Source organism: Gouania willdenowi, chromosome 9, assembly GCF_900634775.1.
Source record: "Gouania willdenowi chromosome 9, fGouWil2.1, whole genome shotgun sequence".
Lineage (NCBI taxonomy): Eukaryota > Metazoa > Chordata > Actinopteri > Blenniiformes > Gobiesocidae > Gouania > Gouania willdenowi.
The window spans coordinates 33,172,854-33,241,141 of record NC_041052.1 but is presented as its reverse complement, the minus strand read 5'-3'; the positions used below and the strand labels follow the sequence as shown (position 1 = coordinate 33,241,141).

The following is a 68,288-nucleotide window of genomic DNA, read 5'->3' as shown; positions in this document are numbered from 1 at the left end:
CGACAGTGGAGTGAGGTACAAAACAGTGACGTGGTTGCAGTGGGAATCTGCAGATGTGCTTCATGCTTGTAGCAACTTTCAACAACATGGGGAAATGTAAATTTAAGAAAAGAGTCTGTCCAAAGAAGATTTTTCTTAAGAGTTTTTTTATTTTATTTTTTCTATTCTTGTTGTTCCATAGACTGTTTTTGTAGTCATCTTGTGTATTTTAAGAGTTTTTTTTGTGTGTGTTTATTTTGGGGGGATCCAGTGTACGTCTGCACTCAACACTGGAAAAAATTGACCATAACCCATAAAGTAATTGATGAGAGGTTGGTCTTAAATGGAATTTCAAATATAATTAAAAAGTCTTGAATTTAATTTGACCTAAGCTGTAGGAACCATGAATGAGTATATATTGTACTGTCTACTATATGTATGATTAGGATGATGAGCGTTCCCACTGAAGTATACTTCCAAGTTTCCCAAGATACATTTCGAATCTCAGGGCTCTGTTCTTGGACCCCTTCTGTTTAGCCTTTATATGCTTCCTTTAGGACAAATTGATTATCAGAGCTACGCAGATGACACACAACTATATCTATCACTGAACCCAGATGACTATGGTCTCATAGAGGTGTTGTTTGACTGCTTAGAAAAAGTAAACTGCTGGATGAGTAAAAAACTTCCTTCAACTCAACCATGACAAGATGGAGGTGATTGTCTTTGGTAACAAGGAAGAGAGGACAGTTGTCAGCGAGTATCTTGAGTCTCGATCTTTAAAAGCTAAAGACCAAGTCAAAAACCTTGGTGTTCTGATTGACTCAGATCTTACATTCAGCAGTCAGATCAAATCTATCACAAAAACATCTTCTACCACCTAAAAAACATCTCCAGAGTGAAAGGTTTAATGACTCAGAAAGATCAGGAGAAACTGGTCCATGCTTTTATCTCCAGCAGACTGGACTATTGTACTGATTTTCATCAAACCGTTACAGCTGGTTCAGAACAAAGAGGTCAGAACACATTACTCCAGTTTTAAAGTCTTTACACTGACTCCCAGTCAGCCTCAGAATAGACTTTAAAGTTCTGCTGCTGGTGTATAAATCTGTGAATGGGTTTGGTCCAGAATACATCAGTGACATGTTAGTCAGGTATGAACCCAGCAGGTCTCTCAGATCTATGGACATAGGTCAGATAGTGGAGCCCAGAGTTCACAGTAGACATGGTGATGCTGCTTTTAGTTGTTATAATATTATAATATATAATATTTTTCAGATTTTGTATAAAGCCAATAAAAAACCATTGCCAAAGAACATCCAAGAAAGGTTTGAAAAAAAGAGAAAGTCATTATTATTTAAAACAGGGGTTCTCAACTGGTTTCACGCTGGGACCCACATTTTGTGAAGGTCATTAAATCATGACGCACTTTTTTTTTTCTTTTTTTTGAGAATTCAACCAACCAAATTTAGTTTTTCAAAAACAGCTGTTGAAAACATACAGATAATCTTTTTAAAAGCATAAATCTATGTATTTTCCATGCCTGTCGAAAGAAAAGTTTCTTTTAAAATAAAAGACAAGTCCAACATGGGACATTAAGTATTTATTTATTTATTTATTTATTTTTGACCAGCTGTCCGCGACCCACCTAGTATAGGTCCGCGACCCACTTTTGGGTCCCGACCCACCAGTTGAGAATTACTGATTTAAAGGAGACATATCATGCTTTTAAATCCTTCCTTTGTACATATAAATCATACAGTTGTGGTCTACATAAAATGGAACTGCAATGCTTGGGTCTGAATTCCTCATTATTATAGCTCCACAGGCCCCTTTTCTGATGTGCTTCTAAGAGCAACTCGTTTTGGTGTGGTCTCTTTAAATGCAAATGAGACACTTCATACCCCACCCCCTCTCCAGGTTGCAGAGGTGACACTCGGTTCAACTTCACCCTGTTCGGCCATTTTTGTAGTTTGACAGAAGAGATACGATTATGTAGCGGTGCATAAACTTTTTATTCACACGTTATTTACACAATGTCAACAACAGAAGACTTGTCCATCCAGCCTTACATGTTCGAGCCAGAGTCGGACCCAGCGGAGCGAGATGAAAATGAAGATGATGAACCTGCAGAACAGCGTCTTCATATGGATGTTAACAAGTGAGCTAACACAAGCGCCGAGCTAACGCTAGCGCCGAGCTAACGTCACAAAATGCATTTTAATACAGTCTTTTCAAAGACAAAAACGGCAAAATGAAATGACTAATGAAAACTTTAGACTTAAATTAAATCACGTAGGCCATATCATCAAGGATCTAAAACGAGCACACAGCGCTAACATATGAAGACGGTGCAACTGCTAATGCTAACAAAACAATGCCAGAGATGTCTGATCATCACACTTTTTAGCGTTATTTACAGCTTATCGAAGTGCTCTGTTCGTCGTCTCCAAAGATAGAAGGAATTGAACCCTCAATCAGACAAAGTCTTTTGGCAAATCCTTCTTTATACTGGCTGAGGTTGCAGAAGCAGTCATCATTGAAGTGCTTCGCACACACAAAAATGACCTTACCCACAGATGTGGGTACATTTCCATGAAAAATAAAACTCAACCAGGCACTTTGAAAAGGTTCTGATGCTGGGAGACGGTGTAATGAAGCGTGTGGGTTACTACATCCAGCAACTGAACATTTTGATTTCTCCTCTCGTAACTTCGGCATCCTTGAGCTTGGACTACAAAATAAAAGGGAGAAATAAAAATAGCGGATTGCTCCAAGTGTTGGGCCTGGAGTCGATGTCCTAATTTAGCAGTTCCGCTGCAAATACTTATTGTTCAAAAAACGTAATACAGAATAGAAAAATCGAAACAGATTGAAAAATATGACCAAAACAGAATATAAAGATATCAACGGAGCACCTGAAGAGACTAATTTGAACTTTTCTGTACTTCTAAACACTCTAAATATACAACAAAATGCATTTAAGGGCTAAAAAAGTGGATTAACATGATATGTCCCCTTTAAAAGGAACAGACATCTTTAAAAAAAAAACAAAAAAACAATGGAACCGGTCCGAGGACCATTCTATGTTCCGCCCACAAGGCGTCATGAGGCGGTTGATTATGACTAGTGTGCCCACCCTGCATACTTAAAAAATGCCCCCATATAGTATACATCCGAGACCAGGTATTTCTCACGTACTCAATTCTTCCATACTATCTAATGTGAACGTGCTACATATTCATTTTGACGTCCGACTTAATATGAGTAGTACGTACTAGGACGTTTCGAACACAGCCTGTGTCATTTGGATTTGGTCATCTCAGCAGAATCCCACAATCTAACTACTTTGTGACCACTGATCGCCTCTTTTACGGTGGTCATATGTGGGATGTTCCCACGTTGGTGAATAAACAAAAAAACATACTCAAACAAGGTGGGACCATATATCATGCAACAAGGTAACCAGTGACGTGCAGTAAAGGTAGTCATCATGGCATGTAAAATACAAAAAATGATATACAGTATTACTATTTTGTCCACTTGACTGCTCTATAAATTCATTTTTTGTAAGATTAAAACATTTTTATAGTCAAAATTGTTTAATGCATTTCCTACTCAAATCCACTGAAAAAGAGCAAGGGGAGGCACGCAGCAGTGGTGTCTCACCTGTGATGTCACTATGCATTATGGTGAAAAAAGAATAAAAGTGACAATAATGGCTCAACATTTGTGACATTAGGTGGGAAAAGTGGCAGAAAGGGTTTAAAAGAGCCAAAAATGAATTGAAAGTGGAAAGAATGTGCAGAAAATGCATTGAAATCTGATGGAGAAATGGAAGTGATGTAGAAAAAATGCATTGAAAGTAGCAAAAAATATGGCAAGAAAAAGTGATTAAAATAAGTTAAAATATGGCAAGTTTGGTGTATACACCAGAAAAAGGGTAAAAATAAGCAAAAATGGGCTTAAATTCTTTAAAAAATATTCTTAGTTTCTTGAAGGCATCTGGCAACACCCTCCCAGTGCCTAACGACCTTAAATGAGGTCCTCCTGATCCAAAAGGCTGAAAGTTTCACTCCAATAGAAAACAATGGGATGTTTACAGGCAGTGGGGCATGTGACATCATCAATCACATGATTTCAACATGGCAGAAAACGGGCTCTGCAACTGTAAAGTAGTCCCATTTTTAAAACGCAATTAAATGAGTATGGTACATAATAATGCATTTTGTGTAGAGATATTTTAGGCCAAACTCGTAAGAACAGTGGAGGACCCCATTAAATCTAAGCGGAAGGACAGTTCTGTCCAGTCAGAGTTTCAGAGGAACCAACTGGATTTGATGGGTGTTTTGCTTCTTTTTCAAAGGGCCGCATTATTTAATCTATGCCTATGGGTTCACTACAACATCACTAACAATAAAAACTGAACCAGCTGTTGTTGGGAGTTCTTCAATAAAAATTGTAAAGCAAGGGTCACCAACACGGGGCCCACGAGCACCAGGTAGCCCGCATAGACCATGTGAGGAGCCCTCAGCAGCTCTAGTCACCAAAGTGCTACATCTAAAATCTGATTTACTTTCCAGGATTCAAACTCACAAATATAAATACATTTTCACTTAAACATTGGGACAAATGTTTTTAAATGTCCAGTACGATGCTATTTTTCACCCATCTCCATTTGTTCTAAGAACAAATGGAGATGATTTTTTTTTTTTATGCACACACTTGATATTGATTTCAGTTAAAAGAAACTGCGCATTACAGTAAAACACATGGCTATTCAAGCAGCTATTATGATTTTGAGTCAGAAAAGTGTGTGTGTGTTGCTGCAGAACCAAAGCAGCAGTAGCAGCAGCAGCAGCTCCTCTTTTCTGCACACAACTCAGCCAGACTCTCTTCTTTCCGCTTACCGCTCTCCGTTGTCCGTCACTGCGTAAAAGTTGGAAGCAGTCCAATTCTACAACCGAGTTTGTTGTTAGCGCTGTGAGCCACGAAACCGTAAACATCCCCATTGTTTCTTCTGCGTTGTCGGGTCTCACTGCATAGGCTGGTGTAGCATTAGCATTAGAATTGCCCATGCGGGTGGCAGAAGGTCACTTCACTCAGAGGGCTGCATATCCATCAAGGTAGGATGAAGTGTGAGAGGACACCCAAGCAGCACAACCGCTCTGCGTCGGCAGGTCAGACAGAAGGGACCCAAAACCAGGTTGCAAACTACAGTGCAGTAGGACCCAATAGTGCTGGGGAAGCAATCTCTAATGGTGAAGACAAGATGGATGCAGCCACTGCCCACGACATACAGACAGTCCACCCGTAACCAACACAACCAGTAACCCGGCGCAAGCATCCAGAGAGGCACAGTAAGATCAAGTGGCCTAATGCAAAGAGTCAAGAGGTTTGGCGCATGCTCAACGAACAGCTGAGCAGAGTGATGGAACATTCTTTGGGCAAGGTAACCACACTCAGTCACATCATCTATGAGGAATGCAAAAAGCGAGTATGCGCAGACAAGAGAGCCCCAGCTCCTAGACAGTCAGGACGGAGGAAGAAAGACATTGACGAGCTGATATGCAACAGTCACCAGCTGCGAAAGAGGTGGAGGAAAGCAACCACTGAAGATAGAGAAGGCTTTAAACTTCTTTGAGATGATCTGAAGCAGCGGCTAGCCAAGCTGCGCTGGGCAGAACGAATTAGGAAACAAAGAAAACAAAAGGAAAGGGAGAGAAAGGACTTCTTCAAAGATCCGTTCAAATTTGTCTGGCAGCTGTTAGGTGAAAAGCGAAGCGGAAAGCTGGCCATCTCCAAAGATGAGCTGGAACAGCACATCAAGGGTCAAAATGCAGATACAGCCAGGGCCACACCACTTGGCGCACCAGGTTATGTACCTCATCCAAATCACCCCAAGGACCCTGTTTGACACCTCCCCACCCCAGTTAAGAGAGATCAGAGATGTGCTCAGAAAGGCCAGATCAGCATCGGCACCGGGTCTAAACGGGCTCCCTTATAAGTTGTACAAGCACTGTCCACGAGTGACAAAGATCTTGTGGAAGTTAATTAGGGTTGTGTGGGAAAAGCGGTGCTTACCAGTGGAGTGGCAGGAGGCTTTTGGAACCTTCATTCTTAATGAGCAGAATTCCACCACAATTGACCTGTTCAGAAGCGTTGCCTTGTTGGAGGGGAAGGTTTTTTCTCAGTCCTTGCAAGAAGAACGACCAGCTTCTTGAGCAGCAACTATTATATTGAAACAAGTTGTCAAAAGGTGGGGCTCCCAGGATCCCCAGGATGTATTGAGCATTCAGCCATGATCTGGGAGCAGATATTAAGTGCCAAAAGGGAGAAGAGTGATCTGCATGTGGTGTTGCTACATCTGACAAATGAGTATGGTTCAGTACCGCACAAGCTGGTCAAGTTCAAACTGGAATTCTTCCAGTGTTCGAAGTCATCCTGATTGAGGCAAGACAAGTCACCAGAGGGATTAGGTCACCTTCAGGAGGAAGACTCTGCACCCATGCATGATACGTCTCCTCAAGCACCTCGACGAGCTGATAATGTGAAGAATTAATGTTTTTACAGTTGGAGGGGAGAAGATACCGCTGAAACAACCTATCTAAAGTCTTGGCAGGAGTATACAGCTGACCTCTCTGATAGGCAGATGGGAAAGTTGGCCCAGAGGCAACTGAAAGATGGGCTTACAAAGATTGACAGCAGCCATCTTCGTGGTAAACTGATAGTGTGGTGCTATCAGTTCACTCTCTGTCAGCGTGTGATGTAGCCAATGAAAGTGAGTGAGATACCTTCTTCCTCAGCCGGCAAAATGGATAGCATTGCCAACTCCTACATCAGGAAGTGGTTAGGCCTTATCCGATGATTCTCAGACACAGGTCTTTTTTGGCAAGAATGTCCTGTAGCTCCCTCTGAATCTATAAGCTTTGGATACAAACAGGAAAAGACCCGGGTGGTAATTGAGCTGAGGGAGTCCATGGACGAGGTGGTGAGAGGTGCAGGCCCGCACTGGGCGGAAATGGAAGGCACAGGAAGAGGTGCACAAATCCATCAGTAGACTTGAACACAGGGAAGTTCTGGGGAGAGTACAACTTAACCGAGCAGGACTGGGCTATGGAGAGCCAGTGGAGTTTTGGCCCAAAGTCACAAAAGAGCAGAAGAAGACAATGGTGGTGGAAGAGGTCTTGCGAGTGGAGCAGGACCGGTACCTCATCAAGGAGGTATCCCAGGGGAAACAAGGAGCGTGGACTCGTTGGAAAGACACAATCGGCAAGGTCCTGATCTGGGCAGATATCTGGCGGACCCCACAGTCACAGCTCAGCTTTCTTGTCAGGGCAACATACAACATGCTTCCTTGTCCCCAAAACCTCTCACAATGGTTTGGACATGAGGATAAATGCCCTATATGCAGCTACTGTAAGTCAGCACAGGGCTCCAGCACATACTGACGGGATGCAGCGTTGCGCTGAACCAAGGCCGCCTAAACAGGTGCTGAAGAAGCTGGCAGAGCAGTTGGAGAGATGTAGAGTTGATGCAAACAACTCCCCAGTCTCACAACATGCAGTCATCAGGTGTGTCAGACCAGGAGAGGTGGGACACAAATCAGCAGCCCTGGCAGTTACATCAACATCTCTACCTACTCCTGTGCCGACCTGGACAGGCAGCTTGTCTTTCCTACCATGATCACATAGACCTCAATAAGACCAGACATCGTGATGTGGTCTGCGGCTGTCAAAAGGGTTCTCATCATCAAACTCGTTGTACCATGGGAGGAGGGAATACCATCAGCCAATGAATTCCAGCAGCTCAAGTACTCTAAACTTGCAGCAGAGTGCAGAGAGGGAGGTTGGGCTGCAACCATCCACCACATTGAAGTTGGATGCAGGAGCTTTCTAAGGAAGTTAGCAATCCATCTTCTCCGGCGTGCAGGAATGTTGAGGACAAGCCTGAAGAAAGCAATAGAGGAGCTGGCGAACAGCCAAATAATAATAGCAAAACCATTAGAAAGTGATTTTTTCATCATACCTCTCCTTTAAATCTTCATCAGTCACCAAAAGTAAACTTCATCACTGGTTTTTGCTCATTCTTCAATTTGTCAATTTCTGCCTCTTCCTTTTACAGCATGTAAGCTGCCAAAAATGGCTTTTTCTTCCTCTTTCCAACTACGGTACGAGTGGCAAAAATGTTTCATGAGCAAATGTGAAAGATTTAACACTGGACAGCGCCCTGACCAGCTGAAAACAAATGCATTTGGGTATGAAGTGGTGTTGTTGATTGATTCTTGTCCAACTCTTGATAATTTATTGAAAATATTTTAATTTGGCATATTTTGTTTTAAAAATGTAAGAGTGACTGCCCTCTCTGGATTGAAACGAGGCTATTACAATCAAATTTTGCTATTGGCTGAGAATGGTGATTTGTGACGTTTTATTTTGTTATGTCACCACCAGCCACCACTCATGGCCCCATCCCTCCTATAAAAACAGTTGACTCTGCAATCTGTGGCGTGTAGGGGTGGTTACTCAGCCCAATGTCCCTATTCGATTCCGATTATTGATATCTCAATTTGGTTACAAACCGATTTTTGATTAATAACAATTCAGTTTGATTTTTGCTGATTATTGATTTTTCATTTAACATCAGTCAGCTACTGAATTATTTGACTTTTCTTTTGAGTAAAACCTTACCACACCTTCAATAGTGACGATTGTTATGGAAAAATCCAAATTAGAAGGAATCATCTTGTTTTTATAACAATTTGAAAAAAATCTAATCGACTTTTGGGAATTTGAGAGCAATAATAAAATTGTGATGAATCGCTCTTTTTCACCATCCCTAATGGCGAGCAGGTTAGATTGAGAGATTTGTGAATTAAAAAAGTATCATTAGCTTAGCGTAGATTGTTATTTGGAAATTGTATAGTATAGATTGGGCGTGTCCCAACTGTTCCAGGAATCCCGCCCACAGAAAAAGGATGTCTTTTTATAGCCTAGACATGCATTAGACAAAACCTCTGGGTTTTGTTACTCTTTAACTGCAAATTAGTCTAATCCTCAGCACATCCAGGGTCTTGGTTCTTTCTGCGTTTATGAAGTCGAGGATTTGTAAGGTTTAAGCAGTGACAGAAATTCCAGTGCACTGCTGACTGTTTCATTTTGGATCAGAATGCTACTAGTGCATTTTTAAGTATTTTTTTTTTTAACTTAAAAAGTGTTAAAATGTTTGTGGAGCTTAACAGGGGTTATATACCAACCCCAAGCCTCACTTGTTTTTAGTTTTTAACTACCTTGTAGTTTTGTGTTTTGATTTTTAGGTTAATAAAATATTTTAGTCTATTAGTATTGATGTAGTCATCTTATGTATTTTTGTTGTCCTTCTGTATATTTTTTTTATTATTTTTCTCGTAATCTTGTGTTTTTATCCAGTCATTTTGAGTATTTTTGGTACTTTTATTCTGTCAATGTAAGGGTGGGCAGTGCACTCAAAAAGAAGGCATTCCTGTAATCTTATTGGCACTGGAGAAATAACCGATCAATAATGTTTGATGAATGAGCAGCTGTGGTGGATAGAAAAGCAGCACAAAAAATAGTTTGAATCAGAAAAATACCAACAGACTTTAATCTTGCGCTAGTAGGACACAGAAACATGTAAAAGAGTGTCAGACGCACAACTAGGATGAAATAAAAATGTGAAATACAAAAATTCAGCGATGACTGAAGAAGCCCTGGGGATGGTTGTACTTGAATGGTTTCAGGCGATTTGGGCCCCTGAAATCAAAGCAGATGAAACATTAAATGAAGCTTCAGTTACTCTGTTCGATTAAATGTTTACAGTATTTTTATACCTGACGGTGCGCAGGCACATCTTTTCACGAGGAAACTCTCGCGGTCCCTCCACGCTGTCGTCCTGTCCTTCGGTCTCTAAAAACACATCCAGGCAGACGCAGAGGCGTGCAATCTGATTGGTCAGCAGCTGGTGTCCTGGACGCAGCCCGTTCAGTTCCTTTCTGAACACGTTGACTTCACTTTCCATCGCCTAAAAGAACATTTAGAATAAAATGGTTGCAGAAAGTGAAACGGAACAAAGATTGTTTAATGGTTTCACTTTCACGCACTCTGAGGTTGTCGTCGGTGCAGCCGCTTCGCTCGCCCTTCCAGCTGAGGGAGAGAGAGAAGAGGGGAGAGATCTCTGGATAGCGAGGACTTAGCACCACGGCAGCATCGAGACGAGCTGAGGGACAAAAAAGAAGCAAACATTTATCACATCGCCACGTTATAAACGTTCATGTCAACATCTAGAAGAATGACTAACCTGAGCATTAACCCAGGAAACAACAAAGGGTGCTTTGATTGGTTGTTTTATTTTGTTATTTTCGTGTATTTATCTAGTCATCTTGAGTGTTTTGGAGTCAATGTGTGTATTTTTATAGTAAGTTTGTTTATTTCTTCTGTCATTTTGAGTACTTTTTCCTCATGTATTTATTGTTCTGTGTTTTACAGTCAATTTAAGTATTTTTGTGGTGATTAGGTGTTTGAGTCATTTTTGTGTATTTTTCTCTCATTTTGTGTTTTTGGTTATGTCTGTATTTGGAGTCATTTTTGTGTAATTTTTGTAAATTTTCCTAATTTTGTGTGTTTTTGGAGTCAATTGGTGCATTTTTGTGTAATTATGTAGTCATCTTGTGTGTTTTGAGACATTTTGTGTATTTTTGTTGTCATTTAGTAAATTTCTTCAGTTATTTTTGTTGGAATTTTGTTTTGTTTTTCAGAGTTATTTGGAGTATTTTTGTTTTTATTTTGCATATTTCCTCTCATTTTTTGTGTTTTTGTTGTTTGGTGCATTTTGTGTATTTTTGTAGTCTTGCGTGTTTCGTGTGTAAATGGTGTATTTTTCTCTCAGTATGTATGTTTTTGGTGTCATTTGGCTCATTAATTTTAAGGGCCACCTGCAGCTCATGTCTGTGTGCAATGTAGCTGTTCCCACTCAACGTTCTTGAAGCCAAAATGCAGCACTTAGGGGCGCCGCCATCTTGCAAATTTGATGTCATTTGGAGCCAGAGTCTGCGATTTGAACACAAATTAAGCAATCTGGAACACTTTAAATAGTACAATAAGGCAAAATACACTATTTTCTTTGAGCCTAAAAACATTTATTTATACCACTTAATGTTGTGGTTTGTGAAAAATTACAATACATATAAAAGTACCTAAAATTTGCTAAATATTAAGTGCAATATTAAAAAAAGAATTTTATTGCCATTTCTGAATTTAAAGTTAGTTAATTCTGTTATTTAATGGTTGAAACCCCTTAGATAATTGCAGGTGCGTTTCCTAATACATAGGCAACTGGCGGCTCGGGGGCCAAATGCGGCCCTCTGTCTAATCTTATGCGGCCCCCAAAATAAATGTACAAAATGACAGAAAAATACACAAAATAAGAGCAAGATAACATTAAAAAAATTACAAAGAATTACGACATTGCAGGAAAATCCAGTAAAAGACAAGAGAAAAACACAGAAAACACACAAAAATGAACAAAAAGCAACAATACACACTCTACTCAGAAAAATATACATTATAGAAAATGACAACCAAAGTACACAAAAAAAATAGAAATACACAAAAATTACTCAGAAAATGCAAAATGGCAGCACAAATACACTATGACTACATTTTACAGGAAAATACACAAAAAGACTACAGCAATGCACAAAATGTCTGACAAAGAGTAAAACAACAACAAAACATACACAGAATGACAGAAATACACAAAACTACAATAAAAACTCTTTGTTCTTTCCTTCATTAATGCTCAGATCGCTCATTATTCTAAATGCTGACATGAATGTTGATCATGTGACCCTCTGAGCAAACAAACCCATTTTTGTATCCCCACTGTGATAGAAGTTATAAAGTTATAAATACTTATTCATTACATAGTGTTGTTTGGTGCATGATAAGAGTACATGTACAATAGCATATAAGCAATAAAAAACAAATAAAAGTTAGAATTTATGTGGTTGAAATTAAATAATCATTCAGTTTCCTTTGCACATTTAACTATATAAATAATCAACTTAGGATAACAAATCCACTCTCTTTTTAAACAATCTATTTGACAATCATGTTTCTTCTCCAACATAATAAACCATAGAGGACAAAATACAATAAACAGGAACTGATACCCTGTGAAAACTATATTTATATGCATTTTGTAGGTGCTTTATACTTTGACATCCTTTAACTAATATTAGCCAATGAGAAACAGTGTGGACTAACCTGGTATTAGATATAAATGTGTGTGACGACACGGCAGGTGTTTTATGAGGTCTGTGTGTTCCCTCCTTTGGCTTCTATAACTTGATGGAAGCTCCACTTTACCGTCTCTACCTTGTTTAAAGCCAAAATAGTTCCAAATGTGACTTTTGGAGTTTGTTTTTTTGAGCAAAATTAGCGATGCCACTGACGATCGACGCTGCGGCAAACTCGCCGCTCGGGTCCGGTGCTTCAGCCATGTTGAGTGTGTTGTCAAGTGTTTATGACGGTGTGGGTGAGAGAGAACTTTAGCTTGTTTGTTTTGAACCACAATTCTATCGAATTGTAGCTGTCTTTGTTCAGCACGTATTCATGTCTGTGGTTCAGCCGACAGCAACACGCAAACAGCCAATCAGCTAACAGACGGGTGGAACCAGCGTGTAGAAACAGCCCATCATATCCCCAGTGACAGGCAAACAGCCAATCATTCAGCAACTGTGTAGTTTAGTTGCAGTGGTTGCCATGTTGGTTCGTTTTCAAAGGAGTAGCATGCAGTAAGTGTAGACTGTGCAGTGATGTAACTGCTTATGCTATTCACAAAGAGAGCTACGCAAGATCTGAGGCTGTTAATCATCGTCATCCCGTTTTTTCAACCTCAAAAAACTTATTTAAAACAAACTTCACAGAAAACTTTGATCACAGCAGAGTTTAGGTTTGGAAAATAATTATGTGACTATGTGAGTACTTTACAGTTTGACCCACATCCCATTGTTTTCAATGAGGAGGCGGGGTTTATGACCTACAGTATACTGCAGCCAGTCAGCAGGTAGAACGCTGAAAAAAACTTCACTCTCCGTGAAACTTCACCCATCCATTGTGTTTAAAGTCTATGGACTGTAACTCCATAATAAACAGTCACATTTACCTGTTCCTCTCTCAATAACTGCCATAAAGTAGAGGTCACTGTCATTTGCCAGCCCAGCATCAATCACAGGACGTGTGTATGGTAAGACCTTTATGAAAAGAAAAAAAAAAAGCATGTAACGTAGTCATTACACAACTGACAGTGTGTGTGCGTGGTGTGGTTTTCAGTACAGCATAGTCCTGGTGACTGATTGGAATCCACCGTGCTAAACGGGAGATGATCTTTGTAGGAAACAGATCCTGACACTCGCTGGAGATGGGGATGATGCTGTGCTCTGAGGAAAAGGAGAAGAAAACTTTATTTAAACCTGAGGATGCTCACAGTGATTGTAACGTGAAGATTTGTTATCTCGGTACCTAAAGAGGCAAACTGCCTGTGCAGAGCCAGACGGGACTGGACTCGTGCACGCAGCAGTTTCATGGTGCTCTGCATGTGGCTGGCACTCAGCGAGCTGCCCACGTGCACGCCCTGCTGACACACACACACACAATCAAACCATTAACACACCAATTGTCTGAGCTGTGCTTTATATTTACTGGTTTATCATTGACGTCAGTAGCACACACTTCTGAGGTATCGCTGGGAAAATGAAGTCCTCCGAGCTTCTGAACCCACATGTAAGGATGTCCCAACTCATCCACAAAGTCCTCAAATGTGGCGATGCTTGAAATGAAAGATGAGAAAGAAAAGGGTTCATTATTCACTATTTTTCTTTTATGTACATTTTCCATTTTTTTGTGTTTTTGTGTCAGTTTTGTATTCTTTTGTTGTTATTTTGGTATTTGGAGTCAACTTTATGTAATTTTGGTTGTTTTTGTATATTTTTCTCTCATTTGGTGTATTTATGTGAACTTAACTTATTGACGTCTAAAGACGTTAATTATGTTTTTTAGGCTGGGGTTGCTAGGAGACAGTGTGACAAAGCTCTCCTGTGAATATCGAGCTTGTACCATGATGTAGTGATCAACTGGTGCCATGTAGGTGGCAGCAGCGCACCTTTGGATGAGAGATCACCCGTGTTGGGCAGAGCTCAGAGGGAGAGGAAAGGAGTTTATGAGACAGAAAATGGCGCTACGAGAATTGATGCTGAAGCTCCCAGCAGCGCACACCCGACCAGAGCATGTGTGGAACCTATGTGGACTATTGTGAGTGTTGTGATGGTGAGGGAAAACAATCAAAAAATGGGGCAAGCGGTGAGAATCGGCATGTCCGGGAGGAGAAGGAAGTTGCATGTGGGGTGAGCGATGGGGGAGAGACTTGGAGGAAGGCCAAAATACAATAAGCAAACCATTCAACTCGGACATAGATAGCAAAATAAGAATAATTTTTCCATCAAAAGTCCGGTCTCAGTGTTGTTTTTGTAGTTTATAATAGGAAACCAATGTTGAGGTGTCCCGAAAGCAAAAAATAAAATTGCTTCAAAATCACTAATGGGTGTTTTCAGAAAAAGACATTTTTCTCAGCTTTTTGTCACAAACTGGCGATTTGTGTGAAACTTGACTATTCAACTGCTGATTATGGGAAAACAAATCAAGCAAGAAACAAAAAAAAAAAAAATTCTGATGAAACTAGAGTGTCTAATCTTTCATCTGGTTTCAGATTTCAGATTGTCATAGTACAAAATAATTAGTGAAAATCATCTAAAACACCTGACAATATGGAGTTGGCTGCTCTGAAAAGGGCTGGCAGTGAATGAGTTAAACAACTGTAAGATAAGATGTCCTTTATTCGTCATTTTTGTGCAAGTTTGGTGGTTTTTGTATATTTTTCCTTTTTGCATTTTTGTTGTTCAGTGTGTATTGGAGGCTTATTGTGTATTTTGTGGTGATTTTGTCATTGTGTCATTTTGGTGGTTTGCGTATATTTTTCTCCCATTTTGTGTGTTTTTGGAGTCATTTGGTGTATTTTGTTGTAATTTTATATATTTTTTCAGTTATTTTTGTCGTTATCTTGTGTTTGAAAGTCATTTGAAGTATTTTTGTGGTAATTTTGTTTTCCACTCATTTTTGTGTATTTGTCTTGCCAACTTGTATTTATTTTATTTTTCTTCTGTATTTGGAGTCATTGTATCATTATGGTGGTTTTTGTATATTTTCCTCTTATTTTGTGCATTTTTGGAGTCAGTTGGTGCATTTCAGTCATTTTGTGTGATTTTGTTGTCATTTTGTACATTTTTTGTAGTCTTGTGTTTTGGGTGTAAATAGTGTGTTTTCTGTCAGTCCGTGTATTTTTGGTGTCATTTGGTGTATTCATTTTAGGGGGCTGCACAAAATTAGACCATGGGTTGTTCATGTCAAAGAAAAGGTGTTCCTTTTAAGATGTTCTCTGGCTCAGATCCCTGAACGACGTGCTGTCCTTACCCGACTTTATCAAACTGATAGCGATTAGCAGGATTGGGCGTTTCCCGTCCCTGGTCAGAGGTGTTCAGACAGCTGAGGAGCGTCTCTGACTTCAACAGCTCGCTGCACACAAAAGAATCTCAAGTCACCTCAAGTGTTCTGGCCTTGGTGAGGAGACATGAATTATTTACACACACCCAGCACTGATAGCTGTGTTGAGGTCGGTGGGGGTGGAGACCTTTGCCTTCACCGTCATGATGTTCAGATTCATCAGATAGAAGAAGGAGAGGTGGAGGATGCTGGAATCTGTGGAGACAGAAAATGATCCACTGAAAAAAAAGAAAGAAAATGATCCACTGCTATCTTTAATCCTCTCATTGCAGTGATTGCCCCCTGGAGTTCACTCTGAGCATTGATAGAGGGGGTGGGGCTCCACCCAGGGACTTGTCCTTTACGCTCACTGCAGTGAACTCACTCACACTGAATTTACCTGCACTCAACACACGCTGCAGCTGAGGCAGCAAAGATTCAGAGGTGGGTGTGTGTGTGTACGTATGTGTGTGTGTATGTGTGCTATTTAAAGAAAAAGAGGCAGTGGAAAAAAATGCTTACGATGCTGCAGCTCCAATGCTGCATCCTCCTTCCCACTACATGTATGCCTGCAATGCAGCTCTCCCACTTCCTCTCAGTGCCAGCAGAGGGAGCAAGAGTGTTGAGACTATTTGATGTTTTAGCTTTATAATGTAACCCGTCATGCAAACAAGCCGAGGAAGAAATGTTGGTTATACTGTGGTTCTCAATCTTTTCAGCCTGCGAACCCCAAAATAAAGGTTCAAGAGACCATGGGACCCCCACTGTACCTGAAGGTGGTTGAACACAGACATTGAACAGTCATGTGGAGACAGGGCCATCTATAAGGGGGAATAAAGGGGAGGGATTTTTGCGGCCCATCCATAAAGTCAGAAAAATGATGATCCATTATTCTATGAATCTGTGATAACCACATTTATTTATTTATCTGAATATTATCCACTGTTATCCAGGAAGTTTATTATTTGCGTCATTGTATATAGTCTTCTTAAAGATGTGAATCCTTGTTTCAATCAGAAATAAAATGGGTTAAAAGTGACCAAAAATGGTGGAAAAGGTGGTGAAATGGGATTTTTAAAAACCACAGAAATTTGCAAATGAGAGTTTTCAAAAATGGACAGAAAAGTGGTAAAAAGGAGTTTAAAGTGTCAATATTGGCTTAAAATTGGCAGTAATGGGGGAGGAACGGGGTAAAGTCAGTTAAAAAGTAGGACAATTTTGTTTAAACTGGAAAGTAAGGGGCACGACAGATGGTGAATGTGGTTAAGTTGGCAAAAATAAGCATGAAATATGGTAAAAAGTGACAATAATGGGTCAAGATATGTGACATTAGATGAAAAAAGTGGTGGAAAGGGTTCATAAGTGACACAAATATCTTAAAAGTGGGAAAAATAGCAGATTAGGCATTGAAATGTGAATGTGACAAGGATTAGGAGTAATGTAGCAAAAATACATTAAAAGGACCAAAAATATGGCAATAAAAAAAACTGATGAAAATAAGTTTGGTGGAGTTGAAGAAAAAAGGTAAAAATAAGCAAAAATGAGCTCAAATTGCTTAAAAAATATTCTTAGTTTCTTGAAGGCATCTGGTTTAGAACCCCTAGGTTAATGTGATGTGAGGAGCCGTACACGTGACGATGCTCACCTTTACACTTGAGGTCGACACAGAGGGACAGAGGATGCCTTTTCAGCATCTCCCGTCGCCTGTCGTCCAGCTGGCCTCCTATGGTCGGCCTCCTTCTCTTCTATACAGAAAATAAAACAATAATATATCATTTCAATTTTACCTCGTGGCACCTGCACATTAAGCCAAAGCTGACTGGATAACTCAGAGTAAAGCATTTGCAGGTCTGTCCAACTACAGTCACATTTATTTTCTTACTATTTTTTCTTTATATTTAATTATATTTATTCACCTATGTATATATATATATATATATACATACATACATATATACATACACACTCTGTCCATTGCTTTAGTTCATCTTAATCATCATATTTATTAATTCCCCCATATAAAGAAATAAATAAAGCTTCTTGAACAGTTCCTTATAGAAGTTTTCTGTAGTTTAAGATTTTTTTTTGTACATCAGATGAAAAGTGCAGCGTAGTCAGTGACTGCAATGTGCTGCAGTGATTATACAGACACAAAGTTAATGCCTGTTTGATTCTGTTTTTAGTGTCTTGGATAGTTCCAGGAAAACAGACCTTTTGTTGTTTTTTAGGCAGACAAGAAAGATTTTTGATTTTCTCTTGTTTTTTTTTTACACGAGCTGAGAGGAAACAGACTGAGTCAGGACACAAACAGCAGCTCCCAGGAAATTGAGTACTTAAAACAAATACTTTAAAAAAAAAATGCATTTAAGATCAGGAGTTAATCTCAGGTCATGGTATGAATAACAGCAAGTCAGCTCAGAATACTATCTCCTGCTGCGTTGCTTTATTTCCTAGAAATCCTCCTGAGCAGACTGAAACCTAAAGAGCAATAAATGAATGTGTGTGTGTGTGTGTGTGTGTGTGTGTGTTTCGAGCAGACACTGCTTTCTGAACTCTATGACCGCAACCAAGAATGCAAAAGCTACTAAAACGAACGGAAACATCACTACAACATATGTTGAAAGACTTCAGGGTTGGGGACAATTACAATTTTTAATTACAATTAATTCATGTTAAATTACAACTCAATTACGATACCGTTGACCAGTATTTTTTCCAATTACAATTAAAATTACAATTATTATTTTCCCTATGAAAATACAAAAGTTCAATTACAATTACTGAGCCTTTATTAAATAAACCCATAAAACGTAACCTCCCTCTTGTGTTAGCTTTCTGTTATCTCTTATGATAATGGGTCAGTTTTGACCCCTGTCTTAAATCAGCTGTAAAATACACTAAAAAAAATCATCCACTTTGATTCTACTCTCTTGGTTACCTTGTAAAGCTTCCTAATCAATGAAAATATTGGTATTAATATTTTAGGTGTGAGCGTCTGAGCCTTTTTTCTGTCAATATATCCCTAGATTTCTTTTTCTTTTCTTTTTTAAATGGTAAAATTATTCTCAAGAGAAATGACAGGTAAACTTGATATTTTAATGGTTGTTATAGGGCTGGGCAAAAAATTGGAGTTAAAAAAATATATATATATATATATACACACACACACAGTTTTTTTCCCCCACCACAGTTTTTTTTGTTTACATTTGTTTACATTTGTTTACCCTTTGAGTAGGCTATATGTGTGCCAGAGGCATGTTTAATGTTTTATTCACACTATGCTGAGATGCTATGGGAAGAGTTTTTTTTTTTTTTTTTTTAATTGTAATGTTATATATTGTAAAATATGTAGTTATCTGAATTCTTAATCAGAAAATTTAAGCTACTGTGAAGTTGCTGTTGCACTTTTGCCTAAACCTGGATTAAAGCTTGAAATTGCTGAATGACTGATCCTCATTTACTTTTTATTTTGGGATTATTCTATGCATTTTAACTCTTGAGGACAATGACGGCAATAGTTAGACTTTTGACAATAAATCTGATGTCTGCACTCATTTTAAGTGCATTGACAAAAAAAAAAATTTGTATCGAAACTTCTGAAAAAATCTGAGATTTTTATTTTTTTTAAGGCAAAATCGCTTAGCCCTAGATTGTTAACTATATATGTGTAAGCCATAGAACTGAAACAATAACAATTCCAAAGTCAATTCTCTGAACTCAATTACTTGACTGTCTCCGTGCAACTCAGCAAAAAAATAAATAAATATAGCTTCGGTCTTACCTTCTGATAAAATATTAACTGGTATTGTGTAATCTAATTAGCTTTTAGCACTTCAGCATTATTTAGGGTTCTATAAAGTAGGTTTTATTTTTTCCCAAATTCCGTGTTTTCCACATTATTTTTTTTATTCTGTTTTTTTTTTTCTTTTTTAAATAATCCATTTTTTCAGAAATTATTACTTTTTATGTCCAGTGAAGAAACTAAATAAATACTAATAAATTTAAAAAAAAAAAAAACATAATTGAACAAAAATGTGTCAAAAATAAAATAAGACAAATAAAAGGTAGATATCATATAAGGATGTATGAGATCAGCATTATTGTCACCCAACTTCCCCTCAGGGATCAATGATTTACTGAATCTGATCAGGTTGATTGATTAAATTTTGATCAACCTAATTTAAATTAACCTAAATTAAATTATCCTGATGACATCATTCCAGACTGTAATCATTACACAAAAATAAATGGATGCAAGGATGCATCAGTTATTTCATCACTAGAGGCCAGAATATTTGACAGTATCAGAAGTTATCATTAACCTACAATGTTTCAGACTCTACAATCCCTCGCATTGATGGTCTCATCCACAACATCAAACAACTTTATCCACAGATCTTCCGTAGCTCTAATGAGATGTTCAAATACTCTGAGCTGGTGGCTCTGTATTTAGGAGTCAGTGATGAGTTGCAGAGTTTTTGGCAGTTTAGACAGTGTTTGAAGCGGCCAGGACAGGAGCGCGGTGCATCTAATGAGCGGTCCCCGGAAACATTTCCCCATAAAAAAAAAAAAAAAACGTTCTTTGCCACATGGTGACGCCGCTTCATCCACATTCTGTCAATTTCCACGTTCAGCAGTGAATTCCGTTTTCATTGGTCGATTTCGTGATTCCCGTCCACATTTCCGTTAATGTGGATTTTATAGGGCCCTAATTATACCATGAAGCTAATCTTAGCCATTCAAAAAATAAATGATCTGAACTAAACTCAGTGTGGTGTTGTGGCTTTTGCATTAATCATTTGATTACTCAATCACTGTGTGTGTTTCTGTTTGTGTGTTTGTTAGTGTGTGTGTGTGTGTGTGTGTGTGTGTGTTTTGGTGAGTGCCGACACTCACAGTTTTCTCCTGTTCTTCCTCCGCATCTGAATCACTCTCATCATCTGAAACGATAAGACAGGTGATGATGAAGAGAAATCCAGTTGTTCTGCTATAAAGAGGAGAAACATCAGGAGGAACCAGTGCAGATGTACTGTGTGAATACAGTGTTCGTACCCTGGGAATCTTCTGGAGGTTTGGACAGAGCCCGGGCTTCATCCACATCCCCACTGATGGACACACTCAGGTTCTTGTCTGAAACCGGAGGAACAGTATATCAAATACAAGCAGAAATCACACTATAAGTGAGTTAAATTGAGGTGGATACTCACCACAGGCCTGGCCATAAGCATTAGCTTGAACGAATAAGACGTACAGGGCTGGAGGCAAGTGACGAGCAATCTCCGTCTGTTTCTGAGTCTGCTCAAAGGGCATGGAGAGGTACTCCTGCACTGGGAGAGACGCCTGTGTGCAAAGATGGTGTGAATGGCAAAAGAAAGACAAAATGGAGCCATTCCATCGCTGTAAGAAAGTGAGTGTACCTGCATGATGGCGTTAAGTCCTGGCTGCAGACTGGAGAGATGCTCCTTCTTCACCTCGATGCTCTTAAGGATGGTTTCCTTTGAGGCCTGAGACTCTTTGTATTGCTCTGCCAGCCTGTAACAATGCAACAACCACTGAGCTTTTCAAACTGTGCACCATGCAGCACTGCCTGCCTCACACTTTGTACCTCTTCCTCTGCTCCAGCTCCCAGTCCAGCCGTGCCAGCGTGAGTTGGTGGGAATCATGCTTGGTAAGTTGAGGCCTGGATATTTCCGGTGGCGCCTCCTGAAAAAACTCTTCTTCACTCACCAAGTCTATTTCTTCATGCTTGGACCTAGAACAAGAAAAGAAATCAGAGAAACGGTTACACTTGTAACGTGAGGGGTGTGGGATAAGGCAGCACTGATGGGGATTTCTATCTAAGGGTGCTTTCACACACACAGTTTGGTGGACTCTGTGCGGTTCAGGCGGTGAATCTGCAACATTGTTGCAATTTAAATTGGTCCGGTCCGCTTTCACACATGATCTTTGCCAAGCGCACCAAACTTACTGAACAACGTCACACAGGCAAAATGATCGGTCGCATATTGGTCAGAATACTTCAGCCTCCATAGACATAAACAACACTTCTGTCAGAAAAATGCATTTTCCAAAGGAAATCCTAAAGCAAACCCTCCAGAAACATAATTAATAATGATTCAAAATAACCCATAAACACAATGAGTGTGGATATGTTTTTTACGTGTATGTGTGTTGCTGCAGGACGGAGGAGCGCTTGTTGTGTTAGTATGTGTGTTTATTGCCGTAACAACAGTTTTGGTGATTACTGAGTGCTGCTGCAGTCACTGACAGTTGAACCGTCATGTCCTATATTTGGTCCTTCCTCCAATGTTTCCTAAAGGAATTCCTAAAACAAACCCCCCAGAAACATAATTAATAATAAGACTACGCTCCGTCCCACACCTGTCAGCGCTCAGAGGCGTCACGTCACCGGTAACTCACCGGTGAGGATGTATCATGTGTGAAGATGTGATAATGTATGAGCAGATGAAACATTGAGCAGTCAGGTGTGCAGCCATCGCTGATTATGTGAACAGTTTGGGGAAGAGAGAGAAGTGACATAAATGAATGATGTGGGAGTAATACGGGAGTGTAGAAATGTTTGTGATGTGTTTGTTTGTCAGATCATTAAGCAAGTCTAAAAATGAATGGATGGATGTTTGTGTACTGCCTGCAGGAGCGATGGGTGTGAAAGTGCCTTGATGCAGAGATTGTTTGTGTGAATGCTGCGTTCCGCTGTCCAGTCACTAATGGAGTTGCTCTGTCACAATTGCGCTTCAATGTAAAGTCCTATGTTCGGTGCCTTTTGCTTTCTGAATAACGAAAGTAGTCTGTAACTGACGAGCAATACTGTTGGTGAGGAAGAAGCACGCACTTGAATTCCAAACACTTGCTGATCTCTTTTTGCAGATGCATGACTTCATAGAGCAGATTCTGTAACTGAAGGTGCAGCACGTCCACCCTTTGTTTGGCCTTAGAAACAAAAACAGAAAAAACATTAGTGGTGATGAAGAAAACATTTGTTTATTGTTCATTACCATGGATTCAATAGAAAATAAAATAAAATGGCAGAATCGAGTGAATTATGTCAAAGCAGCGCAACTTGCTGAGAGTGACATGTTTTTTTTTCTCTTCGTGTCTCATAACTGACCTGCATCACAAAGTTTAAGTCCTGCCAACATTCTCAACATTAGCTCTCTAAAGTTAGTGCTTCTTTAATAAAAACAGAAATCCTTTGCTCAGCTGCCTTTACTAAGTGCAGGAAAAAAAAACACCACAACCCAGAGAAGTGAAAACTTCCACGAAGTGATCAATAGGAATCATCGGTATTTAAAATCACAAAAGTTAACTCACAAAACAATATGAAATACGGCTCACAATACGATATAAAAATTAAAGAAAATTCCAAATGAAGAGTAATTAATCTTTGACTTTTGCAATAAAATAATTTTTAATCAACAGAGACAGCGTGTGGGAGTGTTTTGCTTCACGAATAAAAACAAATGTACCAATCTAACAGATTATTATTATTTCTCATTTCTGTAACATTAAAGTGTCTAAATCTTTTGTCTTAGGACCTTCATACTTTGGACTTTCCATTCATTAGCTCATCTTTCAGTACTGCACCAATGTTTTGGCCTGCGTGATTCAAATATCACTTGTGTTAGGAGCACATAGCTTTCCATTTCCTAATCATCATCTCAATGGTGTGGGCTCTAATGTTTAACTGTTTTCACCGTGGTCCGTCTCAATCTCTGCCAATGAAACACTTTAACTCCACTCCACTCAACATAATGTATATACCGCTAATTACAACAAAAATCATCTCAAAGCTCTTAGTGCTCAGATGTGTTGAAATACGGCCCCTCAACAGACCACGTTGGCTTGGACTCTGACAAGCACACTGTTATCAGAGAGTGTGTGTGGATGCGTGGCCCCTTTAACTGCTGTTAGGTGCGCAGGTTTTTTTTTTACCATTGTGCGGAAGGGATCGTCCAAATTAGTGGGCGTGCACTGTAGCTGTTCCCACTCAACGTTCTTGAAGCCAAAATACAGCGCTTAGGGGAGCTGCCATCTTGCAAATTTGATGTCATTTGGAGTCAGAGTCTGCACCGTAGGGTCCGGTGGGAGGAGCCCTGCTAACACGCCCCGCCCATTTAGCATACTGCCCTGATGAGTTACGCAGCTCAGCTACACCACAAACCTAAGTATCTTTCCCAGTGGAAATTCTACCAACGTCTTGTTCAGATGATCAGAACATAGAGGTTAGTACTAGTAGCTCAAAACTGAACAGAAAAGTTTAATGGCTTCTCGGCTTTCCTTCATGACGTAACTGCTTATGCTATTCACAAAGAGAGCTACGAAAGATCCGAGGATGTCAATCATCATATATGACGTCAAATCCCATTTTTCAATCTCAAATCACTTATTTAAAACAAACTTCACAGAAACATTAGCACTTGAACACAATGTAGGTTGATAATATCTAATGATCACAGCAATTATGTGATGAGTATTTTAACTTTACAGTTTGACCCCATCCCATCTGTTATCATTGAGGAGGCGGGGTTTATGACTTATACTGCAGCCAGTTAGCAGGGGGAGCTTTAAGATTAAAAGCTTCACTTCCCCGTGAGCTTGCGTCGTTTATTCTTTTTACAGTCTATGGTCTGGATCAGGTCTAGCAAGGTGCTGTACCATGAGTGACTGGCAAATAAATGTTACAGGTGTTCTCCCAGAAACGGAGTCCTGTGTCCTGCTTTCTGACTGCTGTGAAGCAAAGGAGTTAACCCCTAAGAGGAGAAGTTAGACTCCCCTGTGTCCCACGACTACGGTCTGGAACTGGAACAGGAAGGGTTTGCTCATTCGCTGTTTATGCCGGCTGGTTTTTTCGGTGCATCGCTGCACAGACGCTGCCCCGGCTTTCAGAGCCGGTAGACTGGGGAAGAAGCCTGGTTTTCACCTTTGTGTACAAATGTGAGTGAAATAAAGCCGTGTCACATAAAGCAAACAACACTTAGGTAAGACAAATAAAACAATGCAATGGGAGCATCTACAGAAAGTTTCATCACTACAATGACGTCATTGATCAGATCGGCGAATTAAGACATTACAGCTAATCACAATAATTGTTTAAAATGCTAAATATCGGCTGATTCGATATGGTCGATCAGATTGGTGTAAAGCCTAGTAGAAATGGGCATCATAATGGGAAAATCGGAGCATCTACTTTAGCGTTTGAAGGCTAAAACTCATCAGCTCAGAGGATTGTGTGTTACCTCGTGTGTCTGGTCTCTGCCTTTCTTCAGTCGCATGTGAGCCAGACGATTCAGTTTCTTCAGGTTCATGAAGTGGATGCAGCTCTGCATACGTTTCTGCTCCACCTCGGCACTCTGCGCACAAATAGTTTGTTATACTCTACGACAAGAAACAGAATCACTGCTAAACATATGTCTGTATGTGTGCTACAAAACCAGAAAACCACCTCTAGAGGCTACGCAACAAGACAAACAGTTTACTGGCAATTCCTTCAAACCTGTAAAGCAGGGGTGCCCAATTTTGGTCCTCAAGAGCCCCTATCCAGCATGTTTTAGATGTTTCCCTCTTCCATCACACCTGATTCAAATGATTAACTCACCATCAAGCTCTGCAGAAGCCTGGTAATGATCCTGGTCATTTAAATCAGGTGTGTTGAAAGAGCGAAACATCTAACACATGCTGGATAGGGGCTCTTGAGAACCACGATTGGGCACCCCAGCTGTAAAGCATCACAAAAATGAAGATCTACACGGATGATGTTACCAATGTCAGATCAAATGTTGGAAAAGTTATTGAGCAAAAACAGGTTTTTCAGTGGTAAGAAAGGCTCCAACAATGCTGTCACCATAGAGATTTAACGATTAATCGTAAGGCAGATAAAAATCAATTCATAGGTATCACTGTACTCATCGATACTGTGATAAATTAAATCGCAGTACTTTTTTCAAACAGCAGAGGGCTAGTGTTGGCGGCAGGCGGAATCTGATATTACTTTCTTTCTGGATGCCTTCTACTCTTAAACATATTCATAAATGATTCCTTACCCCTTTAGCACCGAAAGAATATCTGTAATATTACGTGAATAGCTGTAAAAGTCACGTTTTTCTATTAGCACTGTCTGCTACCATAGCATCTCTTCTTCACTGCAAGATATCTGCATTCCAACCGACCACTGGTTTACCAGCGCCCTATGCTGGTCCAAACAAATATCTGACCTAAATACAGTGCAATGTTTTTTTTTAAGTCCAATTGTTAAGGCACAAAATACATTTTCAGTTGCACTTTTAAAAAGAAAAAGAACTATTATGCAGTTTTGCATTGTTTACTATAGAACCAGAATTTAAATGAATAGGCTTCTTCTTCATTTGTATTATTCCTTTATTTATTTCATTCAAGATTTATTTTTAGTTAAATTGCATTGTTTTGAATAGTTTATCAAGGGATTATTTTGACAATGAAAAATAAAAGGAAAACAGTACAGTTTTTTTATAGTTTTGAACCCAAAAAAATATTTTTCAGTCATCATATGTCTACAGTCCCATTTTGTAAAATAAATCGTGAGAGAATCGTATCGTGAACCCAGTATCATGAATCGAATCGTATCGGGAGTTGAGTCAATTGTTACATCCCCACATATTACGTCACCACAATATAAATTATTTTAAATACATAGCTTGATGCCACTCCTTTTCAGTGTTTAGTCTATTATTTCACTGACTGATGGGATAATTTGATTTGATTTGAAATACAAGCACTACCGCAGAGAGAAAATCAGCATCCTCATATCACTCCATGAAGAGCAAATAAAATATAAAGTGCAAGCACTAAACAGATAAAGCGGGTCTCCTTGTCCCTGTCAACAGCAAAGAAAGGGAGGTACAGTATATTTGTTACGAATATATAATACAAGGTGCTAAAGCAGGTGAGAACGATCTCTGAATCAGAGTTTGTTTTGTGATGTGCAGTGGATAGTAGAATAACAGGCTCATTGAAATATTTTTGCTGCTGTGGTCGGTTTGTTGTGGATAGTCCAATCAATGAGTTCTACGAACAGTGTTGACAGAAAGCCAATAACATAAAGCTAATAAAAAAGGCCCATTTTACAATATGAGTGAAAAAATATGCTATTTGTCACTGAGGTGACAACAGAGATAATGTTGTTTGTTCAGCATCAGAAAAAAATATTTTAGGAGCAGTTTGCACTTGTTTATTTCTTTCATACAAGGCAAGTTTTCATAGAACCTTGTATTTACTTTAATAAAACTAAAGGAAACCAAGCCGTGTACAGTGCTTTTGTAGTCAGTGAAAGTTGTGTCACAATAAACCTCGTACCCCTTCCTTCTCTCCATTGGCTTTAAGGTTCTGGATGTCACTCATGAGCGAGGCCAGACTCTCACAACTTTCTTTGTACATCAGGAAATCCTGCTCGGGGTCCCGGCTCTCCAGCTCCACCTCCTCCTTGTACACCCGCACATCCTGCAGGATAGGGGAGTCATTATAGAGTATTTTTTGATTCCACCATTGCCTTTTTCACTATAGACGCAGACTTTAATGATCCACAGGGGTGGGCTGCCTCAGGGAAATTACAAGATCAAGCAGAATTACAAAGAATTGCACAAAGGATATAAAGAACACTCAGAAGATAGACATTAGGGATGAAAAAATGTGGAAAATAATCTAATTGCAATTTTTCCCCCATCAAATTTCATGATTTAATTTGCATTTGCATTTTTTTCTTCAAGATCCATTTCTTCCTCTATTTTTCAACAAACACAATAAATGTAATGTATTCTAATAAACAATATCAGCTGTATTAACAGTATCAAACGTACATTGTTCTTTCTTATAGGCTAGGCTTATGTTAAGATAAAGGAAAATGACGCATGAATTATTATTAAAGACAGTTTATTTATCTACTTCAATAACAGTTGTAAACTTAAATACTTTGACATGCAGTCTTGTTAGCATTCACCATGACAACGTAACAAAATGTAGGTAAATCAAACAATCAAAGTCCCAATAAAAAAGTGTATGTTCTTATTAAACCTTCAGAAGGAAACTACACTTTTTGAACACTAATAAAAACAATATATTCATAGCAGCACACGTCACACTAAACTTATTGATCACATCTCAGGGAAATTACTCAGGGTTCCCACACTTTTTTTTTACAATGTTTTTTCAAAACTTTTCCAAAATATTTCACCAAATTTCCATTACTTAGTTTTGAACCATTAAGATCTATTCAAGACCATTAAAGCGCAAAAAAAAAAACAGAGGTCTGACAGTGTTCCATGGTTTGCAGCAAAAATGTGGCACATGGAATGCAAGTTGTGTCCATCACATATCTATCATGTAGCATCGCACAATGGCGCAATTGCCTTTGACACCCATTTTGCTATATTTTCTAATAACAATATTTCCTCTGCATTTCACCCATATCCCTCTCACTGATAGCAGTGGGATGTCACAACAATGCGGGCGGTCCGGGAAGCAAACCCGGGGTGGTATCAGACAGGGCCATGGCCAGGGCGAAACCGTCGCACCCTCCAATGCAGATTGCGGTTCCGAGCTGATGCCAGCACTTTCCCCATAAGTCCGCCGTCGCAATCGCAGCATCTTCTTTTTTGAAGCCAAAATAAATCCACACAACTGACATGCTCTTCCTCTTTGGAACTAAACTTTGTGCAGTGTCGGCGTCTATCGAGCCTGAGGCTGTAGTGCAGCAGGTTAAAGCAGCGTTTACATCTCCATCCGCCTGCTTTACTTTGCACTACTCCGCTTGCAAGTCACGTGGCCAGAACTTGTGATATTATCGCAAATGCAATTAATCATTCAGCCATAATAGACATACAATAATTAGAATATAAAATGCAACATTTACATTGCTGTAGACCAGACATGGGCAACTAGTGGCCTATGTACTGCCCCCCAGTGTAAATGCACAAAATGACTTCAAGAAAACACACAAAAAACAACAAAAAAAATACTCGTCTCAAAAAACACAAAAAATAAATATATATACATATACACACACAATTACAGAAGCATTAAAAAAAAAAAAAAAAAAACCACACAACACAAAAGAAAAACTAAATGCACAAACAGTCTAAAAACAGAAAACAATAACACAAAAAAGGGCAGAAATTATACCTAATTACAACAAAAACACAACATTCCCAAACCCCACGATACTACTAGATAAAAGCACAAACAATGACTCCGAAAACACATAAAATGACCACAATTACACAAAAAAATGGCAGAAAGTATACCTAATGACAACAAAAACGAACAAAAATCGCTCAGAAATAGACAAAAACGTCAGGAAAATATACAAACCAACAACAAAAAACGCACGAAGCCTATGTTCTTTTCTGTTTTAATGCCCAGATGTTTCATTATTCCTAATGTTGACGTGAACGTTGATGAGATCAAATAAAATCACATTTTTGTGTACCTGCTGTGACAGACTCTCGACACTAATCCTATCTCATGTAGGATTTAGTCTTCGATGGTGTACTGCTGTCTATAGACATATTGGCTGTATTATCATATCAAACTATAATAGTATGTTTAAATGAATGCCAGCTGCTTCCTCTCGGTACCTGATCTCCATCCGCTCTAATGCGTTTCATCTCCGGTGTACCTCCTTCACTACGGACCACCTTAGACTTCCGCTTCTTCAAGGCGTCAGACGACATTTCTATTCAAGAGAACAAACACATAAAAACCAAACAACATTTAATGGTTTACACTTTACTGCCGCCCTTGCTACAGCGTTGCTAGCATGCTAAACAGATTTAGCGGTGAGAGCAAAAACTAGCTAACGGCGGTTAGCTTTAAGTTGGTCGGGTATATGTGTTTGACCTTTACTATTGCTGTGCTTATCTTGTGATGTTTTCTGTACCTTTGTGCTGTAAAACTGTGTTGGCGTGAAAAAGAAGAAAACCACGCCGATGACAGACTCCACAACGCGCAGATTTTGAACGGAAGCCGGGCTGGGACACAATGACAAAACGACTTCGACTTCTTCTTCTTCGTTGTGTTTTATGGCGGGTGGCACCAAGCGTAAGGCGCATTACCGCCACCTGATACTGGATTGTGATCCAAAGAACTACGTCCCTATATATACTAGTGCAGTGCCCGTAGAAAGTATGTATTGCTATAGAAAAGTGGGAGGTTTAATATTTAGCACTATAATATAAGCCAGCATATATTTGCAATTTGCTGAGAGAGACAGAGGTGTGTGTGCGTGTAGCATTATATTTAGCACTGTATACATAATGTGTAGCCTATTTTATATATATATATATATATATATATATATATATATATATAACTAAGTGACTAAGTGTGGCAAGAGGGAGTTGCTCTCCCTACGTGTATGTGTGTGTGGCGTTTGACGCTGTGCTGGTGCGGAGCCTGGTCAATATTTACCAGGTGTTTTTTTTTAGGATATTAGACCTACTTTAGCCATTTTTAAAAGCCCTTTGTGCAGTCACTCCTGTAGATTACTACCCGTTACCATGACTACCTGTCAACATTGAGCTGTTCTGCAAAACTTCTTGCAGCTTTCACATTATCCTGAGTTACAATGACTACCTGTCAATATTAAGCTGTTCTGCAAAGCTGCATTTATGACAATTTTATGAAATGATTTATGAACGGTGTCATTGCAGTCCAAACAAATCCGACATTGCACACTTGAACCAAGCAGCAGCCATGTTGAAACTCTCAGGTCAGTCTAAGCCTGACACGCTGAGATATTTGAGGAACACACACAGACAGATAGAGATTCCTTGCTTTATAGATAGACAGATATGAAACATGGATAAAATAAATTACCACATAATGAAATTGTAAATTGTTGTTCTCCAAAATCCTGCAATTTTAATCAAATTATTCGACAAAATCTTCCCAAATTAAATAAAAATTGTTACAAAATTAATAAAAAACTTCAGTCAATCAAAGAACATTTAATAAGTCTCTGTCACGTATTGCTTAGTTATTTTTGATGCCTTCCATACTTTGTCTAATTTATAGCTGGAAGTGCAAACTTGGTCACATTAATGTGGAAATAGTTTGATTTTCCACCTAAAATCTGTGGCCCACTTGTGATTGAACTGGTCTCGCCTTTTGGATTTCAGGCAAGGTAAAAATATATATATATACATATTTATTTTAGGGGCGGATTCACTAAAGGTTTAGGGGTATTAAAACGTGTGCAAACGTCACTCCACGCGCCAATAAGCCGTACAAACCCCAGGGAATCAGGAGTGTGCGGCTGCTGCGTGTCGCAATGTGCCCATTAGCCATTTAGCACGTTTCTCTCTAATGAATATGTATAGTAGGCAGCGCTCACAAGGGGAGCAAAAAAATGGGAGCGGGAAATGCAAATAAATTAATGCAGAGAAAGCAATGCAATTAATCAAAGCTGGACTTCTTTGCTGCCTCTGTTTTTCCGATGGCAGCAGTTCTATTTGTGAGGAACAGGGCAGGGGAGAGGAAAGACGACCGAGGGATGAGATTTTCAGACCTTGAGTTAATATGTTTGGGATAAATGAATTCACAATTTTAAGAACGTGTTAAAACCTTCCCTGTTTTGTCTCCCCACCGTGGCTGGGGGGACACAGCGGAGATCCGCATCTCTATAGCCTGAGGCTGCTTCTCCTTCGGGGATCACTCCCGTACACCTCACGCTTGTTAAAGATGGTAACGTGTAGAAAGAACAGGTTGTTGTAGAGCTGCACTTTATTATCTGGCTGCACTATAAACATAAGCTGTCCCGGTTGCCGTGTCGGACTCTAAAGCACGCACGCACACCACTCCTCCGCGGCTCACTCTCAACACACATGCACCAGCCGCAAGCATGCACCCACTCCGTCACTCACATCCACGCACATTTCCCCACCGCGGGATGAATAAAGAATATATATATCTGTCTAATGCTTCAAAAAAAAAAAAAAATTGCTTCAGCTCCCCAAGCTCAATATTCAACATGAACGAAACTCATTTAAATAGGGCAGTCTCCATCACTTCTGCACTAATCATTGCTGCAATCTTAGTGAATTCCTTGCAGCAGGTGAGGAAACGGTGTCACCAAAGGATTTAGGGAAGCAACTGGTTTACCACCCTTTATTTCAGATATTAGTGAATCCACCACTTAGTGTGTAGCCAGAAATGAAGGAATGTAGTACAGATGTGATACTGTTCAAAATCTGTTAAGTGAGATTTATTACAATTTCAAAGAGGAAAGAAATATATTTAATGTTTATATGCACTTAACTTTTTCAGTTATACAAAAAGTTTTTACATTGTTTTCTATTTGTACAAATATTGTTTCCTTCTTGTGCAAAAATTCATTTTCTGATGTTTTATTGCTTAAAATGTAATGTTTTAAGATGTTAGTCACATTAGCATGAAAATATCAACAGGTGCTCTATTTGTGTATTTCTACTTCTTACTGAATCGACATCAAATAATTTTGAAATCGAATCATGAAGTTTTTACCAATGCCCAGTTCTATATAGTATATATGTGTGTTGTATTGTTTACAATCCAACTTATTCCACAAGATATTTCCAAGTTATTTCAAAAGTTTTATTCACAGTTAAGATATTTTAACAACACAGTGAAGTGCCACAAAGACCATTTTCAAAGCTGCTCACTTACTTCACTGTTCGAAAAAAGGAGTGAGTTTACTTTGCCATATCGATCAGACTCTGTAGAGACGTGGGCACCCATGTCTTCTCTCCTTGTACAAACACGACGCCTCGATCTATGTAAATAACAATACGACCAAACGTGTACAACTGTTTGCCCTCGTGCCGTTTAGCCACTAAGGGCATGAAGACGATGTTATTCTCCTCAGCTTTGGTTTGTATGAGATCTTTGAAGTTAGTGGGCACGCCAGCACTTGGCCCTCGGTGAGACACGCTCTCCGCGTCCCTGCGCTCGATCATGGCTTCGTACTGGAAGTCCTTGCGTCTCTCTGTCTGTGTGAGATATGCAATGTTCTCTCTGGCACCGGGCTGCATGTAGCCACCTGTGGATGCAACAAGCACATTCAGTATTCACAGACTTCACAGTTTGAAAGCTACACATACACATATCGGTTACAGATCCTCCCTACACGCAGCTATGTAAATGGACTTGATTTTATATAGCGCTTTATCACCACACTGAAGCAGTCTCAAAGCGCTTTACACATCAGCGCATTCACCCATTCACTCTCACATTCACACACCAGTGGGACAGGACTGCCATGCAAGGCGCTAGTCGACCACTGGGAGCAACTTAGGGTTCAGTGTCTTGCCCAAGGACACTTCGACACATAGTCTGGTACTGGGATCGAACCCCCAACCTCTCGATCAGAAGACGACCCACTACCACCTGAGCCACGGTCGCCCTTGTAGTGTGTAGGGCATCATCTTCCATCGGGGGCCACATTTTGTGCAAGGGGACGCATTTACACGCTGTGCACATATGCGCTCCATGAGGCGTGGAAGGAGATAAAAGAGAGCTGTAATGCTGTGTTTCCATTACCCTTGGAAATGCGCAAAATCTCGAGTGATCAAACAAGATCTAACAACTTGATCTAATGCTGCATTCCAAGCAAATCAAAACTCAGGATTTTCCTCCTCCTACTTGAAAAGGTGACTTGGAACGCCACCTGAAGTCGGAGCTCCTACTCAATAAAGATGAAAAATAGTATTGATGTAGCGGTTTGCATATTTCAGATGTTTCCTCGTGCTGCCGCTGACCTCGGTTAAACTCGGAGATCGGAATTTACAAATGAGATGTGCAGATTTTTGAGTCCTCTTGAACGCAGCGTTTTGTGTTTCTCAGCTCGCGCACAAATCACGGCGTCATGAGTTGGGAATCGTCGGTTTTCCTCAAACACACACACACCAGAGGAGTTTTAGAATATTGAGTAGGTTTAATATTTACGATTGTCGACCACGACCTGTTGCAGAAGCTGTTTCCATTACAGTTTTTCCCAAAATAAAAGCGATATTTCTAAAGTTTTGACAAAATATAATTGTGCTTTGAACATGTTTCCATTGAAGGTTTATTTGGAGCCTCGTAACTCTCGTGAAATCTCATCCCGTGAGACTTCTCTGCAGAAAGATGGACGCTCCGAACCTTGTTGTAGCACTCCACATTCCTTTGTTGTTTCACGTCTAATGTGGCAGTAATCGATTTTCAGTATAACACTAAGAAATGTCTCTGTCTCCTCTTCTGTCCACACGTACCGCGCCATGTTTTCTCGGACAGAACAGGTCATGTGACAAGGCACATCACATTCTGTGATGTGTAATTGAAAAAGTGCTTCCATTGAGCTTTTGTGATACATTTTATTATTGAAACATCTGAAAAACCTCCTCATGAAAGCGTAAACACTTTTTAGCGATATTGGAGTGTTTTTCTCTAAATTCAAGTGTTTCCCTTACCAGTTTTTATTGCACCATTTAGATTTAGATAGGAAATGCAGCTAGAGTCGATTATCAGGACAGATTCACTCTGAACACCCCTCAGATCACAGGATCACTTTATGACACATTAGATGGAGTTTGCGGCCCTTCATGTGTGCATCCTGCCTAAAACTGTTCCACAGTGTTTCTACAGAGACATTCGGTACTGACCCATTCCAGAAGATACTGCTCGGTTCATGATGTCCAACGCCTCGTTGAATTTCTCTTTGATGAGTGGCTGTGCCAACAAGGCCTCACTAAACATGGTCTTCCAGCCGAGGTACCACTTGGTGATTTCCTCGTAGTTAGGACTGTTGTTCAGCCACGAGCACAGGATCTGTGTGTAAAAAAAACCCCACATAGCTTAAGTAAAAAAAAAGGATAAAGGAACGGAATTCTAAGTAGAGCTGGAACAACGAGTACACGTCATCGAAATCATCAATAAGTCAACGTTAATTTTTTGAGCGGATGCCTTGTCTCAAAGATATAGGTTATCCCCTGCCGATTTTAGTGCACCGGAAATGTCGCCGCTAAGCTGCCAAATGCTTAGGAGGAAGAAGAACTTACATCAACAATAATGGAGTAGGCACCAGCATTGAGAGCAGCGCGAGTACCAGGGAGTAACACGTGGCAAAGAAATCCCGCACACAGTGTTTTTTTTTTTCCACTATTCAACCTTCTAGTGATGTCGTCATTTGCAGACTATGCAAAAACCAGATGGCATACCACACGAGTATTTGAAAAGAAAACACCCAGGAGCACTACGGCAAGCCGTGTTTAGCATTTATTAAGTAGCGGTACTTGTAATTGTAGACATTTATAATTGACATTACACCAATTTATTTCTTGTTTCCTTTTTCTCTTTTTGATCTTCAATTAATAATTTGTTCAAGATTTACATTTGTCTTTTGAAATTAATATTTGTGAAGTTTGTTTATACATAAGTTTCCACTTATATCAAAGATATGATCTTCTAAGTGTCTATTCACCTTTATTGTTTAAGTTTATTGAAAGGGGAGGAGCTCTTGGACATGGCATACCACACGAGTATCTTCTAAGTGTCTATTCACCTATATTTTTTAAATTTATTGAAAGGGGAGGAGCTCTTGTACAAGCCCATTGGGATTCGCTCCATCCTTGCACCTTAAATGTTTGTTTTTTTATGTGTGTTAAATAAATAAATGAATGAAATGAAATGAATTTTTACATGTAATTCCAAGTCTACATATCCATAATGTAATTTTGACTAGTTGCAATTCTGATTATTATCGACAATTAAATTCTGCCTAGTGGAAATCGCCATGTCAGATATCTGAAACTTTATTACAACTGGTCGAAATGTCCCATTGACTTCCATTCAAATTTAATTTTGGATATCTACAATTCAATTTTTACAACAATTCCCAGATCATATAGCGATAATATAATTTTGCCTAGTTGCAATTGTTGATATCTACAATTCTATTCCCACTAGAAACAATATTATTTGTTGATAAACAATTAAATTCTTATTAGTCATAATGTTAAGCGTAGATATCTACAATTGTTCTTACATTTCAGATATCATGAATTGAATTGTAGAAATCGGAAATACATTTCTAGTCAGAATGAAATAACTGATTGGGAATGTAACTAGTGAGAATGTAATTTCTGATATCTGGAATGTAATTTCCGATATCTAAAATATAATTGTTAAGAGTAACAACTTTATTTTAGATATCTAAAATTCCTTTTATAATTAGTCAGACTTACAGATATGCAAAAAGAGACTTTCCACCAGTTAAAATAACATATCCGATTAAATGCTAAAATGGCTTGCCATTGGAGCGCTCAGGCAGGATGGCAACATACACTCTTTCCTCTCCTACCTTGAAATATGTGATTATCGAGAATTGATACAGAATGTTTTTTTTTTTTCTAGCCACATGATGTTAAACTGTTGATTTGTTGTATAAATACATCGCTACTGATGTTAGCATCGTTAGCTTGACGAAGTACTGCAGACTTTTTTTTTTTATTATAATGGAACCGGTATCTACTAAAACCTAATATCATGATATAGCCGTTTACTATATAAATTCCATGATCTAGAGCCCTGTTCCCATCAAACATCCATGAGTAAATGTTTTATTTTTATATACTACAGCCATCTCAGAGGCTCAACTTCAAAAGTAAATAAATTAGTATCACTTTATTAGTATTTACATGACTAATTAAATGTATCAATATTACACTGATTTAATCATTTTTTAAGTTAAACATATTAAAATAAATGAATACATGGTGTGGACTGAATTTTGCTGAAACTGATTGTGACAGTGAATATTCATAAGCTTTTTTACTCTTTACGTAATAGACAAAGCAGCAAAAGCCAGAAACCTTTTACACACCGTCCCCAGGAGGCTATTTTTAATATACTTTTCTTGTGCAATGACCTGCAAAGCAGTGTCTAAATAAAGAAATGTTCAACAATTGTTGAAACGTTAACAAGAGATCTTTTGAGATCCTTATTATATAAATAGTAGTATTGATCAAGTGATGTTAAATAATCGTTACCTGAAAATTGTTAGATTAATAGTTTAAAAAATAATAATTTGGGACAACATTAATAAGCCTTTTCACACTCTCGCTCTGGTTCAGTTCTTATGCATTAGGTCAAAGGTCAAGAGGGATAAACTCACCATGGCTGGCGATGTAGGAAGCGAGTCTGACAGAGATTTAGATTATTTTTACCGTTGGAGCGTTGATTACTTTAAAGATTTTTTGCGCAAACGTGGAATCAGTTTCCAAAGCAGAAAGACCGAGTTAGCTGCTAAAGCTAATGCTGCACACAAGCTGAAAATTCAGGTTGTGCCTGATGTTTCAACAGTGACCCAGGTTATAGTCATTTTGTAAACATGAATCGGTTGATCAGTGCTGTTTCACTTAATCAGAATCAGAAAATACTTTACAAAACACAAAGGGGTTTAATAAAGTATAAGTATAGTATAAAAGGCAAAGAGCGGTGCTAAAAAAACAACACTAATAATGATGATAATCATACACACGCAAAAAAAGGAGCAAGACAACACAAAGAAAATGTGCAAATGAAATGATCTGTCCATCTTGTGCACTTCCTTCAAATATAACAGGTTAAAAAAAAGGATCATATGAACCTGGTTAATGAATGGTATACCTCATAAATGTACCTTTTCAAAGTGAGAACTCATACTAATACCTGCCTGGTGTCTTAAAGGGGACATATCATGCTAAATCCACTTTTTTAGCCCTTAAATGCATTTTGTTGTATATTTAGAGTGCTTAGAAGTACAGAAAAAATCAAATTAGTCTCTTCAGGTGCTCCGTAGATATCTTTATATTCTGTTTTGGTCATATTTTTCAATCTGTTTCGATTTTTCTATTCTCTATTACGTTTTTTGAACTATTACATCACAGTATTTGCAGCGGAACTGCCAAATTAGTACATCGACTCCAGGCCCAACACTTCGAGCAATCCACCATTTTTATTTCTCACTTTTATTTTGTAGTCCAAGCTCAAGGATGCCGAAGTTACGAGAGGATAAGTCAAAATGTTCAATTGCTGGATGTAGTAACCCACACGCTTCATTACAACGTCTCCCAGCATCAGAACCTTTTCAAAGTGCCTGGTTGAGTTTTATTTTTCATGGAAATGTACCCACATCTGTGGGTAAGGTCATTTTTGTGTGCGCGAAGCACTTCAAGGATGACTGCTTCTGCAACCTCCGCCAGTGTAAAGAAGGATTTGCCAAATACTTTGTCTGATTGAGGGTTCAATTCCCTCTATCTTTGGAGACGACGAACAGAGCACTTCGGTAAGCTGTAAATAACGCTAAAAAGTGTGATAAGACGTCCCTGTCATTGTTTTGTTAGCATTAGCAGGTGCACCGTCTTCATATGTTAGCGCTGTGTGCTCGTTTTAGATCCTTGATGATATGGCCTACGTGATTTAATTTAAGTCTAAAGTTTTCATTAGTCATTTCATTTTGCTGTTTTTGTCTTTGAAAAGACTGTATTAAAATGCATTTCGTGACGTTAGCTTGGCACTAGCGTTAGCTCGGTGCTTGTGTTAGCTCACTTGTTAGGGTTCTGCAGGTTCATCATCATCATTTTCATCTCGCTCCGCCGGGTCAGACTCTGGCTGGAACATGTAAAGCTGGATGGACAAGTCTTCTGTTGTTGACATTTTGTAAATAACCTCTGAATAAAAAGTTTATGCGCCGCTACATAGCCGTATCTCTTCTATCAAACTACAAAAATGGCCGAGCAGGGTGGAGTTGAACCGAGTGTTACCTGGAGAGGGGGCGGGGTATGGAGTGTCTCATTTGCATTTAAAGAGACCGCACCAAAACGAGTTGTTCTTAGAAGCACATCAGAAAAGGGGTAGAAAAGGGGTCTGTGGAGCTATAATAATGAGGAATTCAGACCCAAGCATTGCAGTTCCGCTTTATATAGACCACAACTGTATGATTTATATGTAAAAAGGAAGGATTTAAAACCATGATATGTCCCCTTTAATGGCTAGTTAATATACATGTACATTACATGTCTGTGATATGGAATTGTTAATCATGAACACGTTAAGATTAGACCAAGTCACTTTCCTTGTATTATTTTAAACTCTACTTGGCAGTAAAATTATTCTGATTCTGATGTGGGAAACAAAAATACAGTTTTTTTTTATTACAACAGAGCAAGGCAAAAGATTACACTGCTTATTTCTTTTTTGCAACTCTTTGTCCATGACTACATTACAAATAGTGCAAATACTCAAAACTTGTTAGTTGAAAGCCGGTATAAGTGAGTGACTGCAGTCAGAGTGTTGCACTTGCAAAATATTGTATGTCAGATAGATTAGGCCTACCTTTATCATACAAAAAGTCAGCTGAAAATCTCAAACAGCGTTGTGTTTACATTTATATCCCTCTGACCTATGACCCCCGCCGGTCGTGCATGCACACTTCCAGGGTGTGAAAAGGCTTATACTTGGGGACCAGAAGTTAATTTTAATTGCAAGCTCAAAGATCATCAATAATACTAGAATATATTCCCATTGTTGGGGCATTAACGGCGGCCGCCGTCTTAACTGATTTTACACAACAAAATTTTAAGCCTCCAACAGTTTCCTCTCTGCTTTAACTGACCTGTAACCATTTAGGAAAGAAGTTTTTGTCCAGTAGGGACACCAGACTGGACTGGCAAAGCATGCCCTCCCAGTCCATCACCCAGTGGAAAGGCTCCATCTGCTGCTGGTGAGGGTTGATCACCAGTTCCTCCAGACACAAAGCTGCAAAGCAAAAACATGGAGAGACATCAATAGGAAAAGAACCAACAAAGGACAGAGTGAATGCTGATCAATAAATGTTCTGTAGCTTCAGCACGATGACGGTGGTTCAATCCAGCCCACAGATTATTTACACATAAATTATGAAGTCAAACACAATAATGTTCAATTTGTGACTTTTGTAAATCAAATAAATGTGTTTCTGTTTATAATACAGAGGCAAATTGAATAATAAAGTGAACAGAAACAATAACACAGTACAATACACCCATAGGTTACTGGAGATGACATCTACACATTTTTCCATTACAATACACAATGTGCTGGTTTGTGTTTGTGGGAAATAGGAGGGAAGGGATATAAGAAAATAAATAAATTAAGTAATAATGGTAGCAGATTGTTAATAATAGATGGAAAAAAATAGATAGATCAAAAAAGAAGAGAAAAAAAAACATATATATATATATAAAACAATAAATATAAAGTAATGTGATAATGAAAATAACTAGTAAAAACAAATAAATAAAAATGAATGCAACTACACAGTTTGTTTGGGCACTAACATGTTGATATGTAGTCTAACTATGATGTATGAATAAATAAACATATACTGTATATATTATTTATTTATCATATAAAATTTAGAAACATTGGAACTTTGCAGCCAATATTTATCAGTTATAAAGAATAGTGGTACATTATATCATGTGACAAGATATCACAATATTAAAACATCACAAGATGCACCATCAAGGGTACGAACACGCGCTGTGTGTAGGGCATTATCTTCCATGGGGGGCCGTACAGAGAGCTGTAACGTGATTGCTGCAATGGCCAATCAGAAGAGCCCTTGCATGGCTGCAGAATCGACATGCTGAGTCAGATGTGAATAGAAAGCTGAGTAAGTAATTATCAGCCGATGTAATCTTTATATCAAGGATGCCAAAACTACAAACTAGTGAGCTGCTAAAACTCTGACATGTTGACTAGTCAATCATTGATTAAGGTCTCTAGTTAACTAGTGATACAGCTGTATGTTACTTGGAGGCTGAAAAGTTCACTTGAAAAAAGGCCTCAACTAGTAAACTGGTATACATGCTCACTAGTTTAAGTCTATTTTGGCCTTACTAGTAAACTATGTGGACCAACTGCACTATTGAACTAGTGATGATGATAAAGTGTACTAACGTACTTGTGTAGGGAAAATAAACACTGGTTAACTAGTTACAGAAACTAAAAACAAAAACACGTTAAGGTGGGCAAAGTGTGCACTGACTGAGGCTTCCTATTGACTGCTCAGTCCAAAATTAAACATGACAACCAATGAAAACTCAGGATTTGGTTTTTATCCCCCCTGCTTCATTTGCTTTATAATTTGCTGTAAAAGGCACATGTGCCAGAAAATCTACATGATCCCACCTCATACCAGTTTGTTACGCTTGTTTCCATTTTTTTCTTATTCCCAATGAGTTGAAAAGGTCATTACCAGAGTAAGTATGTCCAGAGTTAAAGTCAAATAAAAGCATCGTTATTTTCCCAACTGACAATTATTTTTCTGTTATCCTTCCATCCATTATCTTCTGCTTATCTGTTGTCATGTCGCGGGGGCAACATCCCTAGCAGGGAGGCCCAGACTTCCCTCTCCCCGGCCACTTCTTCTAGCTCCTCCGGGGGGATCCCGAGGCGTTCCCAGGCCAGCCGAGAGACATAGTCCCTCCAGCGTGCCCTGGGTCTTCCTCGGGGTCTCCTTTCAGAGGAATAAGTCCTGAAAGCCTCACTAGGGAGTTGTTTTCGTCCTCAATATTATCCAATCTTCATCAAGAGCTTATTATCGTCTATGGTATTGTGAACTCAGTGTATCGTCCCTTACCAGCTTATGAACACACACTGGGGTTAGCCCTGAACTACTTTGACTTTACTAAATCATTCTATTGAATCCCATACCGAGTTTGGGAATGATGTTTTTCACCATGAAGGCTTCCCAGGCTCCCGCTGTGAACACATCTTTCCACGGCTGCAGGATGAGGCGGGCCGAGGTGTCGCTGGGATGCCACCGCTGCAGAGCGTTGGACAGCTTGCTCCTGATTGGAGGATAAAGCGGCTCCAGACGTGCCTGAAGCAAAGGAAGCCACGGGTGGATCCAGGAGTGAATGGGCACCGTGTCTGTGAGCGGGTTCCAGCTGTCCACCTGCCAGAGGGGGGACGGACACACACACACACAGACGGACACACACACACAGACGAACACACACACACACGGACACACACACACACTTAAATGAGGCTGGAGACAAACTGGATACACAGAAGCTAAGTCTGTTCATCCTGCCTCCCGCTGTAGTCTGGGTAAAATCAGCTGCTCCAACAAGTGATCCAAGATCCAGGGTGGCAGGAGAGGAGCCCAGACCTCCACGCAGTCCACCATCGGCCCCACATTCCGAGGCTGCCAGTTGGTCACACAGGGCCTCATCGCAGGTATCCACACCTCCCACAGAATTCTGAATTAAAGGACAGGGTCTGTCATTAAAAAGCATGAAGACAGGACTGATCTAATTCTAAGCTTTTAAACTTGTGTTTCTCAACCTTGGGGTTGCCTGTAATTCAAAAGGGGTTGTCTGAAATGTCTAGTAATTGATTTAAAAAAAAAAATAATTACTGATCAAAATTATATTTTTGTAATTTTTTAGATTATTATTCTTTTTCAAATTAAAACACCATCACACAATGTCAAACAACTGTATTCTATACTTTCACTTCCTCAAATATGAGTGTAGTTTAAAAAAAAATACAGTAGAAAAATGTAATAACTAAATAGTTAATTTAATTAACTAAATAATAAAAATTAATTGTAATTTATTTTTTATTATTATTCTTTTTCAAATTAAAACACCACGCACAATCTCAAACAACTGTATTCTATACTTTCACTTACTCAAATATAAATCTAGTTATTAAAAAAAAAACAAGTGGGAAAAATAAATAGCTAAATAAATAATTACATAATATAAATAAAAATTATATTTTTATAATGTTGATTATAATTATTTTTCAAATTTAAAGACCATCAAACAATCTAAAAAAAACTATTTTATACGTTCACTTTCTCAAATATAAATCTAGTTATAAAAAATACAATATAAAAATTAAATAATTGAATAAAAATAAAAATATTTTTGAAGAATTTTTTTTATTATTATCCTTTTTCAAATTAACCTCAAACAACTGTATTCTATACTTTAAATTCCTGAAATATAAATCTATTTAAAAAAAAAAAACAGTATAAAGATATCTGAGCTGACACATCTCGTTACTATAGTGCTACTCATAACACTATATCACAAAGTAATATTTTTTTGTTTAATTTTAAAAGCCTCTGGGGTCACCAGAAATTTGTGATATCAAAATGGGGTCACGACCCAAAAAGGTTGGGAACCAGTGTTTTAAACAGACCTGTGGTAGGCATCCATGTTAGAATCCGGCCCACTTGTGAGAAGGGCTTGAGATTCCAGGATTGCTCTCCACTGGCCGATGTCCTCTAGACAATAGGAGTTGTCCTTAAAGAAGAACACAACAGTTTAATCTGTGTTCATGTAAATGCAGTAAATACATGCATGCACTCATTTCCTCTCCTACCTTCAATGGATCCCATCCACAGAGCTTCTCATTCAGTAAAGGATGAACGACAGCAGCAGCCAGGTCGGCCAATCCCATCATCTTGTATTCGTTATAGTATTCCGTTTGTAAGGTCTCAAAAATACGAGCACATTCCTGATCAGAAAGAGGAACATTTACACTGCTTGAATATACATTTTCAATTACTAGCTATTTAAATGTTAAGGGACAACAATAAGAGCTATTTTTCACAGTAATGTTTGTCTCTGGTGAATTCTGCCATGTTAAATGTTAGGATTAAGTCTAGGATAAACACTAATGATGGAATATGGTACTTACAGGCAAGCAGGAGGTCAGCACTGAGTAACTAAAAGGAGAAGTTTGCCTACTGAGCCCAAGAGGCAGCGCTTGTTTTAGTGCAATATGCTCATGTAATATTAGACAACATCCAGAAATGCACAAAATTACTCCATAAATACAATAAGACAATAAAATTGAACTAAATCATTGTGTATATTTTTAATCACAGAAAAATACTCAAAAGGACAACAAAAACGCATGATAATAGAAATAAACAAAACAGCTCTAAAAACACACAAAATGAAAACAGATAAAAATACACAAAATGACAGAAACACATACAAAACAACAAAAATACACAAAATTACTGTATTTTCAATTGCAAACAAATACTTGAAATGAAGCCAAAAATACACAAAATGACAGAGAAATTATACAAAATGACAAAAAAAGACACAAAATGACTCTGTATTTCTATTTACAGACAAATACTCGAAATGACGCTAAAATACACAAAATTACTTTGTATTTTTCATTACAAATACTATAAATGACTTCAAAACAAGCACAAAGGGCTTATACTACAAATCTAGATTGGATTAATCTCCGTTAGCGGGCTTGAACTAACCAAACATTTAATGTCAGACAGGAGCTATACTACAAACATCAATCAAAACACCCTAATTTAAGCCAAGTGATTTCACCCTCGTGCCCATAAAAGGGTGGCGATTGCAGCGTCTGACCAATCAATGGAGAACCTGGCAGAGCGAGCGTCTTTACAATGAATGGAGGAACAGCTTATCATCTTAAATATAATGAATATACACACATGATGACAGCGAAGAGCAACTGCGCGCAGCAGGAGGCGGAGCTTTTATACTCGCTCAGATCTGATCCACTTCATAACTTCGTCCCGACCAGTTTAGGTGTTGGTTAAGTTTAAAATGATGAATAATTGAAATCCATAATTCAGACCAAAGACAACCCTGTTGTTACAGAAAAGGCAGAAATGAAAGAACCCAGGCAGGAAGCTGCTGACACTGTGAATGCGTAAAATATCTCTGATCAGTTTCCCTTTATCATAGCAAACGTTTTTCGATTCAAGACCTATTTATCACACACACTGGGATGCGTTGAATGAATGAATGAATGAATGAATGAATGACTTCAAACATTCGTGCATACGATCGACACACAGGCTTCATCAGCTGACTGAAGATCAGTCCATTAAATATAAATCTATATCTTTCCTAAAGGATGTCATCTATAAATGAAAGGATTGCATGTATAATTAATAAGCTTCTTTCCTAAACGCAGCTGTCAGATCTGCACCAACCAGGATCATCTATCAATGGGCAGGTCGTTTTCTAGGAGATCTGAATAATCAGTAGGCGGGGCTTTAGGATTCTAGCCAGAGCAAAACCTGCTGTCGACCAGGTTAGTCGTTCAGCATTAATTGCCATAGCGATTAAGCTCCAGTGAGCTCCATAGACCAGCACACACTGATTAAATGCAGGACATTAGCGTGATAAGAGGTAATCTAGATTCGTAGTAAAGGCCCAGAAAGCAACAAAAATACACAAAATAAAAAAATATACAAAAATTACAGGAAAATATAGAAAGAAAAGCACAAAACAACCCCAAAAGCACACAAGATGACAACAAAATACACAAAATGACAAAATAACATACAAAAATACACAAAATGCCAAAGAACAACAAAAATACACAAAATGACACAATAATGTACAAAAACAAAAAAGAAAATAAACAAAATGACAGGAAAATACACAAAACAATAACAAAAAGCAGTAAGTTATATATGAGCCTCATTTTTGTGGCTCCCACTGTGATAAAAGTTGTCCATCTCTGGTCTACATAAAAATGTTGCTAGTATGTAACTTCTGCAGCCTTTCGATTGTCAAGTAACGGCTTCACTAAATTTAAACTTTACTGTAATTTGTGAAACTGTTGAAAATGTAAATGCTGCTGATAACCGAGTGGATGAAGACTGATGATGCACCTGCAGAGTCGGTCCTTCTCCTGGTGCCGACTCCCCAGAAGGAAAGCGCTCCACCAAAGCTAACACAGCTTCCATCCTATGGATTGCCTCCTGCTCTGATTTTAATCTGCTCTGCAGAGCTTCTGACTCGTGGCTCAGAGACACGACCACGTCCTTCTCGTGCTGCAGACGTCTGGCAGACTGCAGGGTAGGAATAAGAAGAAAGGATGGCGTGTCATTATAATAGTGAGTCCTGATCTCTGCATGGAGCTTTTGATGCCATCTTACCTGTAATATGTCCTGTTCTGTGATGTCTATCAGCAGCTGGAGGTTGTGTTCAAGCTCTGGCAGAGCAAAGCCAGAGCCCTTCTGCTCCCGGGTCGACATACTAGGTGGGCCTTCATCAGGAACGCTGTGTTTGCTGGACATCTGACTGTAACTGGAGTAAACTTTTTGCTCTTTTCCAGTCATGTCTATCACCTAAAAGCAAAATTGGATGAGACAACGATGACATTGGGTGTTCAGCTGAGGAAAGCAGCTCCATTGCTCTGATGGAGCAGAGCAGCTCACTGACCTTGACCTGTGCTAGCTCTCCTGCCGACACCGCTGTTGTGCTCCGGCCTGTGAATTTCCCTTTGGCCTTCAGCTCATCTGCAGTTTTGTACGAGTACTTGGGTTTCTTTTTTCCTGCAGTTCCAGTAGGATCTTTGCGCCACTGGCCGAGCTCCTTCTGAAACTCCTAATGCAGACAAAACACTCACAGTGAGAACTATTTATACATCTTCTCATAATTTAACCAGTCAGTCCAGGATTTTGTGAACAATTTGTGTGATCGTTGTGGCCTAAAATGCCTGATTTTGCAGCAACTTTTTCAAAGAATTTGTGGCAACAGTTATGGTATTTTAAGGGTTTATAGTTTTCCATAACTTTGAATAAATGGATCATTTTACAAATTAACTAATAGCAGTTTAACAAGATATGGATCATTTTCATCACATTTTAAAGGTGTTCAGGGCAGATAATATTACACAGAGAAGTTGTTGTTTCCTACAATTCCTAAAATAACAAATGAAACAATCTGGCTGCTTTAAAGTTGCAGTCGTTGGAAAGTTTGGAGGCAGGGCAAGAGAGCAGCGGCGAGGGAGGGGGAGAGAGGGATCAGAGAGTCACAGACTGCACCTTTAATGCCAATTTTCCATCTTAAGGAGCAAGGACGGCAAATGCCAGATTACTTTATATCCAATAAAATGATCATGTGGTCTGAAGTTTGTTTAGGATTAATTTTTTCTGATAACCTCCTCTAAAATGGGTCGGGTCGACAATTGTTAAAATTAATTTTGTTCAATATTTACGACCAAAATCCCTTGTGTTTGTGGGGAAAACGAAGACTCTTGACTCATGAAATCGCAATTTGTGACGTGGAACAGAATGTAGCCAATCAGGGATCGAGCTGACCGAGAAACACGGAATGTTACATTCCAGGCAACTCAGAACTCTGCATTTCCCAATTGAAAATCTTGATCTCTGAGTTTAGAGGAAGCATGTTGAAAAACTCTCAAACACGTCTGACTGCTAGAATATTAGATTTTCTTTTAAACTTTATTGACTTCAGGTGGCATTCAAAGTCACTTTTTCAAGCATGATGTTTGAAAAATCTCAATTTTCGAGTTGCTTGAAACTCAACATTAGATCTTGTTTGATCATGTGAGATTTCTGTGGTGGGACTGAATGGTTGTGTGTGTGTGTGTGCGTGTGTGCGTGTGTGTGTGTGTGTTTTGAGATTGTCAGAGCTCACACACACGCACACACATAGTCTGATAAAAAACTGTCTGATTTTTTTTATTTTCATGGGTGGAGTCAGTATCAGATTAAAAAATTCTCTTGATATTTACAAAATCCTTATGAGTGTATACGCAAAGCGAGTATGTAGACGTACATGACGACGAACCAGGATGGAAAGATCTGGGCTTAGTCAGATTGGCCAAAACAGCAAAAATGTTGCAGTGATTAGATTTAATCACAAATTTCTGGAAGGACCGTCTCACAAAACAGTAGGAATGTGATCTGAAAGCTTCATTTAGAATAATTACCAATCTGATCATTAATACAGAAAACAACAAAAGGTTTGAGTGTGTTTTTGTGATCATTTTGTGTATTTTAAAGCTGATATCCAAAATTTCTGAGAAACGTCTCGATGTCCCGCCCTAAACAGCCTCACTTCCTCCCACTGCCTCTCCCAATCTACCAGAAGCCACGCCTCTACTTTTCTGCAAGCGCATCACGGAACATAATAAGGTCGCATCGGGTTGCATTGATATAGGTCTATGGGTCAGGTAAGAGCCAAAATCATATTTACCTGTTTGCTATTGTGACGCACGGCCTTGTTTCCGTGCACAGTTCTGCATTCACTTTGATTGACAGTCTCAAAAACAGGAAGTCAAAGCCTATTGGCTGTGCGCACTCGGCAATCTTTACCATTTGTATCGGGGTCTATAGGATGAAGAAGGGACTTATATACAGTACATTATTGTATATGAATGACCACCAGCAGTAGATCATAGTAAAAGACTAGCTAGGAATTTTTTTGCATTTCAAAAGAATTATACATAAACATAGAAACTCCGGATATCAGCTTTAATGTTATTTTTGTGAATGCTTTTTGTCATCTTGTGTGATTTTGTTGTCGTTTTTTCTATACGTTTCTCTCATTTTGTCTGTTTTTGTTGTTGTTCAGTTTTTGTGATTTTATGTTTTAGGAGTCATTTAGTGTATTTTTGTGATTTTTAGATTAGATAGACTTTATTGTACACACTGTGTAATTTTCCATTTTTATTTTGTGTTCATGGTGTTGTTTTGTGTGTTTTTGGAGTCAAATGATGTATTATTGTTGTGATTTTGGAGTAATTTTGTACAGTTTATTGTCATTTGTATGTTTTTCTCTCAATTTTTGTGTTTTTGTTGTTGTTCTGTGTGTTTTTGAAGTCAGTTTGTATCTTTTTGTTGTCGTTTTGTAAATTTTTTTGTAGTTTTTTGTCTTTCTGTGTATTTTTGTACTTTTCATTTGTGTTTATGTTGTTGTTTTGTGTTTTTTTTTATTAATCAGTCAAATTAGTAGTAGTTGTAATTTTTTGTATATTTTATTCTCATTTTGTGTGTTATTGGAGTCAAGTTGCATTGTATTACGTCATTCTGTGTCACAGTATTGTATTGTTTACCTTTTCCTCTTCCTCTTCCGAGTCTACCACAGGGAAGTCCTGCAGACTCTGCTTCGTCCGCTCGTTGCCGTAAGCACCAACCGCTCCTTTTCCTTTTCGCAGCTTTGCCTCGATGGGGTTTATAATACCTGCAGAGGAGGGAGAAGCTCACAATAATCTGAAGTCAATCTGCTCGCTGCTCTTTAAACACACCCTGTGGCTGTGCTCACCTTGGGCATTCTTGCCCAGGCCTTTTCCTGGTTGGTAACCCATTTTCTGCAGAAGTTTTTGTCCAATTCCTTTGGTGTGCTTCTCCCAACATCCGATACCTTGTCCAGACTGAATGCCACCTGCAAACCTCTGACTCCCTCGGAAAGTACCCTGAAAACACAGAGCTGTGTTAAAATAAGACACATTTATTTCTAATATACTTCTAGAAGAAAATGCAATTAACTGTGACTTCACAGCTATACTTAGGGCCTCTGTTTTTCTGTGACCGTGGAAAACGGAAAGAAAAAACTGAATTCACAGTTTGAAATGGAAAAAGCAATCTGACACTCACCAGAAAACAGGTGATTGAATGTCTAGAAAACGTAACAAACAAAATAATCAATTCAAATTCCACCCACAATCCCATTCAAATGCTCTCACTACGTGTTGTAGATTGAGTAGTGATCATCATCTAAAATGTGTTTTTAATGTGTTGTGATGAACAAGTGGTTGAGATTATTATGACTGCATTTAAATCTAAAAAGGCACGGGGACAAAGGCAGGGTTAGCTGTTGGTGTATTAGCTGAACTGGTAATGAGTTTACCTGGTGACACGTCATGGCAGAAGCAAGTACAGTCACATGGTTAAATGTGATTTTCATGCAAACTGTGAAGTTGATTCACCAGTTGGAGGTAATTAAAGGTTTCACAAATAATGTGTTGGAACCACGTCACACATTTCCATGGGATTTTTCCTGTTAAATAGGTGACTGAGGGGCTAGCAGTGTAACTAACATCACTGTAGCGATATAATCTCACATGAAGCATATCAAATTAATAACAGCGTTTGTCAAGTTTATTAGCCAATAAAGTATCAAAAAAAGGAATGATAAAAAGGAAACTGAATGGAAAAGTGTAACGTGATGCAGAAATGGTTAAACCCAGAAATGGATTTTGGGAATTTTTGAAACAGAAAATCAGAGGCCCTATATACTGTAAAGCAGGAGTGTCAAACTCATTTTAGTTCAGGGGCCAAATACAGAGCAGTTTACCTTAGTAATTTAATCATTATTGTGCTCTAGTTTGCACTTCCACATATAAATAAATGATCAAATACTGTATGTGTGGCACTGATAATATCAAAGAAATAAGTGCAGGATCTTCACTTTCAATTTATTTGACTATGATGCCAATTCTTATGTAATTTGGGGACATTTTGTAGAAAAATTTAAAGAAAACTGCAGGAGTTTGGAAAAAACATGTTCTTTTAGCAATTTGAGATTAAAAATGACTTCCATCATGTTGTATAATCATTGGGGAAGTTTCATTAAATTTGTGTATTAATTTGGAGATATCTACATCTGAAGTAGTTGGTAATTTACACAATTCATTCATGGTTTCTCTGACTTTTTTGCTTTCTGTTGCGGGCCGAATTGGATGCTCTAAAGGGCCGGATTTGGCCCCCGTGCCTTGAGTTTGACAAGTGTGCTGTAAAGCGAAGACAAAAATAAAAGTCACCATTTGGAGCTTCTTGGGTGCAGAGCCTCGTGGTGGTGGTGGAGGAGGAGGAGCAGCAGCAGGCAGATTATCATCAGAATCATCTGAGTCTCTCTCAGCTTTACTCTGCTCCTCCTCTGCTGCAGTCTTACGCAGACCTGCACTCACAAAGCTCACTGGAGCCGTGTAGTCTTTGGATCTGGTGACACAAGCAGAAGCATGGTTTTACTGTATCCAAGCCTGATTGGAGCTGCAATGAATAAATAAACCAACACCTTACCTCTTTCCACCAAAGCTGGGTCGCTCATCGTCGTCTGAATCCCTGTCGGCCCAGATGCCGTAGGTGGCCTGCTCTTTGCTCTGCCGATGTCTGTGGCGTTCTGGGTTAAACTCATTAGCCAGATCCCAGTCCGTCACCTCAAAGCTCTCCATCTCTACTCCATCCTCCTCCTTTGTCCGCCCATACAGATGTGACATAGACATCTCTGAAGAGCAGAACGACCAAAACATGTGGATGAAATATTGGCATGTGGACAAAGGAAAACAAAAAATACACAAAATGTGGACAAAAATAACTGAAAAACCTACAAAACAAGAACAAAAATGTCTCCAAAAAAACACAATGGAAACAGGAAAAATCATTAAACACGGGATGTGATGTTAAACCGTCCTTTGTGCCAAAAGATGGTTGTCACATGAGGTTTACCATTTGACAGTGGCGTGGGAGCTGTGTCTCAGATATGGGAAGGATGTCATTTTTGGGACGCATCATCAGTAGTGTTCCTTTGAATCTGGGGGTGTTTTGGCTTTTTAAACACTAGACACCCTCATCAAAGGTGGCCAGCTATAGGGTGATCAAGCCTGAGCTTGTGTCCCATAATTGTTTATCACTCTCTCCTATCTGCAGCTGTAGGCCACCTCACACTGGCCACATTGACATGGGAGCTTTAATTCTTCTTTAAAGCAGAATAAAAATTAATTCCTCTTTAACCTGACCTTGTAAACACTTAATTCCTAATGCTAATTTAATTCCGAATTAAACTTAAATCTGAATTAAGTGGTTGGTTGCAGACTTTCACACGGACCTCGGTAAACGGAACAGGCTTCACCGGTCGGCTGGCACTAGGACCCTGAGGCGGCGTAAATGCGTCCCCGAACTGTTGTACAGGCTGATATATCCATAGACATTATATACGTAGATGCCTCATAACGTGCTGAAAAGCGTCAAACGTCGCCGCCATATTGGAGAGGTATCCTCATTCTACGCTAGCACTACAGAGCAACTATGCCGGTGTTTTGTGCAGCTTTTGGTTGCAATAACTGGCACAGTATTCAAACCAGATCCCGTGGGAATACCTTTCACATATAGGATTGAACCATACTTTTGGTTATTTTATCATTTATAATATTATGTCATTGATAATTTTGACAGGATGGGTCAGATTGTCAGGCTTAGAGATGATGACCCCAACTGTCTTCAACTTCCCATGTCATCTAAAAGAGTAGGTGTATTTATACATACTAACAGATATCTATGATTCTATGTAAAACAAAAGTTAATATCACACTTTGCTAAACATGATTTTTTTTACCGTTAGTTCTTTCAGCATGTTTAGGAATTAGATCACACAACATAAGTGTTTTTAATAGGAATTAAATGAACAACAACAAAACCTATTATGATTTTTCACATTTCGTTTTTCAAATAAAAAATGCAATTAACAATATAAAGCCATTCTTATCAAACAAAAAAATTTAACAAATATTTTATCATCTTTTGCATTTTGGGATAAAAGTAAATTTAAAAAAACAAAACATGATTAATACAGTTGAACCTTCTTCTTTAATTTAGTTTTTTAATATAATGTATTTTTACATTGTTTTGGGCACAGTCAGTGAAACTGGAGCTGTGAACTCTTAACTGAGCAGTGGACGATACGGTGTTGTTGTTTTTGACCCCGCCCTCGGTTGTTCCCACCATATACTGACACACCGTGTTAGGATAGCCGAGTGGTCTAAGGCGCCAATCTTAAAGATGTTTCCTTCCACTGATGTGGGCTCAAATCACGCTTCTGACATTTTATTTTTCTTTCATTTGAACATATTTAACACGGCAAACTCCACTTTTAAAAATACATTTACAAAAATAAAGGAAACATTTTAGGATATTTCCTGGATTAGGGATAGGGCTTAAATAAAACTGACAAAACTATAGCTAGAAGAACATGGGTCCGGCAGTGACAGAACTACCGGCATTCAGCTCACTATAGTAAGCTATAGTCAGAATTGTCTGAGTTCCGGACCTGGACCAATAGCAACAGCTTAAAAAATGACGACATGAACTTGAATTGTTGACTATTATTCTCTGTTTGAGTAACATCACTTGATCAAACCTTTTCTAACATTCCACATTACAAAAAGAGTAATATAAGTATGTATGATTCGTACTGATATCGCATCCAATTGATATCGGTATCTGCTAATATGATATCGGTATCATATCGGAAGTGAAAACGTATCGGATTATCCCTAATCATATTAATAGTAGATGCTAGACAGCAGGAGTGTGACAATATCTCGATACGGCGATATATCGTGATATTTTTCCGCACGATCGATTATCGATATGCTGCCGCTAAGTATCGATTTTTTTTTCCTGCTTGTGCAGGAACGTCTTCACAGAAATTTTGTCACCGTTTGTTGAAGGAACCAATATATTGTTTACTGGAATACTGCACTATAATGGTGTCACTGGTAAAAAAGACCCTTTTTTTGTTTACAGAAAGCACTATTGGAGATACTTATTCATTTACATTGGTATGTTGACACTTATTTACGGAAATGCTGCACTAAAATAATGTCACTGTTCATAGAACACTTTTTTCAATTTATTGTCTTTCAGAGATGTAAAATAAAATTTTTATTTTTTCACTTAATCTTTTTTTTCTCATTATGTCATAGATTATCGTAGATTGATTTCTGACCAATATATCAATAATCGCAGTATCATGAGATAATAGTTATCATGAGCTTTGTATCGCGTATCGTGAGGTACCCAGAGGTTCCCACCTCTACTAGACATAGACAGTATATACACAGTGAGTGTGTATAGTGGGTTTATGTGACATTTCGAACATAGAAATGAGTGCATGTGTGAAAGTCGTAGTTAGTCGTATGTTGAACAGGTGAGCAGTTGGTGTTTATTATGACTGGAGGAAAACTTGCAGCTGTACAGACAGACTGCAGGGATGTATATTATGAACTTAGCTACACAGTAACCAAACTTTATGTTCTAAAAAAACAGTATTTTTTCACATTTATTTGAATTAATCACAATGACAGTGAGACAGTATTACTCTTTAACTGACAGGTAGTTACCAGAAACAATGTAAACATACACCGCTGCCCAATCACACGCATGTCTCACAAGCTAATGCCAGCATGCTAATTTAAAAAACAAAGTCCAACCGAAAATTACGAAAAACGTATCAGCGCTAACACTGAGGGGTATTTTACTCGGACATACCTGGGAGGTCTTTATTCCACAGTCCAGAGATGAATAATGAATATTTCTTAGGGTGTAGCAGGAGAAGCTAATGTAGCTACGACGTGTAACTTCTTCTTCTACTGGTTTCCTGCAGGCTGTACACTAAAGAAGTGTACTGCTGCCCTCTTCTGTTCAATAGAGTCACTCCACTTTAGATTCTCATATATTGTAGAGAACTGGTTCCCAACCTTTCTTGTCTTGTGTACCCCTTGAACCTTCTTGTTATACCATGAGTACCCCCTCACTCATACGTGTTCATGATTCTCCAAAAGTAGAACAAAACACAACTGAATATTCAATGCAAGTCATTTTATTTCATCTTCTTAAATTGAACAATTAATATTCAGACATTATCTTCGTATTTAACACAAATTAAACAAAATTATGTTGCCTTCAAGGCAATAAAAATGACAAATATAAGAAAAATTATTACAGTAAATGTTTGTATTATTAATACTAATATGTTATGATTATATGTTATTAAAGATGAAATTAAAAAAAATAAGAATAAATAAAAATAATAAGAAATATAAATAAATATATACAAAAGAAATAAGAAACATGCCTGTGTTTTATGACATTTACCACAAAAGGAGCATCTTTGAATATGTCCCCTTTAAACAGGCATTTAAATTCTAAAAACAAGTAATCGTGCACACGTACCATTTTATCGACGGACTTGTGAAATGACTGAGAATATTTTTTATTATTTCAGAAATAAATTCTTAATTTTTCCACATACCCCCTTCAATGTGCTCATGTACCCCTCGGGGTATGCGTACCCCTGGTTGGGAAACACTGCTGTAGAGGTTGGTAGAGAGAAGATATCAGAATCAGAATTCCTTTATTAATTCCAGGGGGAAATTGCTTTTGTTACAGCAACTCAAGAAAGTATCACAAATAAATGAATAAACGTTAAACAAAGACAAAAGAAATAATAAACGTTAAATAAGTGTATAACTAAGTAAAAGACTGTTAAAAATAAGGATTAGATATACACACATTACAGTAGTAAAAAATTATAATAAATTAAGATAGATAATACTACTACTATTACTAATAATAATAATAATCCATCAGTCTGCCCCAGGGCAGCTGTGGCTACAATAGTAGCTTACCACCACTAAGTGTGGAGTGAAAGAATAATCCCTTAATTCTGTAAAGCCACTTTGAGTTCCCAAAAAAGCGCTATATAAAATGAATGCATTATTATTGTTATTAATATTATTAATACAAATATACAAATGATACAGATATTTACAACAAACAAGCTGTGAGGTTACAGTGATGCATAGTTTGAATGATTTCCTGTGGCGTTCTGTGGAGCACCGTGGTTGGATCAGCCTGGTGCTGAAGGTGCTTCTGTGACTGACCAGCACATCATGGAGTGGGTGGGACTCATTGACCAAGATGGCCTTCACCTTGGACAGGCTCCTCCTCTCTGTCACCACTGTCAGAGAGTCCAGTTTAATCCCCACAATGACACTGGCCTTGTGGATGAGTCTGTGACCCTCAGTCTTTTCCCCCAGCAAACAACAGCGTAGAGGATCACACTCGCCACCACTGACTCATAAAACATCCTCAGCATTTTTCTGCAGATGTTGAAGAACCTCAGCCGTCTCAGAAAATAGAGGCGGCTTTGGCCCTTCCTGTAGAGGGAGTCAGTGTTCTTCCCCCAGTCCAGTTTATTATCAATCACTACTCTCAAGTATTTCTTCCACAATGTCCACACTGACCCCCTGGATGGAGACAGGGCTGACTGGCCAAGATAGCTCACGACTGCTTTATCTATTAAACGTGAATCCTTAAAATAAAAATACACATTAAAAGAACTGTTTGTATCTTCACTGCATGTTAACTTCCAATTATTATCTCGCAGAACTTCATTTCTAATTCTAAGACTTTCATCCCCCAAAAACTTTGGGTTCTGAACATCTTGAAATACTTCTACACACGTCAGCTTTTTCTTTACTAAAAACAGCTTTTGTGTTGCCATTCTTTAACACATGTACAGCAATATTAGTCCTTTTCCCCACCGTTCTATGAATCCAGACCAGATTTGTTTAACTGGGGTTTTAGGGCCTAATGTACTACAGTAACTCACTCCAACATTTCTTTTTTGCCTCCTTGATAGTTTTCCAAGCCAAAGCCCTACACCTCTTAAAATCAATAACATTTTCCTGAATAGGATGCATCCTTAACTTTTTAAAAACTTTCCTTCTATTACTCACTGCTTTAGAACATTCCTTGTTCTACAATTAAACAATTATTTGATCACCTGGCAACCTTCTACTAGTCTCTGAAGCAACTCTCAGAATCATAGCTAACAGATACTTGCACGTTATCTATAGAGCCATTACTATCTACACCACCCAACTCCTTATTAGTGCCTTCCCTGAACTTGTCCCAATCTGCCAGGGAAAAATGAAGATTCTCCCATAAGTGCTGTATTAAAAATAACCATAACCAGGAAATGATCACTACCAAATGTATTTTCATCCCAAACTCTGCTATCCTGGCCAATGAAGGGCATGTAAAAATGAGATCAAGGCAGGAAGTCTTGTTTGTATTGATATCAATCCGAGTTGAGCTTTCATCATTCAAGATTAAAAAATTACTTCTATATAAAAATTTCTCTACCACTAAACCATTTGAGTCCCTTTCTTGGCTTTCCCACAGAGGGGTATGGGCATTAAAATCTCCCACCCAAACCACAGAGGAACCTGTTTTTCTCTCAATTTGATCAAGCTCTGCCAAGATCAGAGGCTTACACGGGTTATAACAATTTACAACGAATATTTTCACTTCAGTGCTCAACACCTCTGTAACGTTTTCAATCGTAGCCCAAGTACTTCCAGGTAGTGGAATGTTGACAAAAGTCGGTAAATCATATACAATTTGATGACAATCATTTTTAAATATTTGATGGAAAAATCTTAATGATTTTTTTTTTTTTTTTTGAAAAACCATCAAAAAAAAAAAAAAAAAAAAAAAAAAAAAATTAGGAAAGGAAAATAAGAATTAAAAAATACATTGAGATTTATATTTAACATTAAACATTTAGATTTAATATTTATCATTTAAAATTAACATAGTAAATATCACTCATTTCACAAATATTGCTGTAAATCTGGTCAAAAGTAACATAAAAAAATTAACAGATGTTTTTTAAACGTGGTTTGTTGCTAAATGTTACAAAAAGCTGCTGTTTTTTTTTTTTTTTTTCCCGGCATGCGCAACTTTACTAACGGCGCCCCATAATGTTGAAGTTCAAACGGTTAAAGCTTTGTATACTCAACAAACATTCTATTCGGTTCCATGTACCCAACTTTATCTTTCAGAAATTAGGTGGACTTGAGTTTCTTCTGAAATGTTGTTATGATAATAACAAGTCGCCAGTCAAACTCTCAGAGTTTTATAAACAAGCCTTTCTTTATTGGAAACTTATTTTCAAACACAATTTCAGACCACACATCACACCAATCTGGAACAATAGATGTATTCTGGTGAGCAGAAGATCTGTTTTTATGAATGAATGTATAGCAAAGGTGTCTGGGCCATCTCCCATTTAATGGATGGTGATGAAAACATTCTACATTACACTGATTTCTGTGAAAAATTTCAGATCATTTGTACTCAGAAAATATATAACCAGATTGCTAAGGCGCTTTTACTGTCACTTAAAAATATGATTAAACAGGATATGATACATTACAAAGTTATCTCTAAATCATGACAGCTTAATTATGTTGAATTTTGTAACCCTAAATGTAATAAAGTTATTAGAAACACTTTTATGAGTTCCTGTTCCACTAACTCTGCTAAAAGAGATTACAACCTCAAAGATTTTAGGTTATTCAGTTTTGCCCAAAGCGAAAGAACTTTAGTTTAAGGTTATTAATTATGTGTACCTCATAAACAAATTACTGGGACAGAGATTTAATTTAGATGTTGCTCATTGTGTATTTTATGAAGTTGGGACTGAGGATTTGGATCATCTTTTCTTTTTGTGACATGTTGCAGTTTTTGGAGTGATGTTTGGAGATGGTTTCTATCTAAAGGGATTCAACTTCAAATGTGGCTTGTTTGTTAATGATAAGATGGTTGATTATGGTGTAAATAATATTGTTTTGTTAGGTAAATATTATATTCATATATGTTAATAAATATAAATCTAATTTTACCCACTGGATCAACAAGCTTAAGCTTTTTTCCAGTTTTTTATCTTTCCTTCATGGCAGAAATGCCTCTAGACTTATTTCTTTCATGAAAAAACTTGATTTAATTCAATAGCCCCATTTTTATTGCATGTAAATTGTTTAGCCCCGTGGTTCTTTTTTGTTTTGTGCTCTGTATTTTACCTTGTCTATAATCTGTATTAATGTGAAAAGGTGCCTTTTTGTTTGTATCTGTACTTGTTCAATAATTAAAAAAAAACTAAAACAAAAAACTTTCCTGAACAGATGCTTCCCCCAGTGGACTGACGATAAAGTTGCATGATGTGTGGTTATACAGGTACATCTAAAAAAAAAAAAAAAGTTTAATATTTTTCGTCACTCATTTCAGAAAGTCAAACCCATATATGATATAGGTTCATGACACACAGTTAAAAATATGAAGCCCTTATTTCTTGACCACTGAGCAGTCCAGTTCTTTTTTTCCACAGCCCAGGTAAGACGCTTCTGACGTTGTCTCTTGTTCAGGAGTGGCTTGACACGAGGAATGCAACATTTTTATCCCATGTCAAGAATTTCTCTGTGCTTAGTGGCTCTTGATGCGCTGCTCGAAAATCTTGAAGGCTGCGGTCATCCCTTGTCCTACCACACTTTTTTCCTTCCACTCAACTTTCTGTGAATAAGTTTGGATACAGCACTCTTTCCACAATATTTTAATTTTCAAAGATTGAATTTCGGTTTTCATTATCTGTAAGCCGTAATCAAAATTAAAAGCGTGAAATATTTCACTTGAGCATATATAGGTGTGACTTTCTGGAATAAGTGACAAAAACATTAAACATTTATTTTTAGATGTACCTGTATGTAATAAATTCTCACTAACACAGGAAAACCAGTCTGTTCTTTTTTTGGGTTTGGCATACTTTTGGTTAGATTGATTTTAACTGATCGGCACCGGTCACCTGTGTTTTAAATGAAAACAAAATCTTTAACTGTTTTTAATTCTCATGCAAGTATTTTATTTTTAATATCTAAAATTTTAAGAATCAATACAGGATGCAGATTCTAAAGATTATTCATATACACTATTAGTTGTGTTTTATCCAACACGTTAATTGTACTGCTCTAACCCTGTTGATTTATCTTGGACAAGTGGATTTGTGTTTTTTGTACCAACGCTAGAATGAGATGTAGATGGTCCACACAGCTGGACTTTGAGTAACACCATCCGCCTGCTAAGCTTCACTCCTCTACATGAAACTTAGCTTGACTTCAGATCATTGTGTGAAATAAAAACTGAAGCCTTTTGTATTAAGCCGTTTTAAGTGTACTTGAGTAATAAGAGACATGTTGGAACAGAACTTCAACTTTATTAAGGCATTAGAACAGAGCCTTACACAGAAAATGACAGATGCTGAACTTTTCAACAAGGCTGTTTAGAGCCTTACAAATAAACGAGACAGACATTCTCAGAGTATTTCAGGCCAACTCTTCCTCACCCTCCTCTTCCTCAAACTCTCCCTCCTCCTCGGCTGTGGCGTCCTGGTACTGCTGGTACTCTGACACCAGGTCGTTCATGTTGCTCTCAGCCTCTGTGAACTCCATCTCATCCATGCCCTCTCCAGTGTACCAATGGAGGAAGGCCTTACGCCTGAACATAGCTGTGAACTGCTCAGAGATACGTTTGAAGAGCTCCTGGATGGCGGTGCTGTTTCCGATGAAGGTGGCGGCCATCTTTAGGCCTCTGGGGGGAATGTCACACACAGCTGTCTTCACGTTGTTGGGGATCCACTCCACAAAGTAGCTGCTGTTCTTGTTCTGCACGTTCAGCATCTGCTCATCCACCTCCTTCATGGACATGCGACCACGGAAGATGGCGGCAACAGTGAGGTAGCGGCCGTGACGTGGGTCGCAGGCGGCCATCATATTTTTGGCGTCAAACATCTGCTGTGTGAGCTCAGGGACTGTGAGCGACCTGTACTGCTGGCTGCCACGGCTTGTGAGGGGGGCAAAGCCCGGCATGAAGAAGTGCAGACGGGGGAATGGCACCATGTTGACCGCCAGCTTCCTCAGGTCAGCGTTGAGCTGTCCAGGGAACCGGAGGCAGGTGGTGACGCCGCTCATGGTGGCAGAGACCAGGTGGTTGAGGTCTCCGTACGAGGGTGTGGTGAGTTTGAGGGTGCGGAAGCAGATATCGTACAGAGCCTCGTTGTCGATGCAGTATGTCTCGTCAGTGTTCTCGACCAGCTGGTGGACAGACAGAGTGGCGTTGTAGGGCTCCACCACGGTGTCGGACACTTTGGGGGAGGGCACCACGCTGAAGGTGTTCATGATGCGGTCGGGGTACTCCTCTCGGATCTTGCTGATGAGCAGTGTGCCCATTCCGGAACCGGTACCGCCCCCCAGGGAGTGAGTGAGCTGGAAGCCCTGCAGACAGTCACAGCTCTCCGCCTCCTTCCTTACTACATCCAGGACGGAGTCCACCAGCTCAGCCCCCTCTGTGTAGTGGCCTTTGGCCCAGTTGTTCCCAGCGCCGCTTTGACCTGAACACAAAAAGCAAACTTAGTTTTCTGTGCACCAAGTTAAAACAGAAATTTGAAATTGAATAACTCACCAAAAACAAAGTTATCTGGCCTAAAGATCTGCCCGAAAGGTCCAGACCTGACAGAGTCCATGGTACCAGGCTCAAGGTCCACAAGCACAGCGCGGGGCACATATTTGCCACCTGTGAATTTATTAAAAAAATAAATAAATCACACATCAGAAACATGACAAAGAAACAGATAAAACTTGTTATCTAATATCACCTACCTGAGGCTTCGTTGTAGTAGACATTGATTCTGTCCAGCTGGAGATCACTGTCCCCATGGTAAGTACCGGTTGGGTCAATTCCATGCTCATCACTTATCACCTCCCAGAACTGTCAAGGAATACAAAGGTGTCTAAAACAAATCCAAAATCCATGAAGGGCTTTTAGCAGCTCACAGATACATTAACATTTTACGTGCTTCTCTGTCAAGCAGTTCCAACTCTTATTCCCTTTGAAAACCCACCGAAACATAAATAGTTACACTAAAGAGGAAGGAATCAAGGACTGAGCTCAGGATGTGATATTGAAATGTAAACCGACGGTACAATGTTAATTATAAATTAATAGTGCAAGTAAAAATGCGATTGATTGTGGCGACTTCAATTGTTAATTAAAAAATTATAACCTTCAACCATTTGAATAGTACGCATGTAAATATGTGATGTTTTAAAAAGGATTGGCCACCGACAAGGATTAAGGCGCGTGCGCCTTCACTCCCTATTGGCTGTCCGGGTATGAATTCAAAATTCGCCCTACGTCACTAACGGCTGAAACCACAGCCTGTACGAGCAGGCCTTCGTGAACCGCTACAAATGCACAAATCTGGAGAAAATAAATGTAATTGAGCCGGTATCCGACTGATATTACACTTAACCTTTCCCTGAAGCAAGATGGGTGTCAGACTAACGATAACCGACACGGTTTTCCACATTGAGGAAAAATATACATTAAAACCTTTGAACTCAGTCAATATTACGTCTTCTTCCTTTTAAATACCCCTCATGAACATTCTATCCTATATTTCTGGAAATGAAGTGAAAAAAAAAGTCAAGTAGAACGCTTTGGTAAAGACAGGGTGTGGTTTCAGTAAGTCTCGGCACAAAGCGCCGCCTCACAACACAAAGACATAGGTCGGACTTAAAATCCTAATATAATTTCACTAACCTTGGCACCAATCTGGTTTCCGCACTGGCCAGCCTGCAGATGGACAATTTCCCTCATTTTGAAAAAGCTGAGACGTCTTAAGCACAAAAACACTACTACAGGATACGTTCCAACGGTGAATTGTGAGCATTGACGTCTTGACAATAGCATTTATAGTCCCACTGGGTTCAACCCATTCGCTCTCAGAGTACACATAATTGGCTAACATACAGTGACGTCACTTATTGACAAAGATTTGGGCCAATCGTGCGTTGGACTCTTCTGCTGCTATTGGCGGGTGCTCTCGTCAGTAACTTATGCTCAGGTTCGGTTGACTCTGCACTGCAGATCTTAGTTTGTCACCCGCTCGTAATGGCGAAAAGAAAATGCGACACTGATCACGTTTTATCAATTTCACACTAACATACATGAAAAACATACTGTATTTATGTTTATATTCGACAACACGTAGTTTTTCGTGTGTGTTGGGGCTTTACGGGACCATATAACGGTTATTCTGAGCCGCAGTCCACGTGGCTGGCTGGCTGGCTAATGGATCACAATGGTCCACTTTAGCTGAGCTGTTGCAGTAGGAAGTGGCTGATGGCTGCTGTGAATAGCTTTAGCACTGATTTTTTAGTCATGTGCTTTTTAATCCACACACAGGCATTATTAGATCTGAAATCCAGCAGCTGGTTACGACTCACATTTATTAAGTCCCTAAATCCTTCCATTTTGTGATTTAGAGCTTGGATAAAACTAATGTATAGTTAGAACACTAGTACATTATGTGTTTGTTGTTAATGAGACCCTGCATTCATAATACATACGCCTTCAGGGTAAAACTGAGCAGTATATGGGTGGAGTCTCATGATTTCTTTAGGTTTGAAAGAAAATCCTGGTTTATGGTGGTCGGTATTTCACATCAATGCTGTTTTTATTTATTTATTCATTGTGACACAAAACACATCAAGCAACTGGATTAATAATCGACTAATCATGTACACAAGCTACAAGCTTGGCTCTTGACTAGAATGACCTTTGGACCCATGATCATTCCTGAGGAACAAGCTGAGACATCAATAAATAAGAACAATGTTTACAATCTTATAAGTATTTATTGAATACACGATGCAGTCAGAATCTGAAATGAAAGTTTTAATAGTAATTTAACGCCTATGCTTTAAAATTAAAAAGTGTATCCGGGTCAATGACATATAAGGATTTCCACCACATCATATAAATTAGGCATTGTTGGACAAAGTTTTCATGAATATCATGATGTAAATTCTAAGGAAGTCATGCAAAGTAGGGCAGAAAATACATTTGAATGAAGTAATTTCAAAGATATTTTTTCTAATTCAAGGAAGTGCATATACAGGAAAGGTTCTACATAAACGGCAACTTTTTATGCATTTATTTTAAACCTTTTTTACTGGAAACAAATGCAGTTGAACAGAAAATTTAGGCATCACGTCAATAGCCCATCTTAGAAACGAGCCATTTTCTATAATATTGACCCACCAACATAATCAGTCAGATTGTACACAGCCTATCAATATCAAGTTAAAGTAATTTTTTTTGGGGGGGAAGTCGATATCAGGGTCTGAAATGAAGTGTTGACAGTACTGGTTCATATTAGAATAGGCTTAACCAACTGTACTTTATGGTCAAATAGCTGGAATGCTTACGGGTGGTTATAAAGGATTAGTGCAACAATGCACAGTTTACGTAATAATATGAGGCCTTATATTAAAAAGTGTTGGGGTTCATGTTTCATCAGGATTTGTTCTTCTCATCTAAACTGTGTCACAAAGGTGATTTATTTCAGCAAACTTAATATAAATGTGAAACTGTTTACTTTAATTTCAATACAAAAATGTACTTTTCATTATGTTCTTAGTCTAAATTGAAGAACTGCTCCTCAGGGATGGGTTAAATGCAGAGGACGAATTCCATTAATGTACTAACATTACATGGCCAATTAAAGGCGAAAGCCCCGATTTAATCTTTAATCTTAAAACTAAAACTTTGGTATTAATATTTACTGGATATAGACTTTATATACACTGCACGTGACATCTAACACACTGAATTAAAAGGTCCAAAATTATTTTTATTCTAATAATTTTAAGCAAAGTAAATAAATACATATGAAGAAAAGAAATCTAATATCCAGAAATGTATAATCAATTGGTTTACGCTAATTTAACTTTTAAATCCTAGATTCTAGAAATGTTTCTGCTACAAAAAGCCGAGCACTTTTAAAAACCAATGGGAGCAGCTGCAGCAGTATCAAAGCAAGGCAGTCCCCTCACTTCCACACAGATTACACCTGGTGCACGAAAACACCGACAACCTGGGTCTCCAGTGGGCGGAATTTCGACTCTACCTTTGGTAAAAACGATGAGAGAAGCAGTATCAAAGCGACAGATGTTGATCTGCTTCCACATTCCTTCTCCCAAGCTTTTAACTTGTGATTGTTATGTAATTTTTTCTGTTTTTACCTTTATTATTGTTAGTTCCTTTTTTTGACTTTTGTAGTTGTTTTAACAACTGTATAGTGTCTTTGAGTTTTTTTTAAAAGCGCTTATAAATAAAATGTATTGTTATTATTGATACGACAAGCAAGATTTCCCGAGTGTGAAAAGGACAGTTTGAGTTCTCACTTTGAAAAGGTACATTTACGAGGTATACCATTTACTAAACAAGTCTGTGATGATTTTTTATTAAGCTATTATTTTAATTAAATTTACAAATTTGAAGAAAGTGCACAAGATGGACACTAAACAGTCCAATAAGTGAAACCGCACTGATCAGCTGATTGGTCACTGTTTAAAAAGCCTGGGAAAACCTGAATTTTCAGCTCGTGTGCAGCATTAGCTTTAGCAGCTTACTCGGCATTTCTGCCTTGGAGATCGGTCTCCAAGGCAGAAATGCCAAGTTAGCTGCAGTTCCGCAAAAAATCTTTCAAGGAATCAACAACCCAAAGGGAAAAATTATCTAAATCTTTCAGAGTGTGAAAAGGCTTATATGCAGTGATGTGCCATAAGCACTAGGGTTGGGTAGGCAGAGCGTTGCAAATCGAGACCATCAATGTCAACACCAGTGGCAATTCAATGTGTTTCTGCTGGCAAGTTTTAATCAAACAAAATCAACATTGTAAAACACCATTAAAGAAACATAAACTATTATTCAATAGCAGCCACCATACTCTACCAACAAGATTTATCTCATGACTCGGCAGCGCATCCGTTGTTTCTGCTGGAAACACAGAAACACGGAGAAAATGACAACAACAACAACTCAGAACAGCCTCAGTGAGGTGCATCCAAAAAGCCAATCCTTCCTTTTGTACCATTCACTGTGGAAAATACAAACCATTTTCTGACCTTACCTTTGCTGAAGGTCTGATAACTCAGGTGTTGGTCTCCCATCTTTTAAAAGCTGTCATTTTTCCTCAATAGAAAGTTTATTTATCATCTCTAGCGCTGTCATCCTGCCTGTAGTGTTATCCTGCCCACTAGCTAGAGAACCTAGCACTGGCCACGCTTTATCAATTCACTCATGCACTGTGAACTTACGTATAGCATTTAGCATAGCACGGTTACGTCCAAAGGCAGTGTAGAGAGCTGCCTTTTTACGTAAATGGTTTTTATCTTGGGAAACTGACTGCGCATGCGCAAACACATAAAAACATGTGATGGGCATAGAGACAGAGCAGCAATGTGCTTTTGTTAGAGGGTGTGGCCTCCTCCTGGTTCCTCCTCCTGCCTTACAGCGAAGTGAGACTTGAACAGCGTCTCTGCCGTACCAGGAAATAGCAATGTTTAGTCATTTAGGCTATGAAACGCACAAAATGCCGACACTTTCACACTTATAGGTACTGTAGGCTATCGGAAATGGAAAAATAAATAATTTATAATTATATTATAGTTAAAAAAAATAATCAAAATATAATTTCACCCTTGGGTAGGCACTGCCTACCTTGCCTACCCTGACTGCACGTCACTGCTTATATGCTAACATGGGAGATCTCTACAAGATTCATTGTGCATCCTTGCTTTAAACAAAGACTATTCAGATATTCAGCTTCCATGTGAGCTTTGACCATAAATTATCTAAGAGGCAGATGCTCTTATTAATATTTAACCTGAACACAAGGCCAGAATGTGGCTACAACGCGACCAGACACTTTTCTTCATGACACAGCTGCCACGGGTGGCTAAGAGGGGTTAACATCACTACCAGCTGATGGTTGTCATGACAACAAGCTTGGGGATTGGGAACGAAGTAAAAAAAAAAAGCGCATGCCGTGCATTTCTATGCAGATTAGCAGCAGCAGAGTGATTAGATTAAAGTGTTCCTTCGGCCATGTTTGAACAGCCTCGTCGCAGCTCTGCATATCATGCAGTATGTAGGTCGGGCTCAGGGTTTCCATGGTGCAGGCATGTAAGCTGACACACAAAGGCCTGTCTGTTCACTGCATGACAGTGAATGAGTCAGCACGGGAGCCAATGAGGAGCCAGCGTCCCTGTCACTGTGCGGGGCTTAGTCCCTTATTTTTAGGTGTGTTTGCAGAAACCTGTTTACTGAGAGAAATCTGAGAGACTAGATACTCTTCTATCAGGTTTTCAGTCTGAGAATAAGTTTCTTTGGCATTGCTTTGACATAAAAAATGTTTTAACAGTCGACATACTGTTATCGGAATTTGCAATCGAGGGTTGCTGTTTCAATTTCTCGACGTGGGTAGCATCTTTCTTATTACTTGAAATGTCCTGTTGCATAGTGGAAGAGTGATCAGCATCAATAAGCCTTTTCACACTCTGGAACTGCACATGCATGGCCTGGGGGGTCATAGGTTGAGAGGGATATAAACATAAACAAGCTTGTTCACTCTGTTGATATTTCCAACCTAACAGCGTTTGTAATTTTATTCCAGAGATCTTTAGTTTTTTAATAGTCTTCATATTATTAATATTATACATATTCGGACTCAAGGAGGGACAAGGTTCTTTCCACTGAAGCCACTTTCGGCTGATACGAGCACTTTTAAAAACCGATGGGAGCAGCTCAGCAGCAATATTGAAGCAAGGCAGTCCCCTCGCTTCCAGAAAGATTACACCTGGTGCACGAAAACACCGACTACCTGGGTCTACAGTGGGCAGAATTCGGACTCTACTCGGGAATGATGCACATATCCGAGGACTTTGGTAAAACCGATGAGAGAAGCAGTATCAAAGCTAAAGACTTCCTCTGCTGCCACATTCCTTCTACCAAGCTTAGTACTTGTGATTATGTAAATTTTTTTCTGTATTTACCTATATTATTGTTAGTTTCTTTTTTTGAAAAATTTACAACATGGCCTTGTTAGTTTCTTTTTTGTTTAAATTTACAACATGGCCTGACAGTTCATGCTAGTCTAAAATCAAAACCTAATCATGTCATCATCATGATATCTGTCAAAATATCACTTGTAACATCTGCAATATACCTTGTGATGTTTATATATTGCGATCGATTGTCACAAGATATATCGTCCCACATTAAGTTGCGAGGACGGTCTTTGTCCTGTTTTTTTCAAATTAACCCGATCGTGTCCACGTGCTGTTGTGTCAACATTGTGATACAAGGAATTAAAGACACTTTGTTATAGTCAGTGAAAAATGAAACGTCACTGCAGTGGTGTTGGAAAGCTGCAGGACCTTCTGTTCTTCTGCAGATTGTTGTGCTGCAGCAGATCAATTATTCATTCACGGCAAGAAGGAGGAGGAGGAGGAGCAGGAAGAGAAGGAGGAAGAGGCTGTGTGTTACATTGAGTGCTCTGGGTCAACCACCCTGAGACTGGTCAGCTGATCAGTGAATGTGAAACCTAAAAAACCTGTAAGTGATCTGCCTCAGGATGAGGGTTTTTCCCACAGCTTGCGTTCCAGTCCTGCTGCGTAGCTTATTGTGACTCAGCGTTTCTCAAGGCAGTGCAGCACTCAGCACTCAGGCTTCAGCAGGCCGATCGATATGACAGAGAGGAAACAGATGCCACAGGCTGAGACACACCCAGGGAGGTTTAACATAATTACGCAGAGTATCACGACTGTAATCTGATCCTCACGGACAAACAAAGGCAGCGGAAACAGTGGGTGTTTTAAACTGTGTCAGTGTTGGACAAATGATGATGGGCACCTTTATTCAGAATGAAAAGAAAAAAACATATTTTTCATTCAAAAATGAAATGCAGAAACACAAAGACTAGGGCTGTGTTTGAAATCTCATACTAACATACTACTCATACTAAGTTTGATGTCAAAATAATACCAGTATGTAGTGCGTTCACATTAGATAGTAGGAAACGATTAAGTACGTGAGAAATAACCGAGTGTATACTATATGGGGACAGTTTTAAGTATGCACGCTCGGCACACTAACCGCCCTGTGATGCATTGCGAGCAGAATGTAAAAACATCCTGGGACTGTCTTCAGGCTAAAACTCAAACATCCCTTTTTCAAAATAAAGGAATCTCATCTCCTCTTCCATTAGTCTTTTAACTCTTTTGTACATGGGGCTCTTATTTTGAAGTTAACTGGAAGTTTTGTCAGTAGTACAATGGAATATGGAATTTCCAAAATGTGGTAAT

The 68,288-nt window shown here is 38.7% G+C and overlaps 3 protein-coding genes across 4 annotated transcripts; all 3 read right to left on the bottom strand.

Moving 5' to 3' along the window:
- Positions 1-9,571: 9,571 nt before the first annotated feature.
- Positions 9,572-29,676, bottom strand: thoc5 (THO complex 5). Of its 2 annotated transcripts, none has more exons than XM_028458191.1 (20): positions 29,518-29,676; positions 29,216-29,313; positions 26,940-27,083; positions 24,848-24,961; positions 22,444-22,541; positions 21,196-21,342; positions 21,008-21,122; positions 20,798-20,930; positions 20,643-20,720; positions 20,487-20,530; positions 17,236-17,335; positions 15,698-15,806; positions 15,522-15,623; positions 13,728-13,824; positions 13,518-13,632; positions 13,332-13,435; positions 13,162-13,249; positions 10,097-10,212; positions 9,827-10,017; positions 9,572-9,749 (listed from the first exon to the last, which is right to left on the bottom strand). In XM_028458191.1, the coding sequence occupies exons 2-20, from the start codon at positions 29,309-29,311 to the stop codon at positions 9,686-9,688; spliced, it is 2,055 nt and encodes a 684-aa protein (XP_028313992.1). In that variant the 5' UTR covers positions 29,312-29,313; positions 29,518-29,676; the 3' UTR covers positions 9,572-9,685. The 2 variants fall into 2 exon arrangements, with proteins under 2 accessions (XP_028313992.1, XP_028313993.1); XM_028458192.1 differs by having other exon boundaries at positions 13,518-13,629.
- A 2,512-nt stretch (positions 29,677-32,188) lies between these two features.
- On the bottom strand, positions 32,189-53,869 carry tfip11 (tuftelin interacting protein 11). The gene is made up of 15 exons (XM_028458515.1): positions 53,728-53,869; positions 50,482-50,686; positions 50,223-50,400; positions 48,725-48,875; positions 48,516-48,643; positions 45,875-46,039; positions 45,589-45,780; positions 45,322-45,501; positions 43,020-43,154; positions 42,837-42,940; positions 41,716-41,884; positions 41,331-41,574; positions 39,247-39,389; positions 34,256-34,421; positions 32,189-32,655 (listed from the first exon to the last, which is right to left on the bottom strand). The coding sequence occupies exons 2-15, from the start codon at positions 50,682-50,684 to the stop codon at positions 32,309-32,311; spliced, it is 2,505 nt and encodes an 834-aa protein (XP_028314316.1). The 5' UTR covers positions 50,685-50,686; positions 53,728-53,869; the 3' UTR covers positions 32,189-32,308.
- A 5,404-nt stretch (positions 53,870-59,273) lies between these two features.
- Positions 59,274-61,836, bottom strand: LOC114470066 (tubulin beta-1 chain-like). Its single transcript, XM_028458076.1, has 4 exons — positions 61,678-61,836; positions 60,735-60,843; positions 60,538-60,648; positions 59,274-60,466 (listed from the first exon to the last, which is right to left on the bottom strand). Exons 1-4 carry the CDS (start codon positions 61,825-61,827, stop codon positions 59,403-59,405), a joined length of 1,434 nt encoding a protein of 477 aa, XP_028313877.1. The 5' UTR covers positions 61,828-61,836; the 3' UTR covers positions 59,274-59,402.
- Between the last annotated feature and the right edge of the window lie 6,452 nt (positions 61,837-68,288).

Excerpts from the sequence above, each read along its gene's own strand:
- thoc5 (XM_028458191.1), bottom strand. The coding sequence starts at position 29,311 with ATGTCGTCTGACGCCTTGAAGAAGCGGAAGTCTAAGGTGGTCCGTAGT. Across the intron at positions 22,542-24,847 it reads GCAGAGACCAGACACACGAG|GCCAAACAAAGGGTGGACGT; the intron begins GTAACACACAAT and ends TTTGTTTCTAAG. Across the intron at positions 10,018-10,096 it reads GCACCGACGACAACCTCAGA|GCGATGGAAAGTGAAGTCAA; the intron begins GTGCGTGAAAGT and ends ATGTTCTTTTAG.
- LOC114470066 (XM_028458076.1), bottom strand. The coding sequence starts at position 61,827 with ATGCTATTGTCAAGACGTCAATGCTCACAATTCACCGTTGGAACGTAT. Across the intron at positions 60,844-61,677 it reads GAAACCAGATTGGTGCCAAG|TTCTGGGAGGTGATAAGTGA; the intron begins GTTAGTGAAATT and ends ATTCCTTGACAG. Across the intron at positions 60,467-60,537 it reads GCCAGATAACTTTGTTTTTG|GTCAAAGCGGCGCTGGGAAC; the intron begins GTGAGTTATTCA and ends TTTTGTGTTCAG.
- tfip11 (XM_028458515.1), bottom strand. The coding sequence starts at position 50,684 with ATGTCTATGTCACATCTGTATGGGCGGACAAAGGAGGAGGATGGAGTA. Across the intron at positions 39,390-41,330 it reads AAACATCATTCCCAAACTCG|CTTTGTGTCTGGAGGAACTG; the intron begins GTATGGGATTCA and ends TTTGCTTTGCAG. Across the intron at positions 32,656-34,255 it reads AGCAGTATCTTCTGGAATGG|GTGGCTACATGCAGCCCGGT; the intron begins GTCAGTACCGAA and ends TTGCATCCACAG.